The sequence below is a fragment of the Rana temporaria genome, chromosome 4 (assembly GCF_905171775.1).
Source record: "Rana temporaria chromosome 4, aRanTem1.1, whole genome shotgun sequence".
NCBI classification, from domain to species: Eukaryota; Metazoa; Chordata; class Amphibia; order Anura; family Ranidae; genus Rana; species Rana temporaria.
The window spans coordinates 28,478,241-28,544,361 of NC_053492.1; the positions used below are offsets into that span (position 1 = coordinate 28,478,241).

The 66,121-nt window shown below is 44.9% G+C and overlaps 1 protein-coding gene across 1 annotated transcript; it reads right to left on the reverse strand.

The window, feature by feature from the left end:
- Window positions 1-9,350: 9,350 nt before the first annotated feature.
- On the reverse strand, window positions 9,351-34,467 carry LOC120936056 (alpha-1,4-N-acetylglucosaminyltransferase-like). Its single transcript, XM_040348154.1, has 2 exons — window positions 33,907-34,467; window positions 9,351-9,966 (listed from the first exon to the last, which is right to left on the reverse strand). The coding sequence occupies exons 1-2, from the start codon at window positions 34,318-34,320 to the stop codon at window positions 9,379-9,381; spliced, it is 1,002 nt and encodes a 333-aa protein (XP_040204088.1). The 5' UTR covers window positions 34,321-34,467; the 3' UTR covers window positions 9,351-9,378.
- Between the last annotated feature and the right edge of the window lie 31,654 nt (window positions 34,468-66,121).

A 66,121-nucleotide genomic window follows, 5' to 3' on the forward strand; every position in this document is an offset into this window, starting at 1 on the left:
GTTTTCTACTGCAGCTAAAAGCACACAATGCTTTCCTATGGCCCCATTCACACACAACGTTTAGCTGCGATTTCGTTGCATGCGGTTTGGTGCGAATAGAAAAAATAGAATTTAATGCGTCCAGGTGCGATTTAGCGCATCTAAATGCACTTAACCGCAGGTAATCGCAGTCTTTTGTGTCAACTGCGGATAGCAGCGTGAGAAAAAAAAAAAAGAACAGGAAGCACATAATCAAAGACAATAAAAAGGGTTGCTATGGAAATGACTACCGCAGCTAAACGCGGCTGCATGTAACCGCACGTAATCGCAATGTACAAATGCAGCTAATCGCAGTGCCCAGAGCCTTGAATTTTACTGAAAATGTACATGCTTTTAATTGCGGCAAAACTGACGTCCGTCTGAAAGGGGCCTTAACATTTGTTTTATCCTTAGTCACTAGGGGGTTTAACCTGTACAACTGCAACATGTACGTTAAAGCTGGAGTTCAGCTGTACAAAAAAAAATTCTTTTTTTAGAGGTCCGGAGGTCCCCAGGGGCCCGGAGGCCCCCAGGGCCCCGGACGACAACCCCCCCTTTTTTTATTTATTTTTTATATAAATATACTGTGTGTATATATATATATATATATATATATATATATATATATATATATATATATATATATATATATATATATTATTGTTAAAGGGCCCAGAGGTCTCCAGGGCCCCCGGATGGCAACCCCCTTTTTTTTAAATAAAAAAATGTAATTTTTTTTTATATAATTTTTTTTTTTTTATTAAAGGGCTCAGAGGTCCCCAGGGCCCCATGTGGTAACCCCCCCCCCCTTTTTTTTAAAAATGTTTATTTTTTTATTAAAAGGCCCAGAGGTCCCCAGGGCCCCGGATGGCAACCTCCCTTTTTTTATATATTTTTTCTAAATGTTTATATACTTTTTTTTATTATTATTAAAGGGCCCAGAGGTTTATTTTTATTAAATGGCCCAGAGGTCCCCAGGGCCCCGGATGGCTACCCCCCTTCTTTATTTCTTCTTTTTTTTGTAAAGGCCCCCTGCCTCTCAATTTGCGGCAGCCCCTCCTGATGGTGGCCCTGCGCATACCTCCCAACATGCACGGATTCTGCGGGACTTTCCCGCACAGACAGCTTCTTCCCGCAGTCCCGCGAAAGGATTAATTTTCCCGCACTTCAAGAGGAGGCAGCACGGACGCAGGAGGAACCGGAGCGGTGTGTGGAGGACAAGGCCGGATTAACATAGGGGCTGATGGAGCTGCAGCTCCAGGCCCCTTTCTCAAGATAGGCCAATTTGCCCCCAAAAAAAAAATCAGAACCCCCCCCCCCAAAAAAAGATCGACTTTGGGGGTTGTAGCTCGACGACCAGAGGTCACAGAAACCCCACATTTGGGGGGTAGGCAGTTGAAGACCTACTCCCCAACTGATCAAAATATGGGATGGCTATCATTTATGGTTCCGGAGATACGGGCCTGCTTGCACAGTCTGTCAGAAGCTACATACAGAGCGGCTTAGAAGATAGATCACGATTCTCTCACGATTCTTGCAGGGTAACATCATCTTTCACATTAAAATAAAAAAAAAAAAATGGGCTAACTTTACTGTTTTGTTTTTATGGTTTTTATTATTCATTGAAGTGGGCAAATGCAGTGTGACATAAAATATTGCAGCAATAGCCATTTTATTCCTTAGAGTCTCTGCTAAAATATATATAATGTTTGGCGGTTCCAAGTAATTTTCTAGCAAATAATATTGCTTTTTAACTTAAGAAACAAGTGTTGGACTTTAAGTGATTACATTTCCTCCATTTACACACAGAAGTTTGATCTAAGAAGATAGTTGGTTACAATGTTTCATGTTGTTAAAAACTTGGCAGACTGCCCGGATTTGTTCTTTACACACAGACGTGTATCCCTTTGATCTAAGAAGGAAGCGTTAGTTACAATGTTTCCTGTTAAAAACTTGGCAGACTGCCCAGATATTTTCTTTTGACAGCTGAAAGTCTCTCCACTTGTTATATGAAAGAATCGGCAAACTCTGCATTGGAGATCGTCAGGGGGGTTGAATCAAAATCAAGATTATTTAACTATTAATTGTGCAGCTCTAGCACGGTATTTGTGCAGCAATTTTTCGAACGTGTTTTTTTGGAAATAAACTGTTTCATTCATTTAAAAAAAACACTAAAGTTAGCATGATTTTTTTTGGTATCCTAAGCGATGCTTTCATTTTTTTTTTAGGTTACATGTTTAGAGTTACAGAGGAGGTCTAGTACTAGAATTATTGTTCTTGCTCTAACGATCGTGGCGTATGTAACCTGTGTGTATCTGGCTCTGATACTACCAGTGCCTACCCAGCCACTGACTAGTATCTCTCCCCAGCCTGTCCCCACACACCCTCTCACCTGCTGACCTGTGGATGGGGGAATCACTCCTGCAGTGTTATTGTGCTCTGCCAGTGAGTACAATGATCAGTGTTGCTAACTGTAGCTGGCAGCACTGATTGTTTTGGGAAAAACCTAACAGGCTGGTTGTACTCAAGTTGATTAATAGATTGACTTGTGTAAAACCAGCTAGCCCATACATAGATCGACTATGGCTGGTCTCTGCATAATTGGCGTAATTTCAATCCATGTATGACCCGCTTAACCACTACGCAGTCCCTAAACATCCTTCCACTCCTGTACATAGTGCTCACTGTCATACTCTCCACACTCCTCTCCTGTACATAGTGCCCACTGTCATACTCTCCACACTTCTCTCCTATACATAGTGCCCACTGTCATACCCTCCACACTTCTCTCCTGTACATAGTGCCCACTGTGATACCCTCCACACTCCTCTCCTATACAGAGCGCCCACTGTCATACCCTTCACACTCCTCTCCTTTACATAGTGCCTGCTGTCATACACTTCTCTTCTGTACATAGTGCCCACTGTTGCACCCTCCACACTCCTCTCCTGTACATACTGCTCACTGTCATACCCTCCACACTCCTCTCCTATACATAGTGCCCACTGTCATACCCTCCACACTCCTCTCCTGTACATACTGTTCACTGTCATAGCCTCCACACTCCTCTCCGATACATAGTGCCCACTATCATACCGTCCACATTCCTCTCCTGTACATACTGCCCACTGTCATACCCTCAACACTCCTCTCCTGTACATACTGCCCCATCATACCCTCCACACTACTCTCTGGTACATACTACCCTCTGTCATACTCCCACACTCCTCCTGTACATACTGCCCACTGTCTTACCCTCCACACTTCTCTCCTGTACATACTGCTCACTGTCATCCCCTCCACACTCCTCTCCTGTACATACTGCCCACTGTCATACCCTTCACACTCCTCTCCTGTACATAGTGCCTTTTGCTGTACCCTTTGTACTCCTCTCCTGTACATAATGCCCACTGTTAGACCCTCCACATTCCTCTTCCTCACCTGCACATACTTCCCACTTATATACCGTCCATACTCTTCCCCTATGTCACTTACTCACAAAAACAGTTCTTTAAAATTATACTGAATATCCTCAATGTTACCAGCTCTAGAATGGACACACTTTTGATAGTTCAACTAAAGGAAATCTCAGTTATCATATTTGTTCTGCCCCATTATTAGTACTCATTTAATTTAAATATAGCACTTGTATAAAAAAGTGTCCCTGGAAATATTTTTTAAATGTTGGCAACTATGCACTTAGGCACTGCTCAAGAGCCACCGCCCACCGGGTCAGTAGGGGGCCCCATGAGAGGCTCCTGGGATCCTGTGATATTAAAGTGGTAGTAAACTTTCCTGACATTGCTACTTTTTAGAGGCCCTGGGGTAGGTTATGCCACAATGTACAAGTATGCACAGCATATTAGCACATTAGGGTACACTTACATTTTCAGACTGAGCCCTCCAGTGCTGCACCGTGATGAATCCGGCGGGGCCCGGGCGCTTCCATCTTCACCCGGTCTTTCTTCTGGGTTCTGTGCCATTGGTCACTTGCTTTGGCCGGGCTGCGTTGATGTCATTCCCACGCATTTATTTATTATTTATAAAAGGACCCACCAAAATCCTCAGCACCAGGCCCATAATGTTCTTAATCTGGCCCTGGTGGAGGACTGTGGCTGCTGAAGGGAAGAAAGCCGACAGCCGGGCTAATGACAGTCTGTGGCCCCAGCTGTCGGCACAGGTGAGGGGCACTCCCCCCGCTCAACAAAACAACTGCAAAAACCCCCCTGAAGTGGTGTGTGGATGTCTGCTGAAGGGAAGAGAGCCGACACATTCCGTGCACAGGTGAGAGGCACCCCCCCCGCTCAACAACGTTAATGCGCACCCCCCGCTCAACAACTTCAATTCCCCCCCCGCTCAACAACTTTAATGCACACCCCCCGCTCAACAACTTTAATGCGCACCCCCCCGCTCAACAACTTCAATTCGCCCCCCGCTCAACAACTTTAATGCGCACCCCCCCGCTCAACAACTATGATCCCCCCCTCACTCAACATCTTCAGTCCCCCCCCCAATTCTCGGCTCCAGGGGGCCCCTTCAACACTCAAGCCCAGGGGCCCCCACCACCCTAAGTCCTGCCCTGACTGAGCCCTCTGAGTAAGTTTTTATGCAACATTTTTAGGTTACCCTTGAGGTGCTTCCAATATTCCCAATATGTCCTCTTCGAATGAATCACACAATCTGTTTTATTATTTTTTTTAATTCTATATTTTATTTTGAACAATATATATATACAGACATACAAACATAATTCAATTATATGCACATCTCAAAAAATAACATACCACAGTTTGGTTCTAATTTGGAATATGTATACAAAATATTTAGGCAAACCATTCCTATTTTATAGTCCTAGTAAAGGTATAAACTTCGACTTCTGCCATCTTAAATATTCACACAGAGAGAAAAAATAAAAACAAAAAAGAAAGAAACTCCTTTATTCCCCCCTCCATTAGCGCACAGCCATATTCCCTAGAGCAGACAAAGAGGGACCATTGTATCAATTTTTTATTAAATGTATCCTCTCTACCTTGCATAATTGCACTGATAGGATTAGATCCCAAATCATGATCAGTGATCTGTCCTATAATATCTTAAAGGGGTTTTCCACCCATTTTGTAAGTTTATTAAAAGTCAGCAGCTACAAAAAGTGTAGCTGCTGGCTTTTAATAAACCGACACTTACCTGCTCCACGGCTCCAGCGACGCGCCGGACGGGGCTCCGCTCCTCGCCCCCCCCTCGCCGGCCGGCGTCTTCATGCTCAGTGTGGGCACCCGGCCGTGACAGCTTTTGGCTTCACAAATGTGGCATGTAAGGGGGAGAGGAGTGGGTTAAGAGGAAGTTCCAAATTTGGGTGGAACTCCTCTTTAAACGTTAGATCAGAATTCCTTCAATTTCCGACATGAACAAAAAATATGAAACATATTACCCTCGGCCTCTCCACAACGCCAACACAGGTTAGTCCTTTCCGGATAGATTTTATTCAGCAATGATGGAACTCTGTATCACTATGTCATCACCACCCAGAGCATGCTGGGACTGTGAGTCGGAAGAAGACCCCCGGAGCTGCCTAACAAACTACTTTAAAAACCTGTGTAGTGTTTTTTTATTGACATTTTTCTTCCACCAGGTGAATGAGTATGGGGTACGATGTACCCCCTACTCATGCACATAGGGTGGGGGGCCGGGATCTGGGGCCCCCCTTATTAAAGGGGGCTCCGAGATTCCGATAAGACCCCAGCCCGCAGACCCTGACAACCAACGGCCAGGGTTGTCGGGAAGAGGCCGTTGTCCCCATCAACATGGGGGCAAGGTGCTTTGGGGTGGGGGGGCCGCAGGGCGTCCCCCTGCCCCAAAGCACCCACCCTCCATGTTGAGGGCATGCCGCCTGGTACGGCTCAGGAGGGGGGGCGCCCGCTCATCCCCACCCATTTCCTGACCGGCGGGTCTGCATGCTCGGATAAGGGTCTGGTATGCATTTGGGGGTCCCCCACGCCGTTTTTTCCCCTTGAAATCCATACCAGACCTAAGGGCCTGGTATGCCCCTGGAGGGGGAACCCATGCCAGATTTTTATTTAAAATTTGGCATGGAGTTCCCCTTCCTTGAGGTGACTTCAAGTCGTGTTGTAAGTCGCGTTGTGATTCATACTCAAGTCGTGTTCAAGTTGCCTCCCAAAGTCACGTTGAAAATCGGGTTGGCCCTGTGTGAACCGGCTCTTATCATTCTTTCAGAAGAGGAAGATATAAACAAACAAAAGTGTGTAAAAAATTTAATCAAAAAGAAAGAATAAAAAAAAAAATCGATCAAGGTTTGCCAGGGCTAATGTTAGATTCAAGGTAAGGATCAAAGGTCAAGGTTGGAACCAAAAATCACAACTACCTTTTTTGGGTAGAATAAAAAAAAAATATATATATTAAATTAGTATCAGTGGGCCGGATTCAGATACAATGGCGTATCTGTCCGGCCCGAGTAACGTATCGCCGATACGTTACGCCGCTCTAACTTTGGGCGCAAGTTCTTTATTCAGAAAGAACTTGCGCCCTTAGTTACGGCCGCGTAACGTATGTGTTGCGGCGTAAGGCCGCGTAATTCAAATGGGGATGTGTTTTATTTAAATGTGTCTTGACCCCGCGTTTTTTACGTTTTGTTTGAACGGCGCATGCGCCGTCCGTAAAATATCCCAGTGTGCATTGCTCTAAATGACGTTGCAAGGACGTCATTGGTTTCGACGTGAACGTAAATTACGTCCAGCCGTTTTCACGAACGACTTACGCAAACGACGTAAAATTTCAAAACACGGCGTGGGAACGACGGCCATATTTAACATTAGCTACCCCTCATATAGCAGGGGTAACTATACGCCGTAAAAAGCCGAACGCAAACGACGTAAAAAAAAAGCACCCGGCGGTCGTTCGTTTCTGACTCGGCGTAAATCCTCATTTGCATATTCCTTGCATAAAAATATGGAAGCGCCACCTAGCAGACAGCCTGGAATTGCAGCCTATGATCTGACTGTGTAAGACACTTACACCTGTCGGATCTTAGGGATATCTATGCGTAACTGATTCTCTGATTCAGTCGCATAGATACGACCGGCGGAACTCAGAGATACGACGGCGTATCAGGAGATACGCCGTCGTATGTCTTTCTGAATCCGGCTCAGTGTGTTTTAAGCAGGAAAAAAAAAATTGCAAAATGTGCACCATTGTTTCTGGGCTGTACTAAGGGTACAAACAACAACTAACAGATACATATGTGGTAAAACTGCATCAGAAGGAGAATTTATTTTTGGTTGTTCTTAGGTGGTAAATTATGGTAATAGCAAGAAATACGGTATACAGCTAAATTTTTCTAAAAACATTTTTTTTTTTTACTATTTTGAACCAGTTTTCATTGGACAATAAAAAGCAAAACCAAAAAAAAAAAAAAAAACGAGATATCCATTACCATTTACCACCAAAAGAAAGCCTAATTTGTGCTGAAAAAAAACCCAAGGTATAATCTACCAGGCTACACAAAGTAGCTGTGTTGATATTTACAGTTTTACTAAGTTGCAAAATGGTGCTTAGGCATTAACATTTGTTTTATCCTTAAAGTGGAGGTTCACCCGCAAAAAAAATTTTAAGATTAGATTCATGCTCATTTTGTCTAGGGGAATCGGGTAGTTTTTTTTAAAAACGAAGCAGTACTTACCGTTTTAGAGAGCGATCTTCTCCGCCGCTTCCGGGTATGGGCTGCGGGACTGGGCGTTCCTTCTTGATTGACAGTCTTCCGACAGTCTTCCGACAGGCTTCCGATGGTCGCATCCATCACGTCACGAGTAGCCGAAAGAAGCCGAACGTCGGTGCGGCTCTATACGGCGCCTGCGCACCGACGTTCGGCTACTTTCGGAAAATTGTGACGCGATAGATGCGACCGTCAGAAGCCTGTCAATCAAGAAGGAACGCCCAGTCCCGAAGACCATACCCAGAAGCGGCGGAGAAGTTCGCTCTCTAAAACGGTAAGTACTGCTTCGTTTTTAAAAAAACACCACCCGATTCCCCTAGACAAAATGAGCATCAATCTAATCTTAAAATGTTTTTTGCGGGTGAACTACCGCTTTAAAGTGGAGGTTCACCCAAAAAGTAAATTTTTAACATTAGATTGAGGCTCGTTTTGTGAAGGGGAATCGGGTGTTTTTTTTAAAATCGAAGCAGTACTTACCGTTTTAGAGATAGATTTTCTCCGCCGCTTCCGGGTATGGGCTGCGGGACTGGGCGTTCCTATTTGATTGACAGGCTTCCGACGGTCGCATACATCGCGTCACGATTTTCCGAAAGTAGCCGAACGTCGTTGCGCAGGCGCCGCATAGAGCCGCACCGGTGTTCGGCTTCTTTCGGCTACTCGTGACGCGATGTATGCGACTGTCGGAAGCCTGTCAATCAAATAGGAACGCCCAGTCCCGCAGCCCATACCCGGAAGCGGCGGAGAAAATCTATCTCTAAAACGGTAAGTACTGCATCGATTTTAAAAAAAAACACCCGATTCCCCTTGACAAAATGAACATCAATCTAATGTTAAAAAAAATTTTTGGGGTGAACACCCGCTTTAAAGGGTTGTAAAGGTTTTGTTTTTTATTTTCTAAATAGGTTCTTTAAGCTAGTGCATTGTTGGTTCACTTACCTTTTCCTTCCATTTCCCTTCTAAATGTTTTTTTTCTTTGTCTGAATTTCTCACTTCCTGTTTCTCCTCAGTAAGCTTGCCACCATCATCTGAGCTGTGGTTAGTCAGCCAGAACAGCTTATTGAACAGCTTACTGAGGAGGAACAGGAAGTGAGAAATTCAGACAAAGAAAACAAAGAAAATAAACATTTAGAAGGGAAATCGAAGGAAAAGGTAAGTGAACCAACAATGCACTAGCTTAAAGGAACCTATTTAGAAAATAAAAAATGAACCTTTACAACCCCTTTAGTCACTAAGGGGTTTAACCTGTACAACTGCTAAATGTATGTTAAAGCTGGAGTTCAGCTGTACACTGAGCCCTCTGAGTAAGTTTTTATGCAACATTTTTATGTTACCCTTGAGGCGCTTCCAATATTCCCAATATGTACTTTGAATGAATCACACAATAGGGTTGATTTACTAAAGGCAAATCCACTTTGCACTACAAGTGCACTTGGAGGTGCAGTCGCTGTAGATCTGAGGAAGGCATGCAAGGAAAATAAAAACATAATTTTAGCGTGCACATGATTGGATGATAAAATCAGCAGAGCTTCCCCTCAGATCTACAGCGACTGCACTTCAAAGTCCACTTGTAGTGCAAAGTGGATTTGACTTTCCTGAATAACCTCCAATCTGTTTTATAAGCTCAACAAATTTTGTTACAGGTGAGTTGATTTATTTCTCAAGATATATTCATAGGCGGTAGGGCATTGTTTCTGGTAGAGGTGTTCCACCAACGTGTGGCTTCCAGGTACCATAGATTTACCTTTGTTATTCATGAAATTCCAAAGATGTAAGGCATAGGAGTCCTTAAACGTTGGCAAATTCTCCCAAACTTCAAAGTACCTTCTCCATGATAGATAATTGATGGGGTAGAAACGTTGAGGATGCAAACAACTGATGTTTCCACACATGACATCATCCGTAGAGTTAAATACGGGCATGCCCCACAATTTCTTCACAGCACGAGTGACAACCCCCGGTCCTTGGTGTCCCCATATTTTTCCCCTGTAGTTCTTAACAAAGTTCTCCATAAACTGCCACGCCAACTGGTAATGTGAGGAAAGGCCAAAAACACCACTGCTAATAACTGTGGCATCCTGGGCTGCTAGGAAATGGTCCTGGGGTATTGGACGAAGTGAGATGACATCAGTATCAATGTAAATTCCACCGTATTTCCACATTAGGGCAAACCTACAGGCATCTGATGTAACATGCTTCCAGTAGACTTCTTTTTTAGGGTTTACCTGGTAATTCAGAGAAGTACAATTGAAATATATTTTAGCTTACAAATTAAAAAGTCGTTTTTTTTTTCTGTTACAAAAAAACAACAATGTCTTCAACAATGCTTTCTCAGTTAATATCCTTTATGGGCCATCATATAGCAAACCAGAGCCCTTGTTCACTTCATTAAAACTTAACTCGTATGGGTTGATTTACTAAAGGCAAACTGTGCACTTTGCAAAGTTCAGTTGCACTCTGCAAGTGTATCTGCTCCAGAACTTGGTAAATGAGCAGAAGCTCCGCTGACTTCTATCATCCACTCATCTGCAAGCAAACATTCTGTTTTTTAAATCTTCCTTGCATGTGATTGGGTACTCTTTTCAAAATGAAGATTGACCTCATTTGCTAAGCTCTGGAACAACTGCACTGTGCAAAGTGCACAATCTATTTATTTTTAATAAATCAACTTCACATTCTCCAGTTTGCAGCTCACGTTACACCTCAGGCCGGGTTCACACACACTATATTGCCATAAGTATTGGGAGTAGGGTTGCCACTTTTTCTTCAAGCCAAACCCGAACACTTTAGCTGCCCACTAAATGTTTTAGTATACACTATAGGATTGTAACAGACCTGGGACACCTTTGGGTACTACAAAGTGAATAGTAATGCGGCGCACATAGTACCCCCTCACCCCCCTGTCAAGCCCTGCTCTGAGCCACATTCCTGTCTGAATAATGTGTCCGGGTTTCAGGTGGACTGAAACCCGGACACATGATCCAAAACCCGAACTGTCTGGGTGAATACTGGACAGGTGGTAACCCTAATTGGGACGCCTGCATTTACATGCACATGAACTTTAATGGCATCTGGGCGTAGCTTGTCGCTCAAGTCGGAATGGACGCTGAGTAGAAGAGCTCTTCACACTCGTGACCAGCAAACCCCTTCCAGCCCACTCGATTAGGCTATGGGCAATTCGGACAGATGCACTACAGGTCCCAGCCAGCAACGCTCCCTCTCGGTGCCCGGAAATCGCAGCATTCCGGAGCTATTTGGCTCACAAACCCCACGGACGAGAGGCCGCGTCGAAGCTAAGATGGCGGTGCAGCAGCACGAGGCAGAACATAGTGAGGATGCTCTGTCAGCTTCGAAGGATCTGGTAAGGGACACAGTCTACACAGATCACCCACTGCAGCTGTCGGAGATTACACAGATAGTTGAAGATATTAAAAAAACATTCTCATCTGCAATAACTGACCTGAAAGCAGAAATCCCCTCCCTCAATGAACGCATTGTCAGTAGTAGTACAGAGTGAGAAGAGGCTAAAATAGACAGAGCAATAGCACATTTGGGGACCGTAGCTCGCAACTGTCCCTGATTTTGAAGGACTATCCCTGATTTGGAGAAATGTCCCTCTGTCCCTCTTCCCCCCTCATTTGTCCCTCATTTTGCTCTGATCTATATAGTTGTATATAGAATGCACTTTTTATCTTTCAAAATATGTTTCCCAGTGCTAAACCTTTCATCCAAATTATAAATTGCTATAAAGGAATAGTAGTGGTAAAAAAAAAGTCCCTTGTAGATTTGATTAATCTTTTTTTTGCTAATTCTCCTTCAAGCGGGTGTGGCAGAGGGCGTGTCCTGTGCTACATACATTTGCTAGTAGATGTCCCTCATTCCCATCTCATAATTATGGGAGCTATGGGGGACTGCTGTTTCCCCTTATGCTACCCACTTTATTCAACACCTGGAGGACCTTGACAACAGGGGCAGATGGCAAAACATTAGGGTCAGGGGGATCCCTGAAAATGTATAATCCGCCCAGGTTACACAGGCACTGCTAGATATTTTTCCTTGTCAAGAATATCTTTATTAAATGCAAGAATAAATTGTACATGAAGCATACATTCGTTACAGTAATCAGGTGGTTATTATAACATAAGATTGACTAACAGTATCATCTTTCTTAAACAACAATAAACAGGAATATTTTAGCCATGTTCTGTGTACTATCGCAGGAAGAGTTTAAGTAGTTAACATAGCCAAATATGTAATCCTTACAACTTGTCCTAGTGGCTAGTGGATAATATATCAAAGATAATACGTCCTTATTTAATGTAACCTTACTACCTATCAACTTTAAATTTCTAAAATGTGCTACCTTTTCAAAGTTAACGGTAGATACACGAGGGTACTACCTTATGCAGTATCAGATCAGGAAAAGGAAGAAGGGAAGAAAAGGAAGGAAAATGGGGGGGGGTCAGGTAAGGAAGTCTGCAGGGATGGGCTAGGATCCGTCGTCAAAGCATGAAATGTACAACGGTTATTTTTGTATAGGAAAGCTACCATGGCATCATTACACCTTTATTAAAATTTTCTGGTATAGCATATTGTATCCAAGGGTTCCATATTTTTTCAAAGTTGGCGATCGTGTCCGTTTCTAACGCTTCCATTTTGGCGTGCGTCATAGCAATATTCATTCTATTTTTTGTTTCCGTCGTTGATAAAATTGGAGTTTTCCAAGCTTTTGCTATGGTTTGTTTGGCTGCCGTAAAGAGTTGTGTTAGTAGCTTGAAGTGCGTGTGTGTTAGATTGATGGGCTTTAAATTCAGTAGTGCCAATTTAGGGTCTGGAAGTATTCTCAATTTAGTCACCGCATTTACCATCTTGAAAATCTTATCCCAGAATTTCTGTACTATTGGACACGTCCACCAAGTATGAAAATATGTACCTTCGGTGATGCAACCCCTATAGCAATGTCCGGTGCAGTTTGGTGCATATTTAGCTATTCTGCTTGGCACCAGGTACCATCTCATTAATACCTTATAGCCCGCTTCCAATGCTATTATATTCGAGGAAGCCGATTTAGTATTTCGCCATATTTGATTCCAATCCGAGGTATTAAGTTCTATACCCAGGTCACTCTCCCATTTCTGAACATAAGGAAGCTTTGTTGTGTTATTGTGGGATAGTGACTGCAAGTACAGAACCGAAATTGTACCTCTTACATGTGGATTATCTTTACATATACTTTCAAAAGGTGACATCTGGTTTTTCAGAGCCGAAGAGGTCAGATGTGTTTCCACAAAATTTTTTATTTGGAGGTATCGAAACAATTCTGATTGAGGTATACCGTATTTTTTACATACTGTCGGGAAGGGCATGACACCCGATGAATCCAAAAATTTATAGACATATATACAGTCTTTCCTTACCCATTCCTTGAATGTGTTAGGGAAGATCCATGCCGGATAAAATGTTGGGTTTTTATAAAATGAAAGCAGTGGGTTGAGAGGGGACACCAGTGAATACTTGGATTTATAGCTATCCCATAGTGAGAGAGAATGTTTAATAATTGGATTGCAGATTTTCCCGCGTAGCTTGGGAAGAATCCATAGTAAGTTAGCTGGAGGGATGGGATCACACTCGGTTGCCTCAATCGCTACCCAGAGAGGTGTTTCCTTTTTTGCATGATATTTGGCCAAGGTTGAAATTTGCGCTGCCCTATAGTAGTTTGTAAAATTCGGATATCCTAACCCTCCTTGAGTTTTGGGGAGATGCAAGATTTTCGCCTTTATTCTGGGCCTAGATGTGCCCCATATAAAGGTCGTCATTCTGTTTTGTATTATCCTCAGAAAGTAAGCCGGTATTGGACTCGGGAGCACTCTAAAAAGATACAACAATTTTGGTAATATTGTCATCTTAACTGCGTTGATCCTACCTAACCAGGATAATGGGAGCTGGGACCAAGATTTGAGTAAGTTTGTTATCTGTTTAAGAAGAGGGGGATAATTATAAGAGAATAAATCAGATGTATCAGCCGTTACGTGTGTTCCTAAGTACGGGATGCTCTTATCCGACCATGTAAATGGAAGACCTACTTTGGCTGCACTTAATTCTAGTCTTGAGAGGGATATGTTTAGTGCTACACATTTCTTGGGATTAATGGCTAGACCTGAGAACGTCGCGAATCTATCAAGTATTGGGATGAGATTAGGGCCAGTTACTTGCGGGGAAGAAAGAAATAAAAGAATGTCATCCGCAAATAGGCATAATTTATGTTTATGACCTCCTAATTCTATACCTAGGATAGTGGGGTCTGATCTGATTTTCTGAGCAAGCGGTTCGATAAGGAGGGCAAATAATAACGGGGATAACGGGCAGCCCTGACGTGTTCCTCTTTTGACATCAAATGTGTCAGACTTATATCCTGCGTATTTAACATAAGCTTTAGGGTTATTATAAAGTTCCATAATCCAATTAGTGAAATTAGGGCCAAAGCCCCATTTCTGTAGAGTATATTTTAAATACGCCCAGGAAACAGAATCAAAAGCTTGTTTGATGTCCAGAGAGAGAAAACACGCCGGTATACCCCTTTTCTTTGCTATGTTGGCCAAGAGGCATGCCCTGCGTATATTATCGCCCGCTTGTCTGGATGGCATGAAACCTACTTGATCTCGATTGATTAGAGTACCGATAAAATTGTTAAGGCGGGTAGCTAGTATTTTACCTAATAGTTTTATATCTATGTTAAGCATAGATATGGGACGATAATTGCTACAAAGTGTGTCATCCGAATGTGGTTTGGGAATCATACAAACCGTTGCTAGCAACGTTTCAGGTCTGAAGGTTTTTTGCTCTAGTAAGTTGTTAAATGCCTCTGCCAGTCTGGGTGAAAGTAACTCAGTAAAAGTTTTGAGGTAGTTTGCCGAGAACCCGTCAGGTCCCGGTCTTTTGTTAATTTTGAGTTCCCCAATGGCTAAAGCTACATCCTCTTGCGTAATTGGTTCTTCCAACTGTTCTTTCTGTGATTGACTTATTTGTGGAAGATTAATTTGTGCAAAAAAGGAGTCAGCTTTAGATTCGTCAAATACAGTAGTTTCTGAGTAGAGTTGTTTTAGATGTGAGCTAAACTTTTGAACTATTTTAAGTGGGTTGCTGGAGAGAACCCTGTTGGCAATTTTTAACTTTATGGGTTTAAAAGTCTTATTGAGTGTGTTTAGCGCTCTAGCTAAATATGTCCCTGGTTTATTAGCTTGCTTGTAGAAAGCATGTCTAGATCTATTAAGTGTTCTATTTGCCGAATCGGTTAAGAACAAGTCGTATTCCAGACGTGCTTTGTCCAGCCGAGTTCTATTAGTTTGAGTTTGGCAGTTTTGTAGGGCCAGAAATGCTAAGTTGAATTCTGTTTCCAATTTTCTTGCCATCAGTGCTCGCTCCTTTTTTAAGATCCCTATTTGCCGCTGGAATACTCCTCTGAGGACTGGCTTATGTGCTTCCCATAATGTAAGTGGGGATATTTCAGGGCTTGCATTGAGTTCTAGATAGTCTTTTAGAGCTTGTTCAATCAATTGGCAATGGGCAGGGTGTTTGAGTATAATTTCAGGAAGATACCAAGTGGGATCATGGTTTTTCGGAATGGTTGATGCCATTGTGGTGTACACCGCATTGTGATCTGACCAAGGGATGGGTATTATATTTGAATATAGTATTTCAGGGACCATACCGATTGTCACAAAAATATGATCAATTCGGCTGAAGGATTGGTGTGGGTTTGAAAAGTATGTGTAGTTACGTTTTGTGGGATTGTGTTCTCTCCACGTGTCTACTAAATTGTATTTGGCTAATAAGTTGGGAAGGGTCCATTTAGCTTGGTGTTTAGGTGTGACATAGGGGGTTTTATCTAAGAATGGAAGAAGGATTTGGTTGGAGTCTCCGCAGATGAGGAGAGTCCCTATTTTATGTGAATTAATTATTTGGAAAAGATGCGATAAGAAGGGTAACGGGTTTAGATTAGGAGCATAATAAGATACTATCGTGATCTCCGTATCTAACACTTGGCCTGTTAATAGTATGTATCTGCCCTCTGGATCTTTGATTTCCGTTTTTAGAGTGAATGGTGTGGTGCGATGAAAAGCGATAAGGGTTCCCCTTTTTTTGACTAAAGCAGAGGCTGAATAGACTTGTGGATAGGAGGGGTTAAAAAATCTAGGAGTCGTGTTCGTAGTAAAGTGAGTTTCCTGTAGGCAAACAATATGGGCTTTTTTGGCCTGAAATGTTCTGAAGGCCTTGGTTCTTTTCTGTGGCACATTCAATCCCTGTACATTTAACGACAATATATTCAATGGTGCCATGGTAGCTTTACTTCTCTGTCCATCTTACCGTGATAAACCGGAGGACATCTGGCCAGCCCAATCCCTGCAGACTTGGGGAAAGAAATGGAAAAGGGGTCTATGGGGTATTCAACCTTGAAAAGGAAGGTAAACACAGAAAAAATTTGTAAATAAACAGTCAACAATAAACCAATAAAGTTTGTTAGGTTTACCCGTGGCGGGGATGGACTACCCCCGCCAGGGGAAAAGGGGATCCCATCAATCCCCCGCTTAATCTTGCGGGGAACTGAGGAGATCATGGTGGAGCACAGGTTGGTTCCGTGCGGTGGAAAACCGCTGTAAATATGTTCAAGTAAACACCGTCTGAGGTGTTTTTTCTCAACTAAGCTGTTAATAACATTTCGAACAGGATAACACTAACTACTCGCCTTCTGTTGTTTAGGCGAGAGATAGGAGAGGGGGTTAACTATCCTTAATTAATTAAATAAAGAGATTGTAGAATTCATTAGCCTATACCAAAGATGTTTTAATTGGATCATGTGTTCCATTGGAATTTTAGGAAAAAATTCCTCAAGTAGGTCCAATAGTTTGGGTAAGATTAGGCTTCTATTGATCGGATATATGTCAGATTGGGTATCTACCTATTGACCATTAAAACAATGCAGATTCTACACACCAAAACTCGCCTTGCGCCTGGACGCTGACTGGGCTACTAGTGCACGAGGTGGTGTAATGTGGTGAAGCAACTTTGGATATTATAACTAGAGGAGGATAAGAGAATGGGTTTTAGAGGTGTCTCTTAGGTCCCCGGGGTGTAATTAAATGGTGTGGGATGTCATAAGTCTGAGGGACCCTGCGAATGAAGGGGCAGGCCTTGTCGTTCCCCCCCCCCCCTCCTCCCCACCCTGAGGTGAGGAGGAGGTGAGGAAATAAAAAGTGGGGGGGAAAGTGGAAAAAAATGGAAAGAAGTAAGAATGTGATAAAGGTAGGAGTGCAAGGTAAAAAATGAAAAATAAGAATCGCAATAAGCGGTGAAAATGAGAATAAAATTGGGTCAAAAGAGAAAAATTTAAATGTAGAAATAAAAAATAAGAGTAAAAAAAATAAAAATAAAAAACATCAAGTTCTCAATCCATGCAATCTGTACATCTTTTCTTGTGAAGTGTTCTTGTGACCAGGGGAAGAAGAAATTCATGAGGTCCTCTGGAAGGTGGTCAGTCCATGGTATCCTCTTGGTCTTGAGGTTGAGACACAAATCTTCCTCGTTTGTTTGTGTGATGAGTTCCATTGTTCTTTTCAGGTTGAATGATGCCATTGCGGGAAGATGTTGATGCTGATCTTCTGTGGGAGGAGTTGTGTGTGATACTGTGATCAATGAGCTTCAGATCAATTAAAGCTTGGTGTAATTGATCAGGTGATCTGCACACTATCTTTGAGCCCTGGAATGTAAATCTGAGGGAGAAGGGAAATCCCCATTGGTACTTTATGTTTCGCTGTTGTAATTCCACTAAAAGGGGTTTCATTGCACGCCGTTTGGTAATTGTCAGTTGCGATAGATCGGCGAATATCTGGAAATTGTTTCCCTGGAATGTTAAACTGCTCTTCTCTCTGGCTGCTTCCAGAACCTGCTCTTTTGTTCTGTAGTAGTGGAATTTTGCAATGATATCCCTGGGGGGTCCCTCAGATTTTTTGGGGGCTAATGCCCTATGTATTCTATCAAATTCCAGGCGTTCTACAGGCAGTCCCGGCACTAGCTCCTGACACAGTGCTAGAATGGTACCTGAAAGGTCCAGGACCGTCTCAGGAATTCCCCTGAATCTCAAATTCGATCTCCTGGCGCGGTTCTCAAAATCTTCTAGTTTGCTATGAAGTACCAAGTTCTCCTCTTTAAGCGCATCTAGTTCTGATTGGCAATCTTGAGTATAAATTTCAATTTCGTCCATTTTTGCCTCTAAAGTCTCTGTGCGGCAGCCCAAGTCTCTTATTTCCTTAGTTAGACTAGTGGTGATTTGCTCTGAGGTGCGCTTTAGCGCTTTATTCAGCATTTTCTCGAATTGACTTAGGAGCTCTGAGGGGACTGTCTTACTTAATGTAGCTATTTGTGGGGTATTAGACAAGTCCTCCTCCTCACTGTCCGTGTCCATGTTCCTCAGAGAAGCTGCGGATTTCATTCCCTTTAACAAGCATTGCTTGCCTTTCCCCTCAGTATTAGACTCTGAGGTAGCTGAGGTGGCTGAGGAGAATGCCGCCTTTTTTACAGAGCCCTTCATCTGCTGGGCCGTGTTATTAGGGTTGGATTTACCCTTATTTCTGGCACCCCCCAGCACCATATTTCAATAAAATGGTTCTCCTCACCTCCTGGGAACTCGACCCGTCGTTTTCTGTTCGTTTGCAGCTCTATTAAAATCAATTATTTGCGGTTTTCTTTCCCCACAGAGCGGAGCTCTAGTGCAGCATGACTGTGCAGCTAGACCCCGCCTCCTGGCTCTCCCACTGCTAGATATTTTTAATAAGATCTTGGAACGTCCCAGAGACGCTGAAATAGAATTCATTAGGGCGCACAGGGCACTGAACCCACGCCCTTCTGACACTGCACCATGAGAGACATAAGTTGTTGCTTACAAAGCTTCACACTCAAAGAAGAAATACTGGGTAAATCCAGAAGGAATGACAAAATCATCTGTAATGGTCAGCCTGTCACCCTATTCCAAGACCTTTCCCACATTACTCTTAAAAACAGACGGGCACTGTGTCCCCTACTGGAGGTTCTGAAAAAGAGGGGGATGCCGTACAGATGGAAGTTTCCATTCGCCCTCTTTGCCACGTACAAGGGCAAACAGCATTACCTGCGCATGTCGGAGGACATCACAATTTTTTGTGAGCAACTGAACTTACCACTGATTTGCCTACCTGAATGGTACCAGGAGTTCAGGGTTCCCTCGCTAGGTTCTACACCCCCCCCCCCACACTCACCGCAGGCATCACGATCAAAACCACCTTCATCCAAAAAATCTAACTTTAACAAACTTTCTGATACATATTACAGCAAACCACAGTATGCAGCCAAAAGGTCCCGGTCTTAGGAATATACTTGAGCAGCAAGTACCCTGGTATAAGCTCATTCTCAATACATGGTAGATGCAAAATGTGAGTGAGTGAGTGAGTGAGTGAGTGAGAGTGAGTGAGAAACTTATATAGCGCAACAAATGCGAACTTAATCGCCTCAAGGCGCTGGTGACCAGAGTTGTACAGGACTTTCAGAAGAGGTGGGTCTTCAGTTTTTTCCTAAAAACCCGATGGTTTTCTTCCATGCGGATGGTCGTGGGTAGAGCATTCCAGAGCCGTGGTCCTTGGACCGAGAATCTACGTTCTCCCTTAGATTTGTAGTGAGATTTGGGGATTTGGAGAAGGTTTTGGTTGGTTGATCGGAGCACGCGCTTGGTGACGTAGGGTTTTAGGGAAGTATTGAGGAGCTTTACCCTGTGTACATTTGTGGGTGAGGCAGAGAGTCTTGAATGTCACCCGGTCCTGTACGGGCAGCCAGTGGAGGGACCTCAAGGCAGGGGAGATTGGTTCCCACGGCTTTTTACCAGTTACCAGTCTGGCTGCCGTGTTCTGGACGACTTGTAGACGTGAAATCTGGTATTTCGGTAGTCCTAAATAGAGTGAATTTGCGTAGTCGAGTCGTGAGTTGATGATTGTTCCAACCACTACTGCTGTGTCCTCTTCCGGGATGAAGGGGATGAGTCTACGTAGCATGCGGAGCAGATGATGAGAACCGCTGACGACTGATCCTATTTGTGCATCCATCGTCATGTCTGTGTCAAAGATGACTCTGAGACTTTTGACTTTATTGCTTGGTTTGTCCGAGGATGGTGGGTGGTGTCCATGTGGTCCTGGAGATGGATTTCCTATTTGCGTGAAGGGTGAGTAGCTCTGTTTTGGATCCGTTGAGTTTGAGGGAGCTTTCCGTCATCCAATTGTCGATCAGTGTAAGGCATTTTCCTAGTTCATGAAATTGGTCTTTTTTGTTGGTGTTTCGAAGGTACAGCTGCGTGTCGTCCGCATAGGAGTGGTAGCACAGGTCCTGTTTGCTGATGATTTTGAGGAGCGGGCGGATGTAGATGTTGAAGAGTACGGGTGAGAGAGGTGATCCTTGAGGGACTCCGCATGTGATGGTCCGTGTTTCTGATGTGAAATCTCCAAGTTTCACGGTCTGAGTGCGATTTTCTAGAAAAGATGCAAACCACGGTAGGGCCGCATCAGAGACTCCTGCTACTTCCTTGAGTCGCGTGAGCAATATGTTGTGGTCTACCGTGTCGAAGGCTGCACTAAGTATAATGTGTTATACTTGTTTCAACTGAACGTTGGATATAATACTTTTGGAATTAACTTTACGTGTGTTAATGTTACATGCTGTTGGGCATATGCATGCTGGATGTTCGCCCCCCTTTTGATTTTTGATTTTCTACAGTGATACTGATATTCCCATTCCATACTGGATTTCAGACTTATATGCAGTCAACTGATTCTGGAGATATATTCTATCCACAGAGGACATCTAGTGGCGCCAAATGATACTGCACTTAAAGTTTTCCCAACAAGCATAGGCAGTTTCATAAGCTGTTCCATATTAACTATATGCTAGACGACTACATGCTACTGCGTAGTGTGGGGGGTGCGGAGAGGGCCGTGGGCCCGGGTGCAACATTTAGGGAGGTGAAATTCCGTGCCAGTGTGTGTCACTACTGGCTGCCTCCTCCTGTATTTACTTTCCTGTGTCCCCGCGCTCTGGCCGCCATGTTCAGTCTCCGGTGCCCTGTGATTGAGCGTATGGAGTCATGTGCGGTGGCGGGGCTGGCCTGTCCACAATCGCGGTATATCCTGGAGTCCCGCCTCTGCACATGTACAGATTCTAGCACCCTGTGATTTGGAGATTGGGGTCATGTGCGAAGGCAGGACTCCAGGAGCAACCGCAATTGTTAACAGGCCAGCCCCGCCACCACACATGACCTCATACGCCCAATAACAGGGTGCCGGAGTCTGAACATGGCGGACACAAGAAATGGAGATTGTGAGCCGCCAATGTCTTCTCCTCCTCCTCTCTTCCGGACCGATGGAGGAAGAGAAGGTGGGACTCCCTCGTGATCGTGAGAGCCGTGTTGCTGGCCCCGGGGGAGTGGACACGGTCTGGGGAGAGGGAGCAGCCAGCCAGAGAGAGAGAGTAGAAGAGCAGCTAGAGTCATGCTGTGTAGTGGTCAGTATAGGAATACTGTAGGTAGGATAGTGTAGTGGTCAGTGTAGTGGAAAGTGTAGTGTAGTGGACAGTATAGTGGGTAGTGTAGTGTAGTGGTCAGTATAGGAATCAGGTAGGTCAGTGTATTGTAGTGGTCATTGTAGTGGTCAGTATAGTGGTCAGTGTAGTGCAGTGGACAGTATAGTGTAGTGGACAGTGTAGTGGTTATTGTAGTGTAGTGGTCAGCATAGGAATCAAATAGGTCAGTGTAGTGGTCAGTGTAGGAATCAGGCTGGTCAGTACTATTGTAGGAAGGGAAGTGACAGGACTTGGGGAGTGCTAAAAATCAGCAAGTTAGGGGGCGCAAATGACTTGCCTTGCCCTGGGCGCTGACAACCCACGCTACGCCACTGACTACATGAAGGACATTGCCACTTTAAAGGCGATGCTGAATATCTTGATAAGACAATCCTTTTATTCTAGAACATGGAGAGTTGAGCGGTATCGTGTAGAGCAGGGGTGCCCAACCAGTGGCCCGCGGAGCCCTCTGATGTGATCCACGACCTCCTGCTCTAGTATGAAATAAAATTGAATAGAATATTATTATTAAAGGTAAGTTTATTACTAAAATGACAGTGTATATATGGGCATATCTGTTCTGCAGTGGTTACTGGGCTGCTTTCAAACTGATCCACAGATACAGAGAAGTGCATCTGTGGGTTACCTGCACTGAGCCATAGACTTGTATTACCTGCGAGTTTGGTGTGCTTTCTGAAAGTTCACCACACCTACAGGATATAATAGAAGTCCATGGCAAAGTGCAGCTATCCTGGAGGAAAGCCACAGATGAACTGTGCTGCATCCGTGATGTAGGTAAACAACCATGCATCAGTGTGAAAGCAGCCTTAGGCCCCTTTCACACAGTCAGTCCTCTAAGGAGTGGAAGATGTGAATGTACTTGTGTCCGTTTACAAACGCTTATTTCCAATCCAATCCACAAGAAAAAAAAAGAGACTAGAGTAGGCCCTATAGAGCCGGGCTGCCATCTACCTTAGGGTTGCCACCCTTCATCAAGCCAAACCCGAACACTTTAGCGGCACAGGGCACGTTTTTTTACGTAGTATACACAATCAGATAATAAAAGACAGTGGTATTGCAGTGCGCTGCGGCAAACAGTGGGTGTGGCCAAACTGCTCTTGCTGACATTGTGGCTCCCCCTCAGTGATGCCAAACCTGCCCCCAGACAGCAGCCCGCATCTCCCGAATGGCAACAGATTTTTGTGTGACTACCTCAGTTACTTGGGGAGCCACAGCCCAGTCTAAATAATGTGTCTGGGTTTCAGGCAGACTGAAACCCGGACACAAGATCCCAAACCCGAACTGTCCGGGTGAATCCTGGACAGGTGGCAACCCTAATCCACCTGCTCAGCTCATTGTGGCCCGTGACCAGTTACCAAGTCGCTTAAGTGGCCCTTGCTCTTCAAAAGGTTGGGCACCCCTGGTGTAGAGTAACCCCCAGATTTGGTACGCCTCTGTATTTCTTCCCTGGGCAGTGCCGGTTTATGGGGGCTCATCGGGAGGCATATGTCTGGAGGCGGGGGAATCGTGGGGGGGAATGGAAATACAACCTCACTAACCTTTGTTCCCTTTTTTTGTTTTTGCTGTTATGTTCTCCATACACAGGGTGGGGCTGTATCCACGAGGATGACTGCACTGTTAATATAAACTGATAATAATGAATCCATGATGGGAAGGTACGTTTACTGTTTACTTTCTATTGTTACCAACTTTAATGGCATCCCAGTCTTAGTCCGTAGGGTTCAATATTGAGTTGGCACACCCTTTGCAGCTGTAACAGCTTCAGCTCTTCTGGGAAGGCTGTTCACAAGGTTTAGGAGTGTGTCTATGGTAATGTTTGACCATTCTTCCTGAAAGAATTTGTATTTCTATCCATCCAGTACTGAGATCTACACTGTCCAAACAGGTGACACACTTTTCTGATTAACGGAGAACTCTATGCGGCATTTTGGGTGTGTGTAAGTTTTCATGACACAATCGACAGAAATACAAATTCTTTCAAATGAACTCTCACACATGTATTTTGACAATAGATTTATCTATTTGTCTGGAGGTCCACTTAACAGTGCCCTGATCATGCACACAAATATATTTACATATCCGAGTTAAAAGAGAAGTATGGCAATGTTTTTTTTTTTTTTTAATCGGTTCATTGCTGCGTCTGTCCCCCCCCCCAGGTCTAACACTGACAACCGAGTGATCAAACCACTGATCATTCGGTTCTCAGTGCTCCCTGGTGATTGTCAGTCATCAGCGCTCCACTGCGCTCACTGGACTGCTGGGCTGTAGAAGGGGCAAGAGCGACTGGCTCAGCCTCTCTGGGCTCATTGAGTGCCGATCCAGGCATGTGCGCAGATCCCGACCATATGGTCGCAATCTTTTCCGAGCCTGGATCGCCTCTGTGACATCACCCGAAAGAAGGCTTCAGCCCGCTGTCTGCTGAAAATGGGTCACAGGAGTGCAGAACCAACAAGCTTTGGCTATGCTTAAAGCTAAAGTTAAAGCAAGTTAAAACACTTTGGCCCAGATTCACGTAGGAGATACAACGTATCTCTGAGTCTGAGCCGTCGTATCTTGGCACCTGATTCAAAGAATCAGATACGCCAGAATTTGTATAAGATACGACCATTGTAAGTCTCCTACGCCGTCGTATCTTAACTGCATATTTACGCTGGCCGCTAGGGGCGTGTACTCTGATTTACGCCTAGAAATATGTAAATCAGCTAGATACGCCTATTCACGAACGTACGCCCGGCCGTCGCAGTACAGATACGCCGTTTACGTAACGCTTTTTCCGGTGTAAAGTTACCCCTGCTCTATGAGGCGTAGATGAGGCGTACCAATGTTAGGTATGGACGTCGGAACAGCGTCAAATTTTTCACGTTTTACGTCGTTTGCGTAAGTCGTTCGCGAATAGGGCTGGGCGTCATTTACGTTCACGTCGAAAGCATTGGCTTCTTGCGGGTTAATTTGGAGCATGCGCACTGGGGATACTTTCACGGACAGCGCATGCGCCGTTTGGAGAAAGCGTCATTTACGTGGGGTCACAATACATTTACATAATACACGCCCACATCTTCCACATTTTAATTAGGCGGACTTACGCCAGCCTATTTACGCTACGCCGCCGCAACTTTGCTTTGAGAATACTGCACTTGCCTGACAAAGTTGCGACGGCGTAATGTAAATAGGATACGTTACGCCCGCACAAAGATGTGCTCTCCTACGTGAATCCGGGCCATTATATAAGCTCTTGTTCACCGCCATGGCTATAGGCATTTATGAAGATATTCATTAGGGATGAGCTTCGAGTTCGAGTCGAACTCTTGTTCGACTCGAACATTGCCTGTTCGCCTGTTTGGCGAACAGCGAACAATTTGGGGTACAGCGAACAATTTGGGGTGTTCTAGGCAAATTCGAAAAGCCACGGAACACCTTGTTAAAGTCTATGGGAGAAATCTAAAGTGTTAATTTTAAAGGCTAACATGCAAGTTATTGTCCTAAAAAGTGTTTGGGGACCCGGGTCCTGCCCCAGGGGACATGTATCAATGCAAAAAAAAAGTTTTAAAAACAGCCGTTTTTTCAGAAGCAGTGATTTTAATAATGCTTAAAGTGAAACAATAAAAGTTAAATATATCTTTAAATTTCATACCGGGGGGGGTGGGGTGTATAGTATGCCTGTGAAGTGGCGCATGTTTCCCGTGCTTAGAACTATCTCTGCACAAAGTGTAATTTCTGAAGGAAAAAGTCATTTAAAATCACTCGCGGCTATAATGAATTGTCAGCTCCCGGTAATTCAGAGAAAAGTCATTCATAAAAATAAAAAATAAAAACGTGGGGGTCCCCCCAAATTCAATCACCAGGCCCTTCAGGTCTGGTATGGATATTAACCACTTAAGGACCACCGCACGACTATACGTCGGCAGAATGGCACGGCTGGGCACATGGACGTATATATACGTCCCCTTTAGCTCCATGACCGCGCCCGTGGGACCCGCGGACCCGATCGCCGCGGGTGTCCTGCGATCGGGTCACAGGAGCTGAAGAACGGGGAGGGGTGAGTGTAAACAAACCTTCCCCGTTCTTCACTGTGGCAATGTCAGTGATTGTCTGTTCCGTGATATAGGGAACAACGATCACTGACGTCACACAACCAGCCCCGCCCCACCTCCCTACAGTAATAAACACACATGAGGTCACACTTAACCCCTACAGCGCCCCCTAGTGGTTAATCCCTTCACTGCCATTGTCATTTTCACAGTAAACAGTGAATTTTTATAGCACTTTTCGCTGTGAAAATTACAATGGTCCCAAAAATGTGTCAAAATTGTCCGATGTGTCTGCCATAATGTCGCAGTCACAAAAAAAATCACTGATCGCCGCCATTGGTAGTAAAAAAAAAAATATTAATAAAAATGCCATAAATATATCCCCTATTTTGTAAACGCTATAAATTTTGCGCAAACCAATCGATAAACGCTTATTGCGATTTTTTTTTACCAAAATGTAGAAGAATACGTATCGGCCTAAACTGAGGAAAAAAAATGTTTTTTTGTATCTTTTTTTTTTTTCAAAATTGTCGCTATATTTTTGTTTATAGCGCAAAAAATAAAAACCGCAGAGGTGATCAAATAAAACCAAAAGAAAGCTCTATTTGTGGGAAAAAAAGGATGCCAATTTTGTTTGGGAGCCATGTCGCACGACCGCGCAATTGTCAGTTAAAGCGACGCAGTGATGAATCGCACAAAGGGGTGAGGTCCTTAACCTGCATAATGGCCCGGGTCTTAACCGGTTAAGGGGAACCCCACCATCAAATAAAAAAAAATGACATGGGGTTCCCCCCAAATATCCATTCCAGACCCTTCAGGTCTGGTGTGGATTTTAAGGGGAACTCCACCCCAAATGTAAAAAAAATGGCGTGGAGTTTCCCCAAAAATTCCACACCAGACCCCTTATCTGAGCACGTAACCTGGCAGGCCGCAGGAAAAGAGGGGGGATGAGAGAGTGCCACCCCTCCTGAACGGTACCAGGCCACATGCCCTCAACATTGGGAGGATGCTTTGGTGGTCTGTGACCCCTCAAAGCACCATGTCCCCATGTTGATGGGGACAAGGGCCTCATCCCCACAACCCTTGCCCTGTGGTTGTGGGGGTCTGCGGGCAGGGGGCTTATCGGAATCTGGAACAAAGGGGACCCCCATATCCTGCCCCCCCATGTGAATTGGTAATATGGTACATACACAGGTAGATACTATTTACTAATGTAGCGACCTGCTCCTGTTGGGCTGGCACTGCTTTAAATTTAGAGGGGAGTGTTAGTTGACGCAGACACATATAATTTTGGCTAAATTTGGCCTCTGTTCCAGCCATGTGCTGGGAGTGACCACCATTGTTCGCCTGGGGGTGTTGTTACCACCCGAGGCCAAGGGTGGCAGCAGCTAAGTCAGGGTGGTATTGGGTGTTCCTCCTCGGCAGCCAATCAGTGGGAGGGATCGTCTCGCTGTACATGCTGGGTAGGGGTACTTAAGAAGCAGACGCCATCGGACTGGGTCGTCGTCGGTCTGTTGTCCCACCACCTCGTGGCCCTCCTGGCCGGGAGTGCGTGCTCCTGAAATCCTGGCTCCGGGACCATGTTGGTCCGGGGGTTGTGATCTGTCTAAAGTAGGCCCAGTAGTCTGTGTCTGCCCTCTCAAGGTGATCCTGTGCTTGCTGTCCATCCTGGAGAGAGGAAGCCGCTTGATGAAGGAAACCAGGGGAGCACCAATCCTGGAGAGGACCATGCAAGAGGCTGGTATCTTGGGAAGACCTGGAAACTTCATCGAAGGATGCACCATACACTGAGAGGCTTGATGGTGATCGCCTCTCAGGCCTCAGTTCTACAGAAGTTAATCTGGAGAGATCCGTGTGCTGAATCCTGTGTTAGGGGATTCTGGACAGAAAGTGTCTCCTCTTAAAGGAAGGTCTGGGGCAGAGACTGTACTTTATTCCATGCGCCATTCAAGCTGCTAGGTCAGTGAGAGGGACCTATCTGGGTGAGCATAACCCACTCTGGCTAGAGTGGCGACAAGAACTGTTTGTGTCACGTACCTGGTGATGGGAGCCCGATGTGCAGGGAGCAGCCTCTCGTAAGCCTCTGACTCAGGAGCCCCTGGTAGAGCAGACAGGGGGTCAAGTGTACAGAGGGGCACAAGTGCCTAGTAGTTGACTGGGTAGTCGCTGGAAGCGGAAGCAGGATGAAGCACTGGGGTCCTGGCAGGATGCTGGCAGCAGGCTGGAGCAACGGAGTGGCACTTGTGGAACAGGAATTAAGCAGGTCAGGCAAGCCGGGTCAACACAGATGAGCAGATCAGAGCCAGAGCAAAGTCCAAAGGGGTAGTCAAGGTTCAGGCCGTGTCGGTATAACAGGCGGGCAAAGACAGAGTCAAGGGTTAAGCAGGTGCGGAGGTCAGACGTAGCCGGGGTCAGAGGCGGGTTGCAAACAAGAGAGGTCAGTGGAAGCCGGGTCAGGTAATCAAGAAACAACAGGTACACAGATGCAGGTTCTCCAGGGAAACGCTGTAGACAGGACAGCAAGCTGGTGAGGGATCAGACTGTTTATATAGGGAGTCTTGGCGCCAAACACTGTCAACATGCGCGCGCACCCGTACGTGCGCATGCGCGGGCAAACGCGCACGCACCGGGAACGGATTCTCCTGACACGAGAAGGTCATCCATGACATTGCCCCCCCTCTACCGGCAGCCTCCGGATGCCCAACTGGGCCAACCTATTCGGGTGTGCCCTCTTAAAGGCCAGAATCAGTCTCTTGGCATGGATGTTAGTCTCTGGTTCCCAGGAATTCTCATCCGGGCCATAGCCCTTCCACTTCACCAGATATTGAATCTGGTTGCGCCTCTTCCTGCAGTCCAGGATGGACTCCACCTCAAATTCCTCTTCGCCATCGACAAGTACTGGTTTTGGAGGACCGGCATTCCGGTTGGTGAAAGGGTCCGGGACTGTAGGTTTGAGTAAAGCCACGTGAAAGACTGGGTGGATCCGGAAGGAGGCAGGTAATTTTAACTCATAGGCTACTTCATTAATTTTCCTGAGGATCTGGTAGGGACCTACAAACTTGGGACCTAATTTCTTAGATGGGCAGGCCAGTTTTAGGTTCAGGGTAGACAGCCAGACTTGGTCCCCTGGCGATAGATGAAGTTCTCCTCTCCTCCTCCTGTCAAACACCTCCTTATTGTACTCCTGGGTTTTCTCCATTGTTTCCTGGAGCAGCTTATTGTTGGTGGTGAAGAAATCCAGGGTTTCTTGGGCAGCTGGTACTGAACATTCCGGAATGTTGTTGGAAAGAAACAATGGGTGAAAACCGTAATTGGCAAAAAATGGAGACTGCTTGGTAGCGGAATGAACAGAGTTATTGTAGGCACATTCTGCAAGGGGCAACAAGGGGCAACAGGGAGGCCCAATCATTCTGAGAAAAACTTGAAAAGCAGCGCAGATACAGCTCTGGCTCTGCTGCCCTTGTTCAGGATTCTACGTAGCTTCTGCAGTCCCGGAATAACTGTGGCCACCAGAAGGTACGCTGGAAAAGTTCAGATGTTTTGTGGACTCCGAAATGGCCGGCTAATTCATGATCATGACAAGACTTGAGGACTGCTACCCGTAGTTGCTGGGGCACAAAGATCCTATCCTTGTTCCATAATAGGTTGTCTCTTAACTGTAGGGTTGGAACTTATGGTGTAAGGATCTCTGAGGAAGCCTGCTTGATTTGGGACAGGAGGTCCCCTTGTAGCACAAGGAAGTTGCCAGTGGTTAGAATGGTGTCTGGGGAAGAAGGAGCCTCCGGCCCATTAAACATCCGGGAGAGTGCATCAGGTTTGGTGTTTTTTGACCCGGGTCTGTAGGTAATGTGGAAGAGAAATCGGGTAAAAAAGAGTGCCCACCTGGCCTGGCGTGGCTTCAGCCTCTTTGCACTCTTCAGGTACTCCAAGTTCCTGTGATCGGTAAAGATCAGGATAGGGTGTGCTGCACCCTCCAGAAGGTAGCGCCATTCCTCGAGGGTGGCTTTAATCGCCAGGAGTTCCCTGTCTCCGACATCATAATTTCTCTCCGCTTCCGATAACTTGCGGGAGAAAAATGCGACTGGATGCAGCAGGGCCTTGGGCCCCTGTCTCTGGGAAAGCACCACTTCGACCGCCACTTCCGATGCGTCAACTTCCAGGATGTAGGGTAAGGTTGGATCAGGATGTTTTAAGATGGAGGCCGAAGTGAACAGTCCCTTTAGGGTAGAAAAAGCAGCCTGGGCTTCGGGAGACCACTGGAACCGAGTGCCTTGCCTGGTTAAATCTGTAATGGGGGTGATGATGGAGGAGAAGCCCTTAATACATTTTCGGTAGAAGTTTGCGAATCCCACGAAGCTCTGGATCGCTTTCTTGTCGGTGGGAGCGGACCAGTCCATAATGGCGGTGACCTTCTGTGGATCCATTTTAATACCTTCTGCCGAAATGATTAGACCCAGGAATTGGATGCTCTCTCGCTCAAATTCGCACTTCTCGGATTCGGCATATAGATTATGTTGACGGAGCCGGGCGAGTACTTTTCCAACGTGTTCTTGATTGTCTGACAGGGAAGAGAAGAAGATCAAGATGTCATCCAAATAAATTATGACAAACAGGTCAAGGTACTCTCTGTAAATGTCATTTACAAAATGTTGAAAAGTTGCAGGAGCGTTACACAGACCGAAGGGCATGACAAGGTATTCAAAATGCCCGAATCGGGTTGCGGAACGCGGTCTTCCATTCGTCGCCATCTTTTATGCGAACTAGGTTATAGGCCCCGCGGAGATCAAGTTTAGTGAAGATGGTAGCAGCTCCAAGTCTCTGAAATAATTCGGGGACCAGCGGAAGAGGGTACCTATTCTTGATTGTAATTTTATTTAAGTCCCGGTAGTCTACGCAGGGGCGTAGGGAATGGTCCTTCTTCTCTACAAAGAATATTCCTGCTCCAGAAGGAGATGTGGAAGGACGTATGAAGCCTCTTTCTAAATTTTCGTCTATATAAGACTTTAAGGCAACCAGTTCCAATTCGGTCAGAGGGAAGATCCTACCGAAAGGGATCTCCGCCCCTGGAAGGAGCTCAATTGGGCAGTCGTAAGACCTATGTGGTGGTAGGGTTTCAGCGCCCTTTTTACTGAAAACGTCCAAAAAACTGTGGTAGGCCTCTGGGACTAATAGACGGTTTTCGGCTTCGTTTTCCAGACATAATAGGGGGGATGAGTTGACGGCAGGTTCTTGAAGACAATGCTGGCGGCAATAAGAAGAAGGGAAATGGATCTTCCCAGAATCCCAATCAATCTGTGGGTTATAAGCCCTCAGCCAGGGCATGCCCAGAATGATAGGGAACATTGGGGACTCGATGATATCCAGGCAAAGTAACTCCCAGTGGTTATTGGAGATGAGAGCGTAGAGAGGCATAGTTTCTTGTGTAACAGGGCCGGATCTGATGGTAGATCCATCGGCTAAATGGACGGAAAGTTTCTGGCGTCTGGGTCGCAGCGAAATGCCATGTTGGGAGGCAAAAGAAGCGTCCATGAAGCCGCTACAGGCACCAGAGTCAATAATTGCGGGGACCTGGACGTTCCTTCCTGGGAGCTGTAAAGAGATGGAAATAGCCAGATGAGTGTCAATGTTACGTAATGTGGGAGAAAAGGCAGATGAGAGGGTTGAGCACTTACGAATCTTGGCCGAGCAAGTCCTCACATAGTGGCCTGATTCTCCGCAATACAGACACAGGTTGTTAGTCCGCCGCCGCTGACGCTCTTCCGGGGTCAGAGATGGGCGGAGCAGGCCTAGCTGCATTGGTTCCGAAGTATCGGTGGAGGCTGGTACAGGGTTGGGAGGAGCTGGGTAAGGGGAACGGGGTACACGTGGCATCATCCAAACTGGGCGTGCAGATGCGCTGGGATGCGTGTTGGACGTGCGTTCAGCTCGGCGTTCCCTTAATCGCCTATCGATCTGTACGGACAAAAGAATGAGTGCTTCAAGCGTGGCAGGGATGCCAACTCGGGCTAGTTCATCCTTTAAAGGTTCCGATAGGCCCATACGGAACTGGTGACGCAGGGCAGCATCATTCCAATTGGTATCGGAGCTCCACTATCTGAACTCTGCCACGTAGTCTTCTACTGCCCTGCGCCCCTGTTGTAGTGTACTCAATGCCGCTTCTGCGGTTGCCGCCAGCTGGGTATCTTCATAAATGAGGTCCATTGCTTGGAAAAAGGTAGTCAGTGACTCGAGGAAATCCTCCTTACGTTCCAAAAGGCGATGGGCCCAAGTCTGAGGTTCACCTGATAGCACTGAGATAACGAATCCTACTTTTGTGGATTCGAGTAAAAAGGTCCTGGGTTGCAGGGCGAAAAAGAGCTCACAAGCATTACGAAAAGCTCTGTACTTGGTTCGGTCCCCATAAAATCTTTCTGGGGTGGGGACTCTGGGCTCAGGCGGTAGCATCACGACTGAGGGGCCCGTGGAGGTTCCAGATGCGGCCGGGGCTGCTGCGGACAGAGTCTGAATGCGCCCTTCCAGGCGGGCATATCCTTCTTGCAGAGTTCTTACAGCGGTCGTGAGGCCATCCAGGTGACGACATAAGTCCTCCATGGGAGACGCTCCCTGCGTGGGCTCGGACATGGCTGTCCTGTACTGTCACGTACCTGGTGATGGGAGCCCGATGTGCAGGTAGCGGCCTCTCGTAAGCCTCTGACTCAGGAGCCCCTGGTAGAGCAGACAGGGGGTCAAGTGTACAGAGGGGCACAAGTGCCTAGTAGTTGACTGGGTAGTCGCTGGAAGCGGAAGCAGGATGAAGCACTGAGGTCCTGGCAGGATGCTGGCAGCAGGCTGGAGCAACAGAGTGGCACTTGTGGAACAGGAATTAAGCAGGTCAGGCAAGCCGGGTCAACACAGATGAGCAGATCAAAGAGCCAGAGCAAAGTCCAAAGGGGTAGTCAAGGTTCAGGCCGTGTCGGTATACCAGGCGGGCAAAGACAGAGCCAATGGTTAAGCAGGTGCGGAGGTCAGATGTAGCCGGGGTCAGAACCGGGTTGCAAACAAGAGAGGTCAGTGGAAGCCGGGTCAGGTAATCAGGAAACAACAGATGCAGGTTCTCCAGGGAAACGCTGTAGACAGGACAGCAAGCTGGTGAGGGATCAGACTGTTTATATAGGGAGTCTTGGCGCCAAACACTGTCAACGTGCGCGCGCACCCGTACATGCGCCACTGACACGTGCGCATGCGCGCAAGCGCGTACCAACGCGCGCATGCGCGGGCAGACGCGCACCAACGCGCACGTGTCGGGAACGGATTCTCCTGACACTGGAAGGTCGTCCATGACAGTTTGCTGGAAGCAGGAGTGTTTCCTTATTGAAATAATGCAACTGAACCTATCTACCTGTTTACCCTCCCACCCCTTCAACCACTTCTTCCTTCTTTACCAAATTCTGCAAATAAATCTTAGGCCCCGTACACACGTCCGAGAAACTCGACGAGCAAAACACATAGTTTTGCTCGTCGAGTTCCTTGTGAAGCCGACAAGGATCTCGGCGAGCCAAGTTTCCTCATTGACTAACGAGGAAATAGAGAACATGTTCTCTATTTGGCCCGACAAGATCCTCGTCGGTTTCCTCGGCCAAAAGTGTACACATGACCGGGTTTCTCGGCAGAATACGGCTCCGATCGAGTTTCTGGCTGAATTCTGCCGAGAAACTCGGTCGTGTGTACGGGGCCTTAAAAAAGAGGTGTAAAGTGTGGAGATTGAGCATTTTCAACTCTCGTCTACTACCCTGGACGGCGAGAAGATAGAGGTGACATGCTGCTCAAAACTAACCAGCGGCTCCTTCGGGGGTAGTGCTACACTAATTAGTAGATTTTAGTTAGAGGTATCAGAGTAAAGGGGGCTGAATACATATGCACGCCACACTTTTCACATATTTATTTAAAAAAAATAATGAAAACCATTTATAATTTTCCTTGCAATCCACAATGATGAGCCACTTTGTGTTGGTCTATCACATAATATCCCAATAAAATACATTTACGTTTTTGCTTGCGATATGACAAAATGTGGAAAATTTTAAGGGGTATGAATACTTTTTCAAGTCACTGTATGTGTGAAATCTAAGCACTGCTACATCTGATTTCTAGTCTTACTAGATTTGGAGGGAGATTTACTAAGGTCACGATTGTACTGTTCACTTTGAGAAAGCAAAGCCTTGCCTCTACCAAGATGGCTGCCTCCACATAGTGCTGAACAAAGCATAGTAAGTCAGTTACTGGGATACCACAGACAATACTGGTGACTAGCCCCCTGTATTGGTGACTTGCCCTCATATGACTTTTTAGTCACATATTTTAGAGTTCAGTTCCTCTTTAATACAGCTGAGAATTTTATCATAATTTGCAACAGTTGCCCCATGTTATTGAGCTTCCCATCTGCATGTACCCATATTTTTTTACTGCGTTTGCTTTCCCCAGAGGTACTCCAAACCGTCTCTAACATACCTTATCAAACCACGGCTTAAGTGGTGTGTTATTAAATAACTGATCCATTCTCAGAGGGAAGAGATACACATTGCTATAAGACGACAGGGTTGGAAATTGTTGTTTTGCTCTCTTTTCATCTTCCTCGCTGGTAATATTCTCCAGTCCTTTCATGAAGAAGACCACCGGTCGGTCAGGGTAGACTCGTGCGGCTGATTCAATGGCACAAAGTACCAGGGATGGTGGATTCATTCTGTCCGTGGTCTCCATAAATAAGATTCCATTTCCTTCTCTTAGAATGGTGGAAGCACCGAACGAATTGGCGTTGTTCCAGATTACAAAGTACTTGGAAAGGAGGAGATCCGAAATTAGACCAATTCTATATTTAAAAGAGGACCTGCTAACATAGGCTAAAGTCACTGCCATAATGAACATAGTGCATATTTTTAGTTTTTTTCTGCATGACCGTGGAATACTGTGGTTGAGCTACAAGAAAAACAGAATTATATTATATAAAATCCAATGTGCACATTTATTAAAGATAAGCATGAGAAATGTTTGGGTGAATGCTTATTGCAGCAGAACAAGAAGCGGGAGCATCACAGCAGTATGTTTGTTCCTGAGTTATATCTACACCCAACAAAAAATAAATGTATTGCAGCTTACCAGCCCTATAATGGATGTGGTGGCTACATTTATTTACAGAAAAATTAATATTATACAGGATTTATATATCACCAACAGTTTGCACAGCACTTTACAACATGAGGGCAGAAAGTACAGTTACAATACAATTCAATACAGGAGGAATCAGAGGGCCCTGCTTGTTAGAGCTTGCAATCTAAAAGGGAGGGTCAAGTGATACAAAAGTTAATAACTGTGGGGGGTGAACTTATGGAGAAATACCTATTAAGCACTTGAGGACAGCCTCCTGCACATATACGTCGGCAGAATGGCACGGCTGGGCACAGGCACGTGTATGTAGGTCGCCTTTAAGAGCCCAGCCGTGGGTCGCACGGGCACGCGACCCAGTCCAAAGCTCAGTGACCGCGGTTGCGGGACCCGCAGACCCGATCGCCGCCGGTGTCCCGCGATCGGTCACCGGAGCTAAAGAACGGGGAGAGGTGAGTGTAAACAAACCTTCCCCGTTCTTTACAGTGGCAGTGTCATTGATCGTCTGTTCCCTGATATAGGGAAAGACGATCAATGACATCACACGTCCAGCCCTGCCCCCTACAGTTAGAAACACATATGAGGCCACACTTAACCCCTACAGCGCCCCCTAGTGGTTAACTCCTAAACTGCAATTGGCATAATACACTAATGACTGACAATAGAGTGCTAAATGAGAGTAGAAATGTACCTGAAATATGTTTAAAAGAAAGCATGCCATGTCAGTCTTCTCCGCTAGGTTTTCACTTGACGATGGCTATGAAAGAAAACATTTGGAAGGAGGAATTTGTCCATTTGCTTTCATTGCTTCCTTCAAGCAAAGAGTTCCTCAAAATAGAGAAGGAGAAGGCTGATGTGGATGATAGGAAAAGGCCGGTTGCTAAGAATTTGAATAATTGGCTCCAGGCCTTTTGCATATATGCAAGCATAGTATGTGAGAAGCACCCAGAGCGTAGCATGGGATTGTTTCATCACATAGATATTATATTAGAAGCGTATAAAAATTTCAGCGGATATGGGTGGTTCGTCTATGATGAACAATTCAGACAAAAATTGGCAGTACACAAAAATCTGCCCTGGGGTAGCAAGGATATCAGCCTTTGGTTGAATCTATTGCTGCCACAGAGGCTTCCGGTAGCACGCCAATTGCCTTTAGCAAATAGTACGGTCACATTTTATAAAAAAGGTATTTGCTTTGCGTTTAACGATACGCAGTGCAAGTGGGCGGCTAATTGTGGGTACAGGCATGAATGTGCTTTCTGCTCGGGCCCACATTCAGTGGAAAAATGCTTTAAGAAAATGGCTGCAAATCAGAATCAAGGTAAGGAGCCCTTTCTTAAAGGCACCATCGCCAGTGAATATCCAAAGCATGCGACCTTGGCTTCACAGATATCCAGATCAACAGACAGCAGCCATGCTACTTAGTGGTTTCATTGAGGGTTTTCAATTGCCGGCCTTTAATAGACAAGGTTGTACAATTGTAAAAAATATGAATTCGGTTAAGGAGTTAAAATATATTGTGCAAAAGAAAATTGACAGTGAAATCAAAGCTCAAAGAATAGCGGGACCGTTTGAAGCCCCGCCATTTTTGAACTTTCGAATCTCCCCATTGGGTATTATACCAAAAAAATAACCTAACAAATACAGAGTAATCCACCATTTATCGTTTCCGGAAGGCAAGTCCCTCAACGATCAAATTCCAGATGAAATCTGTTCAGTGGAGTACGCGTCGTTTGAAGAGGCAATAATACTGGTGAGAAAATTGGGCCCAAATGCTCTATTAGCCAAAACAGATGTCAAATCAGCTTTTAGATTGTTGCCTATTCACCCGAGCTGTTTCAACTCACTGGACATTTATTTTGATCAAAAATACTATTTCGATAAATGCCTACCGATGGGGTGTTCCCTTTCTTGTAAATATTTTGAGGCATTTGCCAGCTTCGTCGAATGGGTTTGGAAAGGGATTTCAGGATCTCCATACATTTTACATTATCTAGATGATTTCTTAATTTTAGGAGCTCAAGAATCGGAGGAATGTATGGACAACCTGAAATAGTTTTTTGAGATATGTGAAGACTTTGGCATCCCTTTGGTGAAAGAAAAGACAGTTTTTCCAGTTAATTGCCTAGAATTTTTAGGCATTACAATTGACACAGTCAGGATGGAATTTAGGCTGCCAAGAGAAAAATTAAATGCAATTTCTGAATTGCTAATAATTTTGCTGCGTAAAAAGGTTACATTGAAACAAATGCAGAAATTGCTAGGGTTTCTGGCATTTGCAACCAGAGTATTACCGGTAGGGAGAATATTCTCAAGGCGGCTGTACTTTGCTATAGCAGGTCTGAAAAGTCCTTATTCTCATGTTCGCTTGACTACAGATATGAAGGAGGACATGATAGTGTGGATACAGTTCTTGTCTCACTTTAACGGTCGCACCATGTTGCAGCATGACTTTGTGTCAGTAGAGGAGTTCCATTTGGCAACGGATTCTGCAGGTTCAGTAGGCTTTGCTGCAATTTGGGGCCATCATTGGTGTGCAGAAAAATGGCCGGTAAGATGGAAAACCACAGGTTTTTTGAAAAATAGTGTCTTTATAGAACTATTCCCTATTATTGTGGCAATAGAAATATGGGGAGAGCATTTTCGTGACCATCGCCTGCTGGTCAGCACTGATAATAGAGGGGTGATTTTCGCTGTAAATTGCCTGGCTTCAAAATCACCTCCGGTTAATAAATTGTTACGGTATTTGGTGTCACAATGCCTGTTGCTAAATATTTGGCTAACAGCAAAATATATTGCAGGTAAGGATAACATTGTAGCAGATGCTCTTTCTCGATTTCAGATGTCGCAATTTTTCAAGCTGTTACCAGAGGCGGACAAGATAGGTATGGTATGTCCGCACAGCCTTTGGAGCCTGGTTTAATCTACGAGAATATAAAGCAGTCGTTGGCTCCAAAAACTTGGATGAGCTACTCCTCAGCATGGTTTTCATGGATAGCTTATTTTAACGCACAAAAAGTCTCTTGGTCCTCCGTGAATAAGGACATGGCTCTGTCGTTTCTCAATAACTTAATGGAGAAAGACTTTTCTTAGTCACACATTAATAAGATACTGTGTGGGGTGTCATTTTTTCTAAAGCTAAAGGGTTTGGTTTCACTTTTTATTTTTTTCTCAGTGAGTCGGGCACTGAAAGGTTACAAAAGAACAAACCTTTCAGTGGATACCAGACAGTCAATTTCGCCTGAAATTTAAAAAAAACTTTGTTTAGTCTCCAAGCGAATTTGCTTCTCGGAATATGAAGCCAAATTGTTTAAAGCGGCGTTTTCGGTTTGTTTTTTCGCAGCTTTAAGAATTTCGGAGTTAATCCCAAATAACAAAAAAGCATTCAATGGCCTCCAATTCGAATCGGTGAACCAAGAAGAAAATCGCGTTCGCATTTTACTGCGTCGTTCGAAAACCGATCAATTGGGCAAAGGTTCATGGATTAGTCTCTATCAGAGTGGCGATCCAGAAATTTGTCCAGTTCGTTTGTTGCATAATTATCTGATCGCTCGTCCAGTTGGCCATGATTTATTGTTTGTTCATGAGAATAATAATCCATTGACAAGATTCCAATTCAGTAGGATACTGGAAAAATGCCTGTGGGCTCTCAAGCTTGAAAATCTGCGATTGTCTTGCCATTCGTTTAGAATTGGGGCTGCATCTGAGGCAGCCAGACTGGGCTTAGATAAAAATAAGATAAAGGAAATTGGAAGATGGAAATCGAATGCGTACATGTCTTATGTGAGACCTAATGTTCAGTTTTAAATTTCAGGTACCCGAAAGATGGTATGGATAATCGGGCATTTGTGTTTTGGGCAAATAAGAGAGCTGCGAACAGGATTTATGGAGAAAATTTGAATTTGAATCTAAATTTGTTTTAAATTCATTGGTTTGGCAGGAGAGGGATGGTCTGGGAGGAGTTAATGTTGGTGTTGGGAGAATTGGTTTATAAATGGTCATTTCCAGATATTCTACTCATACACTTGAGAGGCAACGATATCGGTAAATTAAAGACATTAGATCTGATGTTTAAAATACGATCTTCAATTAAAGAATTGAAGGCTGCTTCTCCTAACACTGTCATTGTTTTCTCCGAAATTGTGCCTCGTTTAATGTGGTTATGAATTGATGGATTAGGGATGAGCTTTGTGTTCGAGTTGAACCCATGTTCGACTCGTACATCGTATGTTTGACCGTTTGTCGAAATACAAACGTTACGGGCCGTTCGAGCCAAATTCGCGGGAGCCAGCGCCGAGCCGGCTCGCCGCGATGGGAAAAAGCTATCATAGAAGCGACGGGAATCCGACTTGGATTCCCGCCAATTCTAGCCACTGCGTTTGGTATGAATGTGAGGGAAAAGGGGTAAGGGGGTTTCAAATTCCCCGGCCCCCCTTTTCTAATGGGACAGGGGCAGCAGGAAGAAGTTTCAAGGCTCCCCTTTAGAGAGGTCAGGGACACATTGCAAGTAGGTCAGGGTACCTAGAAACAGGTGAGAGAAGGGGACCCTTGAAACCAGCTGCAGACACATCTGGAAGCCTGAGGAGAACCTATATATAGAGGGGGTTCTGCCTGAGGAGACCTGCCAGTTACCTCAGGAGGTCGTCAGCGGCGGAGCTCTGTCTGAATATGGAGCAAAACTTTTATGAGGAGGACTCCAGAGGTGACATGAAGACACTGCTTCATCAGCTGATAGAGAAAGCAGAGACAGGAGGAGGTGTGGAATGGCTGTGCAAGTGTCTCGACTTACCACACAAACGGGAGGAGGAAGAAATGGCCCCTGAAGCAAGCGGTGAAGGAGGAGAGTGCAGCGGGAGCAGCGTCGCCCGTCATAGCAGCGCTGTGTGCGGCAGTGAAGATGGTTTCTTCTCCTTTCATGTTCCGGAGCAGCTGGGTCAAGAGGCGGAGGCTGACGGTGTCATCACTGCAGGACGAGGAAAGAGGAAAGGAAAAGCTTGGCTGCCAATTAGCCCTCCGGTGGCGAAGAAGGGGAATACACCTTCAAAGGCGGAAAGAAGGAGACACAAGCTGGTGCAGGACAGAGCATGGCGAAGACAGGCAAGAGATCAGCTGCATCAGGTGTAAGACAGTCACCTAGGCAGCTCACAGCACTCAATAAAGGGGCAATCAGTAGCTGCAATAGTGAGGTGCCCAGTGGAGTGTCACAGTCAGAGTTGGGTTGGAGCACAGCAGGCAATGGTGTCAGCCCTTCACAGACAGCAAATATGCAAGGTGAGTTCGATCAGAAAGACATGTTAACTGCCTTGCATAAATCAATATTACAGCTAGCCTGTTTGTTTGTTGTCTGGGGGACCTACGGCTGGGGAGCACCAATTTTTCAAAGCTGGGCACCCCTTCCATAGACTCCCATGGACACAGTGAGGCATGCAGATGGACACCCTAGGCTTATACTCGAGTCAATAGGTTATCTGTTATTCAAGAGAATACAAAGAAAGACAGTGTGGCTAGTGTATGGAATGTACAAGAAAAACATGGTTCAGGCTTGATTAGTACTATTGATAATACACTAATGACTGACAATAGAGTGCTAAATGAGAGTAGAAATGTACCTGAAATATGTTTAAAAGAAAGCATGTCATGTCAGTCTTCTCCGCTAGGTTTTCACTTGACGATGGCTATGAAAGAAAAAATTTGGAAGGAGGAATTTGTCGATTTGCTTTCATTGCTTCCTTCAAGCAAAGAGTTCCTCAAAATAGAGAAGAAGAAGGCTGATGTGGATGATAGGAAAAGGCCAGTTGCTAAGAATTTGAATAATTGGCTCCAGCCCTTTTGCATATATGCAAGCATAGTATGTGAGAAGCACCCAGAGCGTAGCATGGGATTGTTTCATCACATAGATATTATATTAGAAGCGTACAAAAATTTCAGCGGATATGGGTGGTTCGTCTATGATGAACAATTCAGACAAAAATTGGCAGTACACAAAAATCTGCCCTGGGGTAGCAAGGATATCAGCCTTTGGTTGAATCTATTGCTGCCACAGAGGCTTCCGGTAGCACGCCAATTGCCTTTAGCAAATAGTAAGGTCACATTTTATAAAAAAGGTATTTGCTTTGCATTTAACGATACGCAGTGCAAGTGGGCGGCTAATTGTAGGTACAGGCATGAATGTGCTTTCTGCTCGGGCCCACATTCAGTGGAAAAATGCTTTAAGAAAATTGCTGCAAATCAGAATCAAGGTAAGGAGCCCTTTCTTAAAGGCACCATCGCCAGTGAATATCCAAAGCATGCGACCTTGGCTTCACAGATATCCAGATCAACAGACAGCAGCCATGCTACTTAGTGGTTTCATTGAGGGTTTTCAATTGCCGGCCTTTAATAGACAAGGTTGTACAATTGTAAAAAATATGAATTCGGTTAAGGAGTTAAAAATATTGTGCAAAAGAAAATTGACAGTGAAATCAAAGCTCAAAGAATAGCGGGACCGTTTGAAGCCCCGCCATTTTTGAACTTTCGAATCTCCCCATTGGGTATTATACCAAAAAAATAACCTAACAAATACAGAGTAATCCACCATTTATCGTTTCCGGAAGGCAAGTCCCTCAACGATCAAATTCCAGATGAAATCTGTTCAGTGGAGTACGCGTCGTTTGAAGAGGCAATAATACTAGTGAGAAAATTGGGCCCAAATGCTCTATTAGCCAAAACAGATGTCAAATCAGCTTTTAGATTGTTGCCTATTCACCCGAGCTGTTTCAACTCACTGGACATTTATTTTGATCAAAAATACTATTTCGATAAATGCCTACCGATGGGGTGTTCCCTTTCTTGTAAATATTTTGAGGCATTTGCCAGCTTCGTCGAATGGGTTTGGAAAGGGATTTCAGGATCTCCATACATTTTACATTATCTAGATGATTTCTTAATTTTAGGAGCTCAAGAATTGGAGGAATGTATGGACAACCTGAAATTGTTTTTTGAGATATGTGAAGACTTTGGCATCCCTTTGGTGAAATAAAAGACAGTTTTTCCAGTTAATTGCCTAGAATTTTTAGGCATTACAATTGACACAGTCAGGATGGAATTCAGGCTGCCAAGAGAAAAATTAAATGCAATTTCTGAATTGCTAATAATTTTGCTGCGTAAAAAGAAGGTTACATTGAAACAAATGCAGAAATTGCTAGGGTTGCTGGCATTTGCAACCAGAGTATTACCGGTAGGGAGAATATTCTCAAGGCGGCTGTACTTTGCTATAGCAGGTCTGAAAAGTCCTTATTCTCATGTTCGCTTGACTACAGATATGAAGGAGGACATGATAGTGTGGATACAGTTCTTGTCTCACTTTAACGGTCGCACCATGTTGCAGCATGACTTTGTGTCAGTAGAGGAGTTCCATTTGGCAACGGATTCTGCAGGTTCAGTAGGCTTTGCTGCAATTTGGGGCCATCATTGGTGTGCAGAAAAATGGCCGGTAAGATGGAAAACCACAGGTTTTTTGAAAAATAGCGTCTTTATAGAACTATTCCCTATTATTGTGGCAATAGAAATATGGGGAGAGCATTTTCGTGACCATCGCCTGCTGGTCAGCACTGATAATAGAGGGGTGATGTTCGCTGTAAATTGCCTGGCTTCAAAATCACCTCCGGTTAATAAATTGTTACGGTATTTGGTGTCACAATGCCTGTTGCTAAATATTTGGCTAACAGCAAAATATATTGCAGGTAAGGATAACATTGTAGCAGATTTTCTTTCTCGATTTCAGATGTCGCAATTTTTCAAGCTGTTACCAGAGGCGGACAAGAGGCGGACAAGATAGGTATGGTATGTCCGCACAGGTTCATGGATTAGTTTCTATCAGAGTGGCGATCCAGAAATTTGTCCAGTTCGTTTGTTGCATAATTATCTGATCGCTCGTCCAGTTGGCCATGATTTATTGTTTGTTCATGAGAATAATAATCCATTGACAAGATTCCAATTCAGTAGGATACTGGAAAAATGCCTACGGGCTCTCAAGCTTGAAAATCTGCGATTGTCTTGCCATTCGTTTAGAATTGGGGCTGCATCTGAGGCAGCCAGACTGGGCTTAGATAAAAATAAGATAAAGGAAATTGGAAGATGGAAATCGAATGCGTACATGTCTTATGTGAGACCTAATGTTCAGTTTTAAATTTCAGGTACCCGAAAGATGGTATGGATAATCGGGCATTTGTGTTTTGGGCAAATAAGAGAGCTGCGAACGGGATTTATGGAGAAAATTTGAATTTGAATCTGAATTTGTTTGAAATTCATTGGTTTGGCAGGAGAGGGATGGTCTGGGAGGAGTTAATGTTGGTGTTGGGAGAATTGGTTTATAAATGGTCATTTCCAGATATTCTACTCATACACTTGGGAGGCAACGATATCGGTAAATTAAAGACATTAGATCTGTTGTTTAAAATACGATCTTCAATTAAAGAATTGAAGGCTGCTTCTCCTAACACTGTCATTGTTTTCTCCGAAATTGTGCCTCGTTTAATGTGGTTACGAATTGATGGATTAGCAGTTTTTGAAAAAGTTAGGAAGCGTATTAATAGAAGGATAGAAAAATTCATGTCATTAGGATATGGAATATCGTTTAGGCATTCAGAGTTAGAAGGCGGGTTTCCCGGGCTATATCGGAGAGATGGGGTACATCTCTCGGATGTAGGCCTGGACATTTTGAATGAAGATTTCCAAACAGTCATTGAAAGAGCCGCGGTTTGGGGGTAGGTAGGCAGGAGGCTTATTATGGATCCTGCCTTTGTGGGGACAATTTATGATTAAAGTGATGCTGTATACAACTTGAGCTATAATGGCTGAGTTGTTAAGTTTTATATTGGTATTTATAATAAAAAGTTATTAAGGTGAATTCTGATAATAAAAAGATTACTATGGAATTGTTGTTAAAAGTTATTTGATGGTAAACCAATAAATAAGCCGCGGCCAATAAAATAAATACAATTATTTTATTAATCCAAATACATTTTGGTGTGGTTTTTATTTCAAATGACTGTTTGGAAATGGTGAAAATAAATTAGCTGCTTACTGTCCCATGTGAGGGAAAAGGGGGTTTCAAATACCCCGGCCCCCCTTTTCTAATGGGACAGGGGCAGCAGGAAGAAGTTTCAAGGCTCCCCTTTAGAGAGGTCAGGGACACATTGCAAGTAGGTCAGGGTACCTAGAAACAGGTGAGAGAAGGGGACCCTTGAAACCAGCTGCAGAAACATCTGGAAGCATGAGGAGAACCTATATATAGAGGGGGTTCTGCCTGAGGAGTCCTGCCAGTTACCTCAGGGGGTCGTCAGCGGCGGAGCTCCCCTCCCACCCTCCCTGGAATGTCGCGGCTAAATATTTATGTGGTAGGGTCACCTTTTCGAAAGAGAAGGGGGACAATTTATGATTAAAGTTATGCTGTATACAACTTGAGCTATAATGGCTGAGTTGTTAAGTTTTATATTGGTATTTATAATAAAAAGTTATTAAGGTGAATTCGGATAATAAAAATATTGCTATGGAATTGTTGTTAAAAGTTATTTGATGGTAAACCAATAAATAAGCCGCGGCCAATAAAATAAATAAAATTATTTTATTAATCCAAATACATTTTGGTGTGGTTTTATTTCAAATGACTGTTTGGAAATGGTGAAAATAAATTAGCTTCATGAGGGGGAACTCCACGCCAAATTTAAAATAAAAAACTGGCATGGGTTCCCCCCCCCCCAGGGGCATACCAGGCCCTTAGGTCTGGTATGGATTGTAAGGAGAACCCCCTACGCCAAAAAAATGGCATGGGGGTTCCCCCACAATCCATACCAGACCCGTATCCAAGCACGCCGCATAGCTGTGTGCGTTGAAGGGCTTCAAAGCTGTGTGCGCCCAAGGAGCCTAAAGCTGTGTGCATTAAGGGACTTCAAGCTGTGTGCGTCCAAGACTGTGAGACTGGAAGATCTGGTGGTTTAAGGTTCCAGTACCTATAGCAGCAGTGCTGTTGAAGAGAGCCAGGTGGGCTTGTATTTTCAGTTATCTCTGAATGACGTTTAAACCCCTGCGTGGGATTCCTGAGTGGACTTTTGTTTTGTTTTTTCTCATTTAATAAACGCGGGCTAGTGAGTCGCATCAGGAACTGCTGCTAGCTGTGTGTGGAAGCCAGGCAAACAGCATTGTACAGAAGTTTAATGGACTGTGTTGCATGCAGGTTGTGTACCTGTGAAAGGCGAGTCAAATTTTTTTTCTTCCCTCTCTGCTGTGAACTGTGTTACCGGTTGCTGTGTGCAACACTGCAAGGATGGGGCGGTAAAAACATAAAAAAGGAGGCGATCTTGCTGAAGCAAGAGAAAGGCTACTGTGGCTAGAGGTATTTCAACACATGCCCCAGCCAAACCATAGAATTTGACTGAGTGTGAAATCTCTGTGATCTGGGGTAAATTAATCATGTCAGGGATTAAAAGGGAAGTGAAAGAGTTGTCCCTGGCAACAGGAAGCGAGTGGACAACAGCGTGTGGAAAAGAGGAGAATGGAAGCAACATCCAGGCCAGAAAGCTTGTCGGGGATCAAGTAGTCTGTCTGGCAAGCGTCATGACAAGTGGCTTCCGAGGAGCCAATACAGCATGTTGGAGGGAGCCAACAAGGCTCTGCTGGGAGAGTGGGATCTCCATGGCAACGAGAGTTTTGCACGACCATGGATTCAAAACTGTGCCAAAATATTGCCTTCCATGTGATTGTACAGAGTTTGAATAGCTACTAGCAAAAAAATTGCGACCGGGAACCTGCTATTGTGGTACAGCACATTCTGCAAATTCACAGAAGAGGCATAATCCACCATATGGAAAGGCAGGAAGTTAGATTCTTGCCATGTGGGATGCAGGGAGTGTATTTATTTTCGCTGCAGCAGCCTGGGGCATAGAAATTTTCCTGCTATACTCTACAGCTGGTGGTTGTGCTGCTGGCAGACGTGTTGCAAGAACCTGTGACACCAATTGCTGTACCCTCATCCCTGTCACTGGAGGGTGCTGAGAGGTCATGAGATAATAGCAGGGGTAAAACAAAAGAAAAAGAAAGGAGGGGCGCACTGACCTTGTGCATTACCAACGTTTACTGCCAACATCCCTATGTCCTGGGTGTCCCCGGGACACCCAGGACATAGTGAGGGCAAGATGGCCCCCACCCGTCCCCATTAGCATAGCAGGGCGGAAGCGACGTCAAAACATCACTTCTGCCATGCTTCTTAAAGGCCCCCTTTTTTTTGTCATTTTTTCAAATGACAATTTATTTTTTATTTATTTTTTATTGCTTTTTAGTCTAAATATGAGATCTGAGGTCTTTTTGACCCCAGATCTCATATGTAAGAGGACCTGTCATGCTTTTTTCTATTTCAAGGGATTTTTTTTAAACAGTGTAAAAACGAATACAATTAATTAAAATAAATAAGAAAGCAAAAAAAAAGTTTTTTAAGCGCCCCGTCCCGACAAGCTCGCTCGCAGAAGCGAACGCATACATGAGTAGCGCCCACAAATGAAAACGGTATAAGTGAGGTATCGCCACGATCGTTAGAGCGAGAGCCAATAATTATAGCCCTAGACCTCCTCTGTAACTCAAGAGCTGCAACCCTGTACAATTTTTTAAACGTCGCCTATTGAGATTTTTTATGGGTAAAAGTTTGACGCCATTCCACGAGCGGGCACAATTTTGAAGCGTGACATGTTGGTTATCATTTTACTCTGCATAACATTATCTTTCACAATATAAAAAAAATTGGGCTAACTTTACTGTTGTCTCATTTTTTAATTAAAAAAAGTGATTTTTTTTTCAAAAAAAGTGTGCCTGTAAGACCGCTGCAAAAATACGGTGTGACAAAAAGTATTGCCAATGATAGCATTTTATTCTCTAGGGTGATAGAAAAAAATATATATAATGTTTTGGTGGGTTTCTAAGTAATTTTCTAGCAAAAAAACTGTTTTAATCTTGTTCTGTAAACACCTGAGTCTGAAAAACAGGCATGGTCCTTAAGTGGTTAATAAAGGACCCAAGCTGTCTACTGTGGTTTTTAAAATATTTTGACACTTTTTTTGTGAAATGGTAGGGGTACAATGTACCCATTACCAATTCACCACGGGGGGGTGGGGGTCCTCTTTGTTAAAGGGGCGACCATATTCCAAAAAGCCCCCAGCCCGCAGACCCCCCACAACCACCGGGCAAGGGTTGTGGGGATGAGGCCCTTGTCCCCATCAACAATGGGGACATCCTCCCCATGTGAGGGCATGTGGCCTGGTACGGTTCAGGAAGGGGGGCGCTCTCTCAACTTTCCCTATTTTCCTGATGCCTGTTAGGTTGCGTGCTCGGATAAGGGTCTGGTATGGATTTTAAAGGGGACCCCTACGCCATTTAAAAAAAAAAATTGGAGCAGGGTTCACTTTAATATACATACCAGACCTGAAGGGCCTGGTATTGAATTTGGGGGACCCCCCAAGCATTTTTTTAAAATTTGGTTTTGGGGTTCCCCTTAATATTCATACCAGATGCAAAGGGGCCTGGCAATGGACTTGGGGGGACCCATTGCCATTTTTTCAATGACTTTTATCTGTATTGCTGGGACCCGACAATTCATTATTGCCGCGAGTAGTTTTAAATTACTTTTTTTTCCTTTAGAAATGTCATTTTGTGCAACGACTGTTCTAAACACGGGAAACTTGCACTACTTTACAGGCATACTATAGACACCCCCCAGGTAAGAAATTTAAATGAATATTTCACTTTTATTGTTTCACTTTAAGCATTATTAAAATCAGCTGATCCCGAAAAAACTTTAGTTTTAAAACTTTTTTTGCATGATACATGTCCCCTGGGGCAGGACCCAGGTCCCCAAACACTTTTATAGACAATAACTTGCATATTAACCTTTAAAATTAGCACTTTTGATTTCTCCCATAGACTTTTAATGGGTGTCCTGCGGCTTTCGAAATTGCTACGAACACCCCAACTTGTTCGCTATTCGGCGAACAGACGAACACCCGATGTTCGAGTCTAAATTATATTTGACTCAAACATCAGGCTCATCCATAATCAATTATTGAACTTTTTTTTAATAATCATGTATCATCACTGAACAGATTTAATTAAGTTTCACATATCTCTTACTGTTGAATATGAGATTTTGTCTCGATTTGTTTTGGGATGCATGTTTAAAGCGCTGCACTTTATTTTATCTTTATACTAATTTTTTGCAATTGTCTATACTCACACACTATACGAACACTACACTAACACTCTACTCTCAAAGTCAAATGTTATGTAAAGCTTTTGTTAAACACTGCTCTACGCTAACACACCTACACTGACACACTATACACCAACACTATACTAACGCTACACTAAGGCCACGTACACACGGTCGGACAAAACCGATGAGAATGGACCGAGGTTCAGTTTCATCGGTCCAAACCGACCGTGTGTATAGCACATCGGTCTGTTTTCCTTCGGTCCAAAAATTTAAAAAAAACAAGCTTTAAAAATCGAACCGATGGCCTGCTGCCCGATCGATCAAATGCTATGCCCTTTTTTCATACAGTAACTACCTCTAAACTGATGACCCATAGGGGCTTTTAAGGCCCTGCCAGTGGCAAACATATGGTACTGAAGTTTGTTGCTGTTTCACAGACACATGCAATTATAAGGTGTTACATGTTGGTTATTTATTTACTTGGCACAACCTCATCTTAACCACTTCCTTACTGGGCACTTAAAACCCCTTCCTGACCAGAGGACGTTTATGCGATTCGGCACTGCGTCGCTTTAACTGACAATTGCGCGGTCGTGCAACGTGGCTCCCAAACAAAATTAACGTCCTTTTTTCCCCACAAATAGAGCTTTCTTTTGGTGGTATTTGATCACCTCTGCGGTTTTTATTTTTTGCGCTATAAACAAAAATAGAGCGACAATTTTGAAAAAAATAAAAACATTTTTACTTGTTGCTATAATAAATAGCTCAATTTTTTTTTTTACGTTTTTTTTTTATCCTCAGTCTAGGCCGATACGTATTCTACATATTTTTAGTAAAGAAAAAAAAAAAATCGCAATAAGCGACTGGTTTTGCGCAAAAGTTATAGCGCCTACAAAATAAGGGACAGAATTATTTTTTTTTTATTTTTATTTTTTTTACTAGAAATGGCGGCGATCTGCGATTTTTATTGGGACTGCACCGTTTATGGCGGACACATCGGACACTTTTGACACATTTATACTGCAAATCAGTGCTATAAATATGCACTAATTACTGTATAAATGTGACTGGCAGGGAAGGGAATTAACACTAGGGGGTGAGGAAGGGGTTAAATGTGTACCCTAATATTAGTGTTCTAACTGTGGGGGAAGGGGGGGTGACTGGGGGGGGTGGACCGATCTGTGTCTCTATGTACAAGAGACACAGATCCGTCTCCTCTCTCCCTTGACAGTACCGCTGTCTGCGAGAGCCGGGAATGAGAGATGATCTCATATGTAAACATATGAGATCATCTCTCATTGGCCGCACAGATCGCCTAGGAAACGGGCGCTCCGATTGGCCGTTCACGGCGATCTAGTGACTGGCTGTGTCCAAGGGACACGGCCAGCACAGCAGTTCCCCGCCTGCGCGCTCGGGAGCGCGCGGCGGGGAACGTGCAAAGGGGCGGCCGTAAAAAGACGGCCTGTTAGAGATTGGGAGCCGGCTGCGGCCGTACAAAGTCGTACGGCCGTCAGCTAGTGGTTAATATTTTACCATTAAAACTGGGTAGTTTATTTAACTTGTGTCCCCCTAAAATTAATTTTTGTTTTTGGGGGGGGTTGGTAGTTTTTTAACTATCCTTGTGTCCCAAATTATTTTTTAAACATATGTGCACAAAAGAAAATGAAAGGGTTATAGGGTTGAGATAAACCATTTCCCACTGTTCAGGGTGCATACAATGGTTAGATTGTATTATTTAATGTAAAACCCTTTATCCCACCTTACGCCCTGTTCTGTGACAGGTACGATAGTGAACAGGGGGTGATGTAAAGGGGGGCAGAGGACCAGTAATGTGGTTGTGGGCGGGGGGGGGCTGAGGACAGTAATGCGAAGGGGGGCTGAGGACAGTAATGCGAAGGGGGGGCTGAGGACAATAGTATGAAGGGGGACCTGAGGACAGTAATGTGAGGGAGAACTGAGGACAGTAATGTGAGGGAGAATTGAGGACCAGTAATGTGAGGGAGAACTAAGGACAGTAATGTGAGGGAGGACTGAGGACAATAATGTGAGGGAGACCTGAAGACAGGAATGTGAGGGAGAACTGAGGACCAGTATTGTGAGGGAGAACTGAGGACAGTAATGTGAGGGAGAACTGAGGACAATAATGTGAGGGAGAACTGAGGACAGTAATGTGAGGGAGAACTGAGGACAGTAATGTGTGAGTGAGTGAAAAACTTATAGAGCGCAACACTTGCGAACTGAATCGCCTCTGGGCGCTGTTTCCATTCCTTCTGTAAGGAAACCCTTTACCTCAGAAGAGATGAGTTTTAATCATTCTCCTGAAGGCCAAGTGGTCCGACTCCAGTCGGATGGTGGTTGGTAGAGCATTCCACAGTCGAGGTCCTTGAACAGCAAATCTCCGATCTCCTTTGGATTTGTATCTTGCCTTGGGTATTTCCAGTAGGTTTATGATTTGTTGATCGCAGAATGCGACTTGGGTTATAGGTTATTATTTTTTCGCATAGAATATTGGGGAGCGTTTCCTTGAAAACACTTGTGTGTTAGGCAGAGTGCCTTAAAGTGATTCTGTCTTTCACTGGTAGCCAGTGAAGTGATCTAAGCGAAAAGGAGATCGGGGCTCCCATGGTTTTTTTTCCAGTCACTAATCGAGCGGCCGTATTTTGAACGACTTGCAGACGAGTGATTTGGTATTTGGGAAGTCCTAAATAAAGGGCATTTGCGTAGTCCAGTCTGGAATTGATGATTGTTCCCACCACGACCTGCAATGTCCTCTTTAGGGATAAAGGGAGTAAGTCGGCGTAGTAGGTGCAGCAGATGATGGGATCCGCTGACTACTGACCCTATTTGTGCATCCATTGTCATGTAGGAGTCGAAGATGACTCCGAGAATTTGACTTTGGTTGCTAGGGGAGATATTTTACCCAGAAAGGGCGGTGGGGTCCAAGTTGGGGTGGAGTGACTTTTTCCGGTTTGCGTGAAACAGAGAAGCTCTGTTTTTGAACCATTAAGTATTAAGATAACTGGATGTCATCCAGTGTGAGGGAGAACAGAGGACAGTAATGTGAGGGGGAGAACTGAGGACAGTAATGTGAGGGAGAACAGAGGACAGTAAATGTGAGGGAGAACTGAGGACAGTAATGCGAGGGAGGAACTGAGAACAGTAAAGCGAGGGAGAACTGAGGACAGTAATGCGAGGGAGAACTGAGAACAGTAATGCGAGGGAAAGAACTGAGGACAGTATGTGAGGGAGAACTGAGCACAGTATTGTGAGGGAGAACTGAGGACAGTAATGCGAGGGAGAACTGAGGACAGTAATGCGAGTGAGAACTGAGGACAGTATTTGTGAGGGAGAACTGAGGAAAGTATGTGAGGGAGAACCGAGGACAGTAATGTGAGGGAGAACCGAAGACAGTATTGTGAGGAAGAACTTAGGACAGTAATGTGAGGGAGAACTGCGGCCAGTAATGTGAGGGAGAAACTGAGGACAGTAATGTGAGGGAGAACTGAGAACAGTAAATGTGAGGGAGAACTGAGGACAATAATGTGAAGGAGAACTGAGGGACAGTATTGTGAGGGAGAAACTGAGGACAGTAATGTGAGGGAGAACTGAGGGACAAAAATGTGAGGGAGAAACTGAGGACAGTATTGTGAGGGAGACTGAGGACAGTAATGTGAGGGGAGAATTGAGGACAGTAATGTGAGGGAGAACTAAGGACAGTAATGTGAGGGAGGACTGAGGACAATAATGTGAGGGCGAACTGCGAACAGTAATGTGAGGGAGAACTGAGGACAGTTAATGTGAGGGAGAACTGAGGACAGTATGTGAGGGAGAAATTGAGGACAGTAATGTGAGGGAGAACTAAGGACAGTAATGTGAGGGAGGACTGAGGACAATAATGTGAGGGAGAACTGAGAACAGTAATGTGAGGGAGAACTGAGGACAGTATTGTGAGGGAGAACTGAGGACAGTAATGTGAGGGAAGAACTGAGGACAATAATGTGAGGGAGAACTGAGGACAGTATTGTGAGGGAGAACTGAGGACAGTAATGTGAGGGAGAACTGAGAACAGTAAAATGTGAGGGAGAACTGAGGACAGTATTGTGAGGGAGAACTGAGGACAGTATTGTGAGGGAGAACTGAGGGACAGTAATGTGAGGGAGAACTGAGGACAGTAATGTGAGGAGAATTGAGGACAATAATGTGAGGGAGAACTGAGGAGAGTAATGTGAGGGAGGACTGAGGACAATATGTGAGGGAGAACTGAGGACAGTAATGTGAGGGAGAACTGAGGACAGTATTGTGAGGGAGAAACTGAGGACAGTAATGTGAGGGAGAACTGAGGACAATAATGTGAGGGAGAACTGAGGACAGTATTGTGAGGGAGAAACTGAGGACAGTAATGTGAGGGAGAACCGAGGACAGTAATGTGAGGGAGAACCGAGGACAGTAATGTGAGGGAGAATCGAGGCCAGTAATTTGAGGAAGAACCGAGGACAGTAATTTGAGGAAGAACCGAGGACAGTAATGTGAGGGAGAACTGAGGACAGTAATGTGAGGGAGAAACTGAGGACAGTAATAGCGAGGGAGAACTGAGGCCAGTTAATGCGAGGGAGAACTGAGGACAGTAATGCGAGGGAGAACTGAGAACAGTAATGCGAGGGAGAACAGAGGACAGTAATGTGAGGGAGAACTGAGAACAGTAATGTGAGGGAGAACAGAGGACAGTAATGTGAGGGAGAAAAGAGGACAGTAATGTAGGGAGAACCGAGGACAGTAATGTGAGGGAGAACCGAGGACAGTAATGTGAGGGAGAACCGAGGACAGTATGTGGGGAGAACCGAGGACAGTAATGTGAGGGAGAACGAGGACAGTAATGTGAGGGAGAACCGAGGACAGTAATGTGAGGGAGAACCGAGGACAGTAATGTGAGGGAGAACTGAGAACAGTAATGTGAGGGAGAACAGAGGACAGTAATGTGAGGGAGAAGAACAGAGGACATTTAATGTGAGGGAGAACCCGAGGACAGGTAATGTGAGGAGAGAACCGAGGACAGTAATGTGAGGGAGAACCGAGGACAGTAATGTGAGGGAGAACTGAGAACAGTAATGTGAGGGAGACAGAGGACAGTAATGTGAGGGAGAACAGAGGACAGTAATGTGAGGGAGAACCGAGGACAGTAATGTGAGGGAGAACCGAGGACAGTAATGTGAGGGAGAATCGAGGCAGTAATTTGAGGAAGGAACGAGGACAGTAATTTGAGAAGAACCGAGGACAGTAATGTGAGGGAAAGAACCGAGGACAGTAATGTGAGGGAGAACGCGGACAGTAATGTGAGGGAGAACCGAGGACAGTAATGTGAGGGAGAACCGAGGACGAATGTGAGGGAGAACCGAGAGACAGTAATGTGAGGGAGAACCGAGGACAGTAATGTGAGGGAGAACCGAGGACAGTAATGTGAGGGAGAATCGAGGCCAGTAATTTGAGGAAGAAACCGAGGACAGTAATTTGAGGAAGAACCGAGGACAGTAATGTGAGGGAGAACTGAGGACAGTAATGTGAGGGAGAAACCGAGGACAGTAATGTGAGGGAGAACCGAGGACAGTAATGTGAGGGAGAAACGAAGACAGTATTGTGAGGAAGAACTGAGGACAGTAATGTAAGGGAGAACTGAGGACAGTAATGGTGAGGGAGAACTGAGGACAGTAATGTGAGGGAGAACTGAGAACAGTAATGTGAGGGAGAACTGAGGACAATAATGTGAAGGAGAACTGAGGACAGTATTGTGAGGAGAACTGAGGACAGTAATGTGAGGGAGAACTGAGGACAATAATGTGAGGGAGAGAACTGAGGACAGTATTGTGAGGGAGAACTGAGGACAGTAATGTGAGGGAGAATTGAGGACAGTAATGTGAGGGAGACTAAGGACAGTAATGTGAGGGAGGACTTGAGGACAATAATGTGAGGGAGAACTGAGAACAGTAATGTGAGGGAGAACTGAGGACAGTATTGTGAGGGAGAACTGAGGGATAGTAATGTGAGGGAGACTGAGGACAATAAATGTGAGGGAGAACTGAGGACAGTATTGTGAGGGAGAACTGAGGACAGTAATGTGAGGAGAACTGAGAACAGTAATGTGAGGGAGAACTGAGGACAGTATTGTGAGGGAGAACTGAGGACAGTATTGTGAGGGAGAACTGAGGACAGTAATGTGAGGGAGAACTGAGGACAGTAATGTGAGGGAGAATTGAGGACAGTATCTGTGAGTGAGAACTGAGGACAGTAATGTGAGGGAGAACTGAGAACAGTCATGTGAAGGGGGGCTGAAGAAGAATATAAAGGGGACTGAGGACCAAAATGTGAAAGGGGGCTGAGGACAGTAATGTGAAGGGGGGCTGAGGACAACAATGTGAAGATGGGCTGAGGACAAAAATGTGAAGGGGGACCTAAGGACAATAATGTGAAGGTGAGTGATGAGGCACAGTAATGCGAAAGGGGGCTGAGGACAATATTGTGAAGGGGGAATGAGGACAGTAATGTGAGGGAGAACCGAGAACAATAATGTGAGGGAGTACTGAAGAACAGTAATGTGAGGGAGAAACTGAGAAACCAGTAATGTGAGGGAGAACTGAGGACAGTAATGTGAGGGGAGAACTGAGGGACAGTAATGTGAGGGAGAACAGAGGGACAGTAATGTGAGGGAGAAACCGAGGACAGTAATGTGAGGGAGAACCGAGGACAGTAATGTGAAGGAGAACCAAGGACAGTAATGTGAGGGAGAACCAAGGACAGTAATGTGAGGAGAGAACTGAGGACAGTAATGTGAGGGAGAACTGAGGACAGTAATGTGAGGGAGAACTGGAGGACAGTAATGTGTGAGGGAGAACAGAGGACAGTAATGTGAGGGAGAACAGAGGTACAGTAATGTGAGGGAGAACCGAGGACAGTAATGTGAGGAAGAATCGAGGCCAGTAATTTGAGGAAGAATCGAGGCCAGTAATTTGAGGAAGAACCCGAGGGACAGTAATTTGAGGAAGAACCGAGGACAGTAATGTGAGGGAGAACCCCGGGACAGTAATGTGAGGGAGAACCTGAGGACAGTAATGCGAGGGAGAACTGAGGACAGTAATGCGAGGGAGAACTGAGGAACGTATTAATGCGAGGGAGAACAGAGGACAGTAATGTGAGGGAGAACTGAGGACAGTAATGTGAGGGAGAACCGAGGACAGTAATGTGAGGGAGAACTGAGGACAGTAATGTGAGGGAGGACTGAGGACAGTAATGTGAGGGAGAACTGAGGACAGTAATGTGAGGGAGAATTGAGGACAGTAATGTGAGGGAGAACTGAGCACAGTAATGTGAGGGAGAACTGAGGACAATAATGTGAGGGAGAACTGAGGACAGTAATGTGAGGGAGAACTGAGGACAGTAATGTGAGGGAGAACTGAGGACAGTAATGTGAGGGAGAACTAAGGACAGTAATGTGAGGGAGGACTGAGGACAATAATGTGAGGGAGAACTGAGGACAGTAATGTGAGGGAGAACTGAGGACAGTAATGTGAGGGAGAACTGAGGACAGTAATGTGAGGGAGAATTGAGGACAGTAATGTGAGGGAGAACTAAGGACAGTAATGTGAGGGAGGACTGAGGACAATAATGTGAGGAAGAACTGAGAACAGTAATGTGAGGGAGAACTGAGGACAGTATTGTGAGGGAGAACTGAGGATAGTAATGTGAGGGAGAACTGAGGACAATAATGTGAGGGAGAACTGAGGACAGTAATGTGAGGGAGAACTGAGGACAGTAATGTGAGGGAGAACTGAGAACAGTAATGTGAGGGAGAACTGAGGACAGTATTGTGAGGGAGAACTGAGGACAGTAATGTGAGGGAGAACTGAGGACAGTAATGTGAGGGAGAACTGAGGACAGTAATGTGAGGGAGAATTGAGGACAGTATTGTGAGTGAGAACTGAGGACAGTAATGTGAGGGAGAACTGAGAACAGTAATGTGAAGGGGGGCTGAAGAAGGAATATAAAGGGGACTGAGGACCAAAATGTGAAAGGGGGCTGAGGACAGTAATGTGAAGGGGGGCTGAGGACAACAATGTGAAGATGGGCTGAGGACAAAAATGTGAAGGGGGACTAAGGACAATAATGTGAAGTGAGTGATGAGGACAGTAATGTGAGGGGGGGCTGAGGACAATATTGTGAAGGGGGAATGAGGACAGTAATGTGAGGGAGAACCGAGAACAATAATGTGAGGGAGTACTGAGAACAGTAATGTGAGGGAGAACTGAGAACAGTAATGTGAGGGAGAACTGAGGACAGTAATGTGAGGGAGAACTGAGGACAGTAATGTGAGGGAGAACTGAGGACAGTAATGTGAGGGAGAACAGAGGACAGTAATGTGAGGGAGAACAGAGGACAGTAATGTGAGGGAGAACCGAGGACAGTAATGTGAGGGAGAACCGAGGACAGTAATGTGAGGGAGAAACGAGGACAGTAATGTGAAGGAGAACCAAGGACAGTAATGTGAGGGAGAACCAAGGACAGTAATGTGAGGGAGAACTGAGGACAGTAATGTGAGGGAGAACTGAGGACAGTAATGTGAGGGAGAACTGAGGACAGTAATGTGAGGGAGAACAGAGGACAGTAATGTGAGGGAGAACAGAGGACAGTAATGTGAGGGAGAACCGAGGACAGTAATGTGAGGAAGAATCGAGGCCAGTAATTTGAGGAAGAATCGAGGCCAGTAATTTGAGGAAGAACCGAGGACAGTAATTTGAGGAAGAACCGAGGACAGTAATGTGAGGGAGAACTGAGGACAGTAATGTGAGGGAGAACCGAGGACAGTAATGTGAGGGAGAACTGAGGACAGTAATGCGAGGGAGAACTGAGAACAGTAATGCGAGGGAGAACAGAGGACAGTAATGTGAGGGAGAACTGAGGACAGTAATGTGAGGGAGAACAGAGGACAGTAATGTGAGGGAGAACAGAGGACAGTAATGTGAGGGAGAACCGAGGACAGTAATGTGAGGGAGAACCGAGGACAGTAATGTGAGGGAGAACCGAGGACAGTAATGTGAGGGAGAACCGAGAACAGTAATGTGAGGGACAGAGGACAGTAATGTGAGGGAGAACAGAGGACAGTAATGTGAGGGAGAACAGAGGACAGTAATGTGAGGGAGAACCGAGGACAGTAATGTGAGGGAGAACCGAGGACAGTAATGTGAGGGAGAACCGAGGACAGTAATGTGAGGGAGAACCGAGGACAGTAATGTGAGGGAGAACCGAGGACAGTAATGTGAGGGAGAACCGAGGACAGTAATGTGAGGGAGAACTGAGGACAGTAATGTGAGGGAGAACAGAGGACAGTAATGTGAAGGGGGGCTGAAGAAGGAATATAAAGGGGACTGAGGACAAAAATGTGAAGGGGGGCTGAGGACAGTAATGTGAAGGGGGCTGAGGACAACAATGTGAAGATGGGCTGAGGACAAAAATGTGAAGGGGGACTAAGGACAATAATGTGAAGTGAGTGATGAGGACAGTAATGCGAAAGGGGGCTGAGGACAATATTGTGAAGGGGGAATGAGGACAGTAATGTGAGGGAGAACCGAGAACAATAATGTGAGGGAGTACTGAGAACAGTAATGTGAGGGAGAACTGAGAACAGTAATGTGAGGGAGAACTGAGGACAGTAATGTGAGGGAGAACTGAGGACAGTAATGTGAGGGAGAACTGAGGACAGTAATGTGAGGGAGAACCAAGGACAGTAATGTGAGGGAGAACCGAGGACAGTAATGTGAGGGAGAACCGAGGACAGTAATGTGAGGGAGAACCGAGGACAGTAATGTGAGGGAGAACCGAGGACAGTAATGTGAGGAAGAACTGAGGACAGTATTGTGAGTGAGAACTGAGGACAGTAATGTGAGGGAGAACTGAGGACAGTAATGTGAGGGAGAACCGAGGACAGTAATGTGAGGGAGAACCGAGGACAGTAATGTGAGGAAGAACTGAGGACAGTATTGTGAGTGAGAACTGAGGACAGTAATGTGAGGGAGAACTGAGAACAGTAATTTGAAGGGGGGCTGAAGAAGGAATATAAAGGGGACTGAGGACAAAAATGTGAAGGGGGGCTGAGGACAGTAATGTGAAGGGGGGCTGAGGACAACAATGTGAAGATGGGCTGAGGACAAAAATGTGAAGGGGGACTAAGGACAATAATGTGAAGGGAGTGATGAGGACAGTAATGCGAAAGGGGGCTGAGGACAATATTGTGAAGGGGGAATGAGGACAGTAATGTGAGGGAGAACCGAGAACAGTAATGTGAGGGAGAACTGAGAACAGTAATGTGAGGGAGAACTGAGAACAGTAATGTGAGGGAGAACCGAGGACAGTAATGTGAGGGAGAACCGAGGACAGTAATGTGAGGAAGAACTGAGGACAGTATTGTGAGTGAGAACTGAGGACAGTAATGTGAGGGAGAACTGAGAACAGTAATGTGAAGGGGGGCTGAAGAAGGAATATAAAGGGGACTGAGGACAAAAATGTGAAGGGGGGCTGAGGACAACAATGTGAAGATGGGCTGAGGACAAAAATGTGAAGGGGGACTAAGGACAATAATGTGAAGTGAGTGATGAGGACAGTAATGCGAAAGGGGGCTGAGGACAATATTGTGAAGGGGGAATGAGGACAGTGATGTGAGGGAGAACCGAGAACAATAATGTGAGGGAGTACTGAGAACAGTAATGTGAGGGAGAACTGAGAACAGTAATGTGAGGGAGAACTGAGAACAGTAATGTGAGGGAGAACAGAGGACAGTAATGTGAGGGAGAACTGAGAACAGTAATGTGAGGGAGAACAGAGGACAGTAATGTGAGGGAGAACCGAGGACAGTAATGCGATTGAGAACTGAGAACAGTAATGTGAGGGAGAACTGAGGACAGTAATGTGAGGGAGAACTGAGAACAGTAATGTGAGGGAGAACAGAGGACAGTAATGTGAGGGAGAACTGAGAACAGTAATGTGAGGGAGAACAGAGGACAGTAATGTGAGGGAGAACAGAGGACAGTAATGTGAGGGAGAACAGAGGACAGTAATGTGAGGGAGAACCGAGGACAGTAATGTGAAGGAGAACCAAGGACAGTAATGTGAGGGAGAACTGAGGACAGTAATGTGAGGGAGAACTGAGCACAGTAATGTGAGGGAGAACTGAGGACAGTAATGTGAGGGAGAACCGAGGACAGTAATGTGAGGGAGAACTGAGGACAGTAATGTGAGGGAGAACCGAGGACAGTAATGTGAGGGAGAACCGAGGACAGTAATGTGAGGAAGAACTGAGGACAGTATTGTGAGTGAGAACTGAGGACAGTAATGTGAGTGAGAACTGAGGACAGTAATGTGAGGGAGAACCGAGGACAGTAATGTGAGGGAGAACCGAGGACAGTAATGTGAGGAAGAACTGAGGACAGTATTGTGAGTGAGAACTGAGGACAGTAATGTGAGGGAGAACTGAGAACAGTAATGTGAAGGGGGGCTGAAGAAGGAATATAAAGGGGACTGAGGACAAAAATGTGAAGGGGGGCTGAGGACAGTAATGTGAAGGGGGGCTGAGGACAACAATGTGAAGATGGGCTGAGGACAAAAATGTGAAGGGGGACTAAGGACAATAATGTGAAGGGAGTGATGAGGACAGTAATGCGAAAGGGGGCTGAGGACAATATTGTGAAGGGGGAATGAGGACAGTAATGTGAGGGAGAACCGAGAACAGTAATGTGAGGGAGAACTGAGAACAGTAATGTGAGGGAGAACTGAGAACAGTAATGTGAGGGAGAACTGAGGACAGTAATGTGAGGGAGAACTGAGGACAGTAATGTGAGGGAGAACTGAGAACAGTAATGTGAGGGAGAACTGAGAACAGTAATGATAGGGAGAACTGAGGACAGTAATGTGAGGGAGAACTGAGGACAGTAATGTGAGGGAGAACTGAGGACAGTAATGGGAGGGAGAACTGAGGACAGTAATGGGAGGGAGAACTGAGGACAGTAATGCGAGGGAGAACTGAGGACAGTAATGCGAGGGAGAACTGAGGACAGTATTGTGAGGGAGAACTGAGAACAGTAATGTGAAGGGGGGCTGAAGAAGGAATATAAAGGGGACTGAGGACAAAAATGTGAAGGGGGGCTGAGGACAGTAATGTGAAGGGGGGCTGAGGACAACAATGTGAAGGGGGACTAAGGACAATAATGTGAAGGGAGTGATGAGGACAGTAATGCGAAAGGGGGCTGAGGACAATATTGTGAAGGGGGAATGAGGACAGTAATGCGAAAGGGGGCTGAGGACAATATTGTGAAGGGGGAATGAGGACAGTAATGTGTTGGAGGACTGAAGACAGTAATGTGAGGGAGAACCGAGAACAGTATTGTGAAGGAGTACTGAGAACAGTAATGTGAGGGAGAACTGAGAACAGTAATGTGAGGGAGAACTGAGGACAGTAATGTGAGGGAGAACTGAGGACAGTAATGTGAGGGAGAACAGAGGACAGTAATGTGAGGGAGAACCGAGGACAGTAATGTGAGGGAGAACCGAGGACAGTAATATGAGGGAGAATCGAGGACAGTAATGTGAGGGAGAACTGAGGACAGTAATGTGAGGGAGAACTGAGGACAGTATTGTGAGGGAGAACTGAGAACAGTAATGTGAAGGGGGGCTGAAGAAGGAATATAAAGGGGACTGAGGACAAAAATGTGAAGGTGGGCTGAGGACAGTAATGTGAAGGGGGGCTAAGTACAAAAATGTGAAGATGGGCTGAGGACAAAAATGTGAAGGGGGACTAAGGACAATAATGTGAAGGGAGTGATGAGGACAGTAATGCGAAAGGGGGCTGAGGACAATATTGTGAAGGGGGAATGAGGACAGTAATGTGAGGGAGGACTGAAGACAGTAATGTGAAGGGGGGCTGAGGAAGGAATATAAAGGGGGACAGAGGACAATTATGTGAAGGGGGACTGAGGACAGTAATGTGAAGGGGGGGCTGAGCGTGTTGATCCGTGGGTTGGGAAAACATGAAATTTCAAGTATATTCCCCAGCTGCAGAGATGGGAACTTAGCCTCAGAGGAGGGGGCTGTGATGTGAAGAATCATCACAAAAACGTGATTTGAACCTCTTCTGTAAGAACATTTTTCTGACCTAACCTCAGTGAATATAAATTCAATACACTCACAATAAAAATTTCAAAGAGACCTCTGAATGATATGATCTTCCTCACTACCCACCCCAGAGTTTATCATCCGCTGAGTGTTCCTTTTTGTCATGATCGGAGAGATAGTAGCATAGGACCAGAACAAGGTCCACCTAAACTATACTTTCATTAAGAATCAACTCCTTTAAAAAAATCCACACTCCATCAGATCAAGCCCCGCTTCTATCAGTCACACACTCATCATTAGATGTTCATTTTTAGCTTTTTCAGATCTATGATGTTTAGGATTAATTCAAACCCTCAAAGACATAAGTTCCTAAAAACACAAACGTATATATGGTAGGCACCAGACTCTACTTGAAAAGGTCACTCTTGGATTGACTGACTTTTTTAAAAGTGAGACTTTCTTGTGAAAAACCAGCCTTTTGGTGCCAGGAACAGTAGATCCCAGAGACTGAATCTACTGCTTTAGCCTCTCAGGCTTTAGGTAACAAAAATCTCACATAGTTTATAAGAAGAAGAAGCAAAAAAAAAAAGACAATAAAAGTAACACAAATTAAATGTTCTAGGCAATGAGAATACGTTGCTGCAGACTCACCTAACCAGTAAAGGAAAATGAGAATTGTAAAGGTGAAATCATATGACACTAACAAATTAAATTAATTCTGTGAGCAGATGAATGCATGCCAAGTTTATAATAGTATAGACATACAGTGCAGCTCACATCCTCAGTGTAATTGTAAGGCGAAGGGCACGCCTCAGCCCAGTGGTTCTCAACCTCAGTCCTCAAGCATCCCCCAACAGGCCATGTTTTATTAATTTCCCTTCGATAAAATAGCTGTCCAAAATACCGAACCATTGACTCTGATTTAAAGCACCTGTGCAAGATAAAGGAAAACCTGCAAACCTGGCCTGTTGGGGGTTCTTGAGGACTGGGAACCACTACCTTAGCTAATACCTGGTGGAACCTCCTTCAGCCAGTCAAACATTTAATGCATCCACACCAAGGTCTTTTGTTTAAATATCAGGAGTTATGTTTTATACCAGGGATATGCAATTAGCGGATCTCCAGCTGTTGCTGGTCCCATCATGCCTCTGCCTCTGGTTGTCATGGGTGGCTGTCAGTCTAGCTATGCCTCATGGGACTTGTAGTTCTGCAACAGATGGAGGTCCGCTAAATGCATATCCCTGTTTTGTACTATTGTTTCTATAAAATAAAGAAACAGAGCTAGGCTCTTTAACCACTTGCTTACTGGGCACTTAAACCCCCCCTTCTGCACAGACCAATTTCCAGCTTTCGTTGCTGTCATGCCGCGTACACACGACCGTTTTTCATGACGAGAAAAATGCAATTTTTTTAATTGGTCATTAACCACTTCCAGACCTTAGGTGTTTTTCAGATTTGGTGTTTGCAAGACTAAAACTGTTTTTTCTGCTAGAAAATTACTTAAAACCCCCAAACATTATATATATTTTTTCTAACACCCTAGAGAATAAAATGGTGGTCATTCCAATACTTTTTGTCACACCGTATTTGCGCAGCAGTCTTACAAGCGCACTTTTTTTGTAAAAAATTCACTTTTTTGAATTAAAAAATAAGACAACAATAAATTTGGCCCAATTGTTTTATATATTGTGAAAGATAATGTTACGCCGAGTAAAATGATACCCAACATGTCATGCTTAAAAATTGCGCCCGCTCGTGGCATGGCGTCAAACTTTTACCCTTAAAAATCTCGATAGGCGATGTTTCAAAAATTCTAGAGGTTGCATTTTTTGAGATACAGAGTAGGCCTAGTGCTAGAATTATTGCTCTTGCTCTAACGATCGCGGCGATACCTCACTTGTGTGATTTGAACACCGTTTTCATATGCGGGCGCTACTCGCGTATGCGTTCCCTTCTGCGCGCGAGCTCGTCGGGACGGGGAGCTTTAAAAAAAAAAATTTTGTTTTCTTATTTATTTTTATTTATTTTATTACTTTTTACACTGAAAAAAAATAAAATAAAATTGATCACTTTTATTCCTATTATAAGGAATGTAAACATCCCTTGTAATAGAAAAAAGCATGACAGGTCCTCTTAAATATGAGATCTGGGGTCAAAAAGACCTCAGATCTCATATTTAGATTAAAAAAAAAAAAATTTGAAACTGTCATTTTTTCAAATGACAAAAAAAAAATTGCCTCTTTAAGAGGCTGGGCGGGACTGACGTTTTGACGTCACTTCCGCCCAGCAGAGCTATGGGGACGGGCGAAGGAGATTTTTCCTTCAGTCTCATCCCCGCTCAGCTGCCGAACAGTCCCGATCGCCTCCGCCGCTACCGACGGCTCCGGTAAGCGGCGGAGGGCGCGGGAGAGCGGCGGGAGGGGGCCCTCTCCCGCCACCGATAACGGCGATCTCGCGGCGAATCCGCCGCAGAGACCACCGTTATCGTGTACCAGACCGCGCACACTAAAGATCGATACCTCGGTTGTGGCAGCAGCTGCTGCCGTTACCGAGATATCAATCTTTAAAAAGAGGACGTACATCGTCGTGCGCAGGTCTGGAAGTGGTTAAAAACGATCATGTGTAGGCTCCAGAACATTTTTTCTCGACGTAATTTTTCTCGTCATGAAAAACGGTCGTGTGTAGGCTTTAACGACGGGGGAAAAAAACGCACATGCTCAGAAGCAAGTTATGAGAAGGTAAATTTGCATAATCAACCCAAAGGGTAGCGCAATTCCAATGGAACTTTCCCTATATAGTGCCGTCGTATGTGTTGTACGCCACCACGCTTTGCTCGAGCATTTTGTTTTTCACGATCGTGTGTATGCAAGGCAGGCTTGACAAGGATCACGTAGAGAAAAACGTTGTTTTTTTTCATGACATTAAAAACGGTCGTGTGTATGCGGCATCACTCTTTAAACGACAATTGCACGGTCATACAACGCTGAACGAAAAATTAAATTTTTATAATTTTTTTCTCACAAATAGAGATTACTTTGGTGGTATTTGATCACCTCTGCGTTTTTTATTTTTTGTTAAAAAAAATGAAAAAGCCATAATAAAAAAAAAATACAAAACCGTTTTAGATTTTGTTATAACATTTTGCAAACAGGTACTGTATTTTTCTCCTTCATTGATGCATGCTGATGAGGCTGCACTGATGGGCACTGATAGACTGTACTTATGGGCACCGATAGGCTGTATTGATGGGCATTGATAAGGTGGCACTGATGGGCAATGATAGGTGGCACTGGTGGACACTGATGAGGTGGTACTGGTGGGCACTGATAAGTGGCACTGCAGGGCATTGATAGGTGGCACTGGTGGGCACTAAAAAGTGTCACTAATAGGTGGCACTGATAACTGGCACTGATGGGTGGCAGTGATAGGCACTGATCAAGACTGGTAGGTGACACTGATAATCAGCACTGCTAGGTGGCACTGATGAGGAACTGATTGGCACCACCGGTGGGCATTGATAAGTGGTACTCGTGGGTATTGATAGGTGGCACTGATTGCTGGCACTGTTATGCACTAGTGGGCACTGATTAATGGCACTGTGCGCACTGGCAGGTGGTACTTGTGGGCACATATGAGGTGCCTGTGTCTCTTCCTCTTTGGGACCGATGTCCCTTGATCGGCTCTTTTTTTCTCCTCACGCTGTTAGCGTGAGGAGAAAAAAAAACATTATCGATCTTCTGTTTACATCACGTGATCAGCTGTCATTGGCTGACAACTGATCAAGTGGTAAGGGGTCGAAATCTGCCACCTAATTCCAATCTGTGATCACCCGAGTCTCATTGACTCTGTGATCACAGTGCGTACCCCAAAGGGGAGGACGTCTATTGACGGCCTCCCGGCAAAGTAGGTCCGCGCTGTAGCCACTATTCGGCTATAGCGTGGATCTGAAGGAGTTAAAAAAAAAATACCTGGCGGGTGATGTAGAATGGTTTTACATGCTCGTACCTTGCCATAATTACTGTCTGGTTGACAGAAAAATACAGTTCCTATAAAAAAGTTTCACTCCTTTGAAGTTTTTATATTTTACAAAGCACTGAATCACATTTTTGCTGATCAACTGATCGTAGATGTGTTTTTTGTTTGCATGCCATATAATTAATCGTGATGAATGTGACATTCCTAATTCCTCCTAATTAAATAAAAAGCCTAAACCCTGAAGGAGGAGAATCTTTAATGTGTTGTCTTGTTATGAACTAATAAAAAATACTTTAAACGCCTAAAGCTTTTGTTTTGTGCCTTCATTAGACTTCACATAGATTTTATATTGCTTTTATGTGCAGCTCACACTTTGTCTCAAAGGAGGGGGGCGCTAAAAAGCCACCCTCCGCATGAAAAAAAAACAACAACCGTCCTCCCACAGCCGACTCCCGCACTAATGTAGCTCCCGGTGCCGTGCCTGCCCTGCTGAAGCACGGCGCCGGCACATAAATTGCTAATATTTCTCCTTCTGCCTGGGGAGGGGAGTGACGGTGCACCCAAGACGACCGATGACTGGCCAAACCGGATCCACATAGGGTAGTGTAACAGTGGTGGAGGCGGAGCCTAATGCTCCGCCTACCCTCCTCTGTGCAGCATCATCTTATCCCCAGAGCGGGAATGGGACTTGAGGTGAGGAGGAGAAGAGAGGACAGGAGAGAAGGAATGTATGGCGGCCCAATAGGAGACCCCGGCTCCAGCAGCAGCACCAAGGATAGCAGCCAGGTACTACTTGATCCTCGTCATCATATTCATGTGTGCCAACTACCAACCAGAAGCAAGCAGTAAAATATAATGCTCAGTGGATTAAATAAATATGCATAGCCATAGATATCATAAATAAACTGTAATAAAGTGATTTGTGAACAGCTGTTGCGTCATTAATAAAGTGTAATAAAGTGATTTGTGCAACAAGCTCATTAAACAGTCCCCATTCAGTGAAAGTTCATGTACTGCAAACTTAGCAGTGCATTAACTTTCACTGAATGTGGACTGTTTAATGAGCAGGGGATTTTTTTTCAGCTTTTTTGCACCCCCAAAATTTTTCAGCACCAGCCGCCAGTGGTCCCCAGTGTCCCTCTCTGTCCCCGCCGTGTCCCTGGTTATCTGAAAGATGGGTCTCAATTGTTTTGACAAGGGCGCAGTATC

What these genes read in the sequence shown, in the direction of transcription:
- LOC120936056 (XM_040348154.1), bottom strand. Translation starts at nt 34,320, where the DNA reads ATGTTCATTATGGCAGTGACTTTAGCCTATGTTAGCAGGTCCTCTTTT. An exon ending in TTAAGCCGTGGTTTGATAAG is followed by an intron (nt 9,967 to 33,906) that starts GTATGTTAGAGA and finishes CTGAATTACCAG; the next exon opens with GTAAACCCTAAAAAAGAAGT.